General features: G+C 35.9%; 4 protein-coding genes across 5 annotated transcripts; 3 read left to right on the forward strand and 1 right to left on the reverse strand.

Annotated features, from left to right (window-relative positions):
- Positions 1–19,460: 19,460 nt before the first annotated feature.
- LOC114821472 (LOB domain-containing protein 22-like) lies at positions 19,461–25,622 on the reverse strand. Its single transcript, XM_070812731.1, has 3 exons — positions 25,351–25,622; positions 25,225–25,294; positions 19,461–19,604 (listed from the first exon to the last, which is right to left on the reverse strand). The coding sequence occupies exons 1-3, from the start codon at positions 25,620–25,622 to the stop codon at positions 19,461–19,463; spliced, it is 486 nt and encodes a 161-aa protein (XP_070668832.1).
- A 4,729-nt stretch (positions 25,623–30,351) lies between these two features.
- Positions 30,352–33,202, forward strand: LOC114821668 (translation machinery-associated protein 22-like). 2 transcript variants are annotated; one of them, XM_070814897.1, is made up of 8 exons: positions 30,391–30,667; positions 30,800–30,889; positions 31,200–31,249; positions 31,395–31,476; positions 31,574–31,641; positions 31,732–31,815; positions 32,769–32,855; positions 32,902–33,202. In XM_070814897.1, exons 1-7 carry the CDS (start codon positions 30,520–30,522, stop codon positions 32,823–32,825), a joined length of 579 nt encoding a protein of 192 aa, XP_070670998.1. In that variant the 5' UTR covers positions 30,391–30,519; the 3' UTR covers positions 32,826–32,855; positions 32,902–33,202. The 2 variants fall into 2 exon arrangements, with proteins under 2 accessions (XP_028950532.2, XP_070670998.1); XM_029094699.2 differs by having other exon boundaries at positions 30,352–30,667; positions 32,769–33,202.
- A 1,738-nt stretch (positions 33,203–34,940) lies between these two features.
- Positions 34,941–39,668, forward strand: LOC108172967 (cytokinin dehydrogenase 2-like). The gene is made up of 5 exons (XM_070814896.1): positions 34,941–35,603; positions 36,991–37,118; positions 37,237–37,487; positions 38,736–39,002; positions 39,214–39,668. Exons 1-5 carry the CDS (start codon positions 35,003–35,005, stop codon positions 39,506–39,508), a joined length of 1,542 nt encoding a protein of 513 aa, XP_070670997.1. The 5' UTR covers positions 34,941–35,002; the 3' UTR covers positions 39,509–39,668.
- A 12,946-nt stretch (positions 39,669–52,614) lies between these two features.
- On the forward strand, positions 52,615–55,693 carry LOC103431537 (cytokinin dehydrogenase 3-like). The gene is made up of 5 exons (XM_008369701.4): positions 52,615–53,283; positions 53,779–53,906; positions 54,304–54,579; positions 54,742–55,010; positions 55,254–55,693. The coding sequence occupies exons 1-5, from the start codon at positions 52,689–52,691 to the stop codon at positions 55,543–55,545; spliced, it is 1,560 nt and encodes a 519-aa protein (XP_008367923.3). The 5' UTR covers positions 52,615–52,688; the 3' UTR covers positions 55,546–55,693.
- The last annotated feature ends 16,396 nt before the right edge of the window (positions 55,694–72,089 follow it).

Consider the following 72,089-nt stretch of genomic DNA (forward strand, 5'->3'; position numbering starts at 1 on the left):
AACATCAAGTCCCATTAACAATACCAAAATGTGCGCTCATTATACAATACTGGAATGCGTGATCCCCGTAACTATAAGCCTCTTGCCAAAAAATCACTAATAAGCAAACGCAAAATTGAGTCCGGCAACGGCGACAAAGTCGCAGGAGGGGTTGGGTGGCTGTTAGTAGAGAGTGGGGTTTCTAGTGTAACACAATTCCAAACTTATTTTTTTGGTAATTAATTGTATTTTAATTAGGAGATTAAGAAAGGAAACTGTTATTAACACTTTAGAAATCTCATTATACACTTCTCACAAGTGTTATTTCTTACTAATTATAGAAAATTTAGAGTGCAAAATGAAAATTTTGAAGTGTCAATAAAAATACTGGACTGAAACTTATTAATGCGAATACTTTGATTAAGACCATCTCCAACCCTTGGGCTAAAAGCCAAATTTTTTAGCCTGGAAAATTTGGCTTTTAGCCCAGAAACATCTTTTCTGCTCCAACTCTTCTGCTCTAAAATTTTAACCCGGAATTATTAAAGAATGAACTTAGGCTAATTTTTTTCTTAAATCAATTTAAAAAAAATAATAATAAATATGTACATTATTGTAAATTAATTTTATGAACATTTTAATCTAAAAAAATTTAAATTCCGATAAACATTTGGGATTTAGCTCGGGGGGAAAACTGGGGGGTATTTGGCCCAGAAATAATATTTGGCATTTAGCCTAAAATTTTAACATGGGTTGGAGAGTGTTTGGGGGGGGTAATTTGGGGGGTAATTTAGCTTTTAGCCCAGGTTTGGAGATGGTCTAAAGGACAAAATGTAAAAGTTCAGTATTAATTAAGAAATTTAATTACGAAAATCAATAAATTCTCCCTAAAATCTTACAAAGGTTATTATAAAGGGGTGCATTTTTGCTCATCACCACAAACTATGATGTATGCCCACCACACATCTCATCATCTGACACGCGTTCTTTCACTTAACCATTGTTAATTTTTTGCAAAATTGGAAAAGGAACATTTAATATTAAAGTTAATTAGAGTTAGTTGAAATGACAAGTGTCAAGTGATGAGGTGTATGGTGAGCATACACCATAGTTATGGTGGTAAGAAAATTAAAATATTGGCTTTTGTTGTGGCCTATATTTTACAGAGATGTGCAGCAAAGAGAAGAAGAGAGATTGGAGAATAGACTTGAGGAATTGTGTGTTAATTCCCCAGTCCTTGTGCCTTTATTTATAGTAATTAGGAGGAGAGAAACTTGCTCTCCAAGTAATACAAAGTATATTAGGGAAGATCTTCTAGATCCCAAAGGATTCCTACTTTATCTCTACTTAGGATTTACACAATCACATATTGATAAGAACATATGTCACAACACTCCCCCTTGAGTGTGCAAATACTCAAGTAGATGGCGCATCAGATCTTCAGGCAAATGTAGAAGTAGTGGATGAAATCGTCTCGTTTAGTCGGCACAAGTAGCGAATGCGAGTCTCAAAACAAACGGAAGAATGCAGGAGTGGTAAAACTCACAAAACCTTGCTATGGCAAAACCCAAGGTGGGAGAAAAACCCATAGGCTAAGGAGAAAAGTGAAAAGTTGCATTAAGTCAAAACTGTACGTCTTCTGGACGCAAGTAGAAGAGCTCACAAGGGTATGATCAGCCCAGGATGGGTGCCTCGTTAAAACCTAGGTAGGTAGCAAAAACCTAGTGGGAAAATGCTCATAATCGTAGGGAAAAAGAGTACATTAAGATCAAGTGAGTATACTTCTAGATACTCCCCCTGAGTTTGACAAAACTTCCAAATGAAACTACAAGCATCGCAAATGAGAAAGTTACGCATACCAATTCCTTGGACAAGCTTCTGAAATGTAGACTTCGGTAGTGACTCCGTGTAGATGTCAGCAAGGTTATCTGGGATTGGACTGCTTGACTTCAATCTTCTGATGCTCATGCTGATGTAGACACAATATGCTTGGTGTTGACTTGTTGGATGTATCATGATTTGGTCGATACATACAGCGTTGTATTCATGGATCGTTGTTGGGACTCAACGATGGATGAAAAACGCAGGGATTTTGAATATGCTCAACAAGAATTCTCGACCATATCTCTCACGTGATGAGACATAGTGAGTCTTGGAACGATTCAAAAGTTTCGCAACAAAAGGTCTATCTAGTTAACCTCCAAGATATTGCGGTGTTCCTTAATGGTAAAGACATAACCATGCGGGAACGTACCTTGTGTGATTAGATAGACGGTCTGATTCAGCGAATCCCACAAGGTAGGCATCATTCTGAAGATCAAGGGGGTGTGATCTATTCCGAGATGTATAGGGAATAAGCCCAAATCCGTAGTAACGGAAAAAAAACGTCTTTAACACCAAATTTGGTGGCGGCGTGTTAGGCGCAGTGCTGCTTTATGCCAAAAGATTATCAGCACATAAGATGTCTGATCTAGTGCATTTGAGCTAAGTACAACAAACGCCAATGGTACTTAGATATGGCTGCCTCACGTTCCAATATGAAACCTTAGGCTCCATACCCTTCGTTAAAGGTCTCATTTGCATCTAGCATACAGATGATCGGGATATACTCATACATAACACCTTCTGGGTCTAGTTTGAGTGGTGGACCAGAATACCATCAAAACTAGCTCGAAACTTCAGGTCGAGGTAATGTCAAGTTCTCCCAAGATCATTCATCTTATAGTCCGACATGCGAGTTAATTTGCTCAACTCTAGCAATTTTGGATTTTATACACGCAGGGGCATATATCCCTAACTGATCAAATATTCACTTAGACGGGTATACCACATCCGCCCGGATAGTTCTGCATCCGTAAAGTGAAGGCTTCTTGGGAATTAAGAGGATGTTCGTGTGGTCTAGAACTATTTGAATCAGTACATGTAAGTCCTTTGGAAACTTCATGTAGGTTCATATCACGATCCTAGAGATACTACAACCACGTTTGTAATGCTGCAATCAATCACATGGCGTATGAGAGAAACCTTGCGCCACAAGGCGTCATATTGCACTATTTCATTCATCTCATTCGTCATAGGTTGATTCTTTTAGTTGACCAATCAGTTCTACGTTGATATTAATCAACGGAACGCGGTTCGTTATCGTCGCTTTTCATTTATGTCGGTACCATATAAATGAAACATCATTTATGATAATCTCATTCCAATTCCATATCTCATCCAAACTAGTATACTGGACCAAGAACTTCAGGTCTCGGGAGTAATCCGGATTTAATCTCATGAGATGAAAAGGTCTGAGACAGCGATCGAGGGGCGGATTCATTCGTGTCACGTTCCTCCTCTTTTGGGGAGGTGAATCCTCGAACCGAGTTATCTACCATGCTTCTGGCATAAGATAGATTGATTGGCTAGTCGCCAATGTACGAGGGTCGGCCACAATTGTGGTTTTCCTACTTTCAGGACAAAGGTCCGAAGTACATTTGGTACACATCTTTGCAGGCACATTTGCAGCTGGTATATGTGATCTCGTCACTTTTTCTAGATCAGAGGAAGTGTCTGGTTAAACTCTGACGATCTAGATTGGGATCGATATGAGACATAGTGGGGACGTCCACGATAATTCGCGTCGTTCTTTAGGAACGGTGACGTTCTTATCTCCCCCTAACGACGGGAAGACTGGCTCATAAAAGTGACAATCCGCAAAACGAGCGGTAAAGAGATCGCCTGTCAAATGTTATTTAGTAACTATTATTAGAAGAAGAATCATAATCGACCTAGATTTCCATCCTTCCCTGAGGACCCTTTTGTTCTTGTGTATGTAAGGGCGGCGCAAATGGCACATAGACCGCACAACCAAAGACGCGCAGATGCGATATGTCGAGTTCGTATGTGGTAACCAACTGACACGCGCTTTATAAGGTTGGGTCGTGACGGGCCTCAGGCGGACCAACATGGTTGCTTGCAATATTGCATGGCCCCAAGCAGAGGTCGGGAACTGTGGTACGTATAGTCGACCACGCAATCATTTGAAGGCGTTTAATGAAAACTTCTGCTGGGTCGTTCTGGGTATGAACATGGGACTGGATGTTCAACTTCAAAAAAAACCCAACCGACATGCAATATCCATCGAGATTTAAAGTGTTCGATGTAAATGTCGATGTAAATTCTCCAACTTATCCAATCAAATAAAGTTGATCAGATAATCAGGGTGGTGAGCCCTGAGCTTGTTAATCTGAGCTACCAGTGTGGAGAATGCAACTTGTGGACAACAACCACACGTGTGACAAACGTGTAGAAGCATCAACCAATACTATAGAATATTTAAATGGTCCATAGGGTGGTTGAATCTATCCACAAATGTCCCATTTGAATCCTTTGTAAAAAGATGGAGGGTGCTAAGGTATAATACGTGTCTAGGTATGATTTCTTTACTTCTGGTAAAAGGATGCCCAAAACGGCGCATCATGAATCATCCTAGATATCCCAAACGTACATCCATAGCGAAAATTCCTTAGGAATCGCAGGCTTCTGGCCGGCCATATAATGGGGCTGAATGGATGTAATCCATTCATTAAGCGTTCCATCTTCTCTAGAATATGCATTTAACTATATTCGTAGGAAGTGCAAAAATGGTGATATGCCAAGGAATTTTTACTCCATTTTCTACATTGGTTTCGATATGGTAATAATACTCTCGAATATCCTTAAAGCTCAAAAGGGCGTTCTTCCGGAACGAAATGAGTATAAGGTTTCCCTTTATGGTAAAGTTAATACCATTGGACAATATAGGGCAGTGTCATGCCCCACAATCAGGTTGGATAAGCCTGAAAGGTTGTCAGGGGATGATTAGGTATGAAGTTAGCATAGAACCAGACAGCTAACTTCCCCACAAAACATACCTAAGCATGAGTTAATTGTAGTCACATGTGGTAATCTTCGTTAATTAACTCTTTTATTCGAGAATAATGGTGACATCCAAACACTAACCTTAAATCCGAGAACAAAATAAATTATTCACAAAATAAACCAAAAAAAACAATGGGGTTCGGCCAATAGGCCGTCCATGTCAAATTTCGCTCTTCCAAATGTATTAGGTGGAGCAAAATGAGTCTTCACAAATGGACTACGAGAATTGTACCTATTCATGGACGTAACAGTTTCAATCATGTTTTGCTTCAGGCAAAAATTCATCTTTACATGATTTGAAACAGTCCATAATGGATTTGAAGAGTCATGGAGTCCTCAGCAGGGAGGTACTTCCATTGGATATGCTTCAGGCATAATTCTTCGAATAAGGATCATGGCGGATGCTTATTCACGTCTTGTATCCACATAAAGTAGTTTACTATTCGAAACTTCCAAGTCAATGAAATCGAACTTGTTACGGTTCGACAATACGCTGAATGGAGGAAACAAGAATGTGATTGGTGTTTTAGGAAATAAAATTTCCATAAACAACAAATTTAGAACATTCAGGTTCTAAGACATGGTTTGGTTTAAACGGATTTAAGCATGGAGAACTTCGGGTCTCAACATGAGTGTTGCGCATTAAGAAACTTCAGGTTCATATGGCACTTTTCTGAAACTTCGGGTTCGGAAGTATGAACTTTTAAGTTCATAATACCTGCAGACAAACACAAATATATATGCAAGCAAATATACAACAAGGATATAACTTCAGGTTTATAATTATAATTGAATTAATTTATTTGGACTTCGGGCCAAATTAAAATGTGGGTGAAAAAAAAATATAAAACCCATTGGGCCTAAAAATAATTAGGCAGATAAAATGTGGGGCCCAACAGAAAAATTAAGTCCACGGGGTGGCGTAAACAAATGGGTGTCGTGTGACCTAGGCCCAAAATGGGGCTAGGGTGTCTCGGGTGGGGCTGCAGGCCCACGGGGACAGCATGGGGTTGGGCTACTGCGGGCAGACCCCCCAAATTTTTATTTTTTTTTTTCACACAAAGGGCTGCATCAAGCATGCCCAAAAGAAAACTAAAAAAATCCCTTTTTTCAGGCTGGGCCGCTGCAAGCGAGCCCAGAAACAAACAAATTTTGTTTTTTTTTTTCCGCACGGGTTGGGCCGTGACATCTCAAAATAGCAGCAGGCCCAAAAGGCGCTGATGCAGGCCGAGGGACAGGAGCCCACTAGGGCTCAGGTTTTGGGATCCAAGACACCCCAGCGGCGCTGGGTGTCAGAATCGAACCGGGGGGATGCCGGCGTCGCTTCGAGCGACTGTCCTCGGGGGTTTAAGGCATGGCGAAGCATGTGGGTTCAACTGGGAACCGTAGTTGTAGACGGTGACCTTTGGTTTCGACGTCGGGGGATCCGAGAACCATCGGGGTTCAAAGAACCCGGCGGTGTTCATCAAGCTTTTTGAAAAAAACCCATCGTCTTCGACGATGGCTATGTCCCAATCACAACTGCAGGTGTGAGTACCCAGTAATAACGGTGGTGAAGTCGTGGTCGACGTCGGGCGGCACCGTGGGTTAGGGTTTGATGCCAAATGCATCTTTCAGATTGGAGCAAGGGTTTTGCTCCGGTGCTTCGCATCCTATTGTGGGCTCGCGTGAGCCAGTGATGTCGGGGTCACGGGGAACAAACCCTAGGTTTCTTGAAAAATTCTAATAGAATTTAATTCAATTATATGCATATGAAATTCAATATATATTTCAATGAATCACATATTTACGTTGATGCATATGCAAATAATAGTTTCAATGCATGTACATATGTACGATTCAATTCATGGCAAATATCAAATTCACATAATTGCAGCAATTTTGGTTATGAGGCATACACAATTTATGTAGAATCTAAAATACGTTAAATGTAAAGTTGGGTCATGCATCATGGTGAATGTTCATGCTATCAGGGCTTCAAAAATATCGAGTTAAAAGCCGTTGTTTTGGAAGAACCTGATTGCGTGATTATATGAATGAACTAGTTTGATGCAGAAAAATTATTTCTTCAATTTCGGCTTTCATCTTCAAGTTTGTATCACGTTCAACATAAGAAGAAAAATAAATTGAATCAATAACAATATATGAATTCAATAAAATCAAGATTTAATCAATTAAAAATAATTGAAACGTAATACTCTCCTGATTCTAGACGAATAAATTCTCTTTAAATTCTTCTAAGTACGGCGTGAAGAGCGTGCTGATAACGTGTTATGACCTATATTTTACAGAGATGTGCAGCAAAGAGAAGAAGAGAGATTGGAGAATAGACTTGAGGAATTGTGTGTTAATTCCCCAGTCCTTGTGCCTTTATTTATAGTAATTAGGAGGAGAGAAACTTGCTCTCCAAGTAATACAAAGTATATTAGGGAAGATCTTCTAGATCCCAAAGGATTCCTACTTTATCTCTATTTAGGATTTACACAATCACATATTGATAAGAACATATGTCACAACAGCTTTGGATTTTTTCCTCAAGTTTAATAATTAAACTCTATTAATTTGAATATTGTGTTCAGATTTTTTTATTTTTACAAATTAAATTTTTTTTCTTTACTTTTAGATATGGGTACGTTCTAAATTCAAAAATGTACATTTTAAACTATGAGTACATTATCGATAATAAAAGTGAATAGATTTAACATTAAAAAAGGGGGTATATTTTAGATAATAAAAAATTGGTATATTTTAGATAAAAAAAATTGGTAATTTTTTAATGAAAATGGGGATATAAATATATGAATAGATACAAATAAAAGATTTAAAAAATTATGGGTACAAATAAAAGTTAAAAAGAAAATTATTGGTATAGATTACAAAAAGGAAACAAATTAAAAATGGTTACAAATTAAAAAATGTGTACAAATTATATATACAAAATGTACCGTTTTCAACCGTAAATAAATATATTTGAAAAAGGTTATATAATATTTAATTGTAAAATAAAAAATGTAGATATGTAAATATTTTATTAGTGAAATATTATTAAGGGTAAAAATGTAATACAGTTAGTCATATAGTTAGGTAGTTAGTATTTGGTTAAAGTAGTTAGGATTTCTATATAAACAGTATGTGTAATCTTCATTTGTTAAGTGAATACAAAACCTATTTCTCTCTCTAAACTCTCTCTCCCTCATTTCTCTCTATTCATCTTTTTGTTCATCATTTCTCCTTGTTTTTCCCTTCAATCCACAACCATTGCAATGTAGTTAACATGGTATCAGAGCCACCAGGCTCACGCCTTTGATTCTGGTGGTTCCATTTCCCATTATTTTTCATCTGTTTCTAGTTTAGTTTCCCTTCAAAATTCTGTTAGATTTTCGGTGCTTCCGTGATTGTTATTAGGTTGATTTTTTTGCGATTGTTGGGATCGCGATTGTTGCAATTGTTGATTTTTCTGTTTGGCTGGGCTCCTGTAGCACTGGAGTTAGAACTGATCAGGCTTCCAAACAGTGCGCTCATCTCCACAAACTAGCAGAGACTCGCCATTTCACAGCAAGAAGTTGTCAAAGCTCCCAGCTTTTGCAATTGCTTTCTCACATTGGATACGACAAAGATGAAATCTTGAAGAATGGAAGTGGGTCACGATTGAAGTTCTTATCAGGTTTTTGATTACTGGTTTTCACAGTGCACATAACCTGTTTGATTAAATGTTTCAGTAACAAAATGTTCACTATTTTGCTCATTGCTTCAAGATCAGTATTTGTGATATTTGGGGTATTTGGATTGCTGGATTCAAGAATATTTGGACCAAAGGCTAGTAGAACGCTGGAATTTTAGCGTCATCATGAAACTATGAAGGATTGGTAATTGCAGCATTGCTTGGGGTTCGTGCGAGTAGGATTGTTGGTGGTATATTTGAGGTGTATATTGTTTGAAAATTGTTGAGACACAAAGCCATATATGTTTCTTGCCTATGAAAATTGTTGATATGTGGAGTCATTATGAAAATTGTTGATATATGGAGTCATTCAGTTGATTCAATGGTGATTCTTTCTATTCTTCGTTTGAGACTTTCCCTTTTTGTGGTTCTGCCGTGCTGATTGGAAAGTGGGAAGTTCTCTTCCGCGGTGGTGATTCTTTCTGTTGTCAGGTCTTGATTGTTTGCCAAGATAATTTGAGTCGGTGCATCTGGAATTTGAGTCGGCAAATCTGGTTTTGAGTCGGTGCATCTGGGTTTTCTCGACATTGCTGGATTTCTCAGGTTATATGTTTCAATTCCCTGCAAAAGTGTATGATTCTTTGATTTTGTGAAGTAGTCGATTGATTTCTTTGAGGCACGAAGCCATTATTCTTTGTTTGCGGCACGAAGCCATTTCAAGTTTGTTTCTTTGGACACGAAGCCATTATTGTTTGTTTGCGGCACGAAGCCATTTCAAGATTGATTTTTTTTTTTGGCACGAAGCCATATTTTCTGTATAGATTAGTTGATTAGAGTTTGTGGGCACGAAGCCATGATGAGAATTTAGATGTTGTGCCTGCTGAAAAGAAAAGACAATGCAAAACTAATTAGAGAAATGACAAACCAGTGCAATTTAAAAGAAGACGGTGATTCGGTTCTTGGATTTGGTAAAGAACAATCATAGCCAGATATTATACCACCTGAAAATTCATTAGGTAATCAGAGTAAAGATGTTCTTTGTGATGTGACTATTGGACATCAATTTCTTTCCTCGAGCCATCTTCCCTGCAATTTTGTGTTTTGGGAACTCTGTAGCCCTCGTTACGTAGGTTGTGGTCCTCTTGTATTTCAGGTTCTAGCCGATTGGCCATCTCATCAAATGAAGTTGCACAATGATCAATACCAGAACTCTTGAACCCTATCTCGAATTGTTTTGAAGTTTCTCTACAGTGCATCCATTTGTCCATATTTCAGTATTTGCTAGTTGAGACTTTGCTGTGGGATTGCAAGATTGCAACTGGTTCAACTCAGTTTTTTGTTTTCTGGTTTCATAACAGTGATTGCAGTTGTTCTTCCACTCTCAAATTGGGTTACCCCAATTGAGATTGAGGGGGAGTATTAAGGGTAAAAATGTAATACAGTTAGTAATATAGTTAGGTAGTTAGTATTTGGTTAAAGTAGTTAGGATTTATATATAAGCAGTATGTGTAATCTTCATTTGATAAGTAAATACAAAACCTATTTCTCTCTCTAAACTCTCTCTCCCTCATTTCTCTCTGTTCATCTTTATGTTCATCCTTTCTCCTTGTTTTTCCTTCAATCCACAACCATTGTAATGTAGTTAACAATAAGGACGTGGATAAAAAATAAATAAAATTTCAATCAATAAAATAAAATAAAAGAAATAAAAATTTAATTTCTCCTTAAAAAAACGAAAACCCGCTTAATTGCACTAAATGACTTGGCATTTCATATCAATAAGAAGTTTGTAAATGGAATCTCTTGTAAATTCGGTCTAAAACGATTGTCTCTTTACATTTTTTTTAAACTAGTACTATTATTTTTAGGGGTGTGATATTCACACACCCTTTTTTTAAACTAGTACTATTATTTTTAGTTTTCGACCGTCGGATTAGATGAATTGAAGAAGATCAACATACATAAATTAACAAGGGGTGTGAGAAGTAAAAGGGGATTTGTGGATAGCACATCCCTATTTTTAAGTAAAAGTGATTTGAAATCATATGAAGATTGTAATTTTAAAAGATAAAGTTATTCGCACGCCACGTATACATTTGTACACATCAAATTGGAAATCAAATAACGTGACGTTTACGTTATATGCATTCCCGCGCAAGCGTGGGAGTCAAAGAACATAACGTGGATGTTAACCATAATGCTTTTCAAAACCATCTCATGGCGCGCTCCTTACAAATCATCTTTGTCTCCCTCATCTCTCTCCTCTACGATCTACCTCATCTCCTTTTTCTCTTCCCCACACCTCCGTTTAAATCAAGAAAATAAATAAAAAGGGTAAAAAATTTCGGTACCTGGACTTTCCAGGTCCATTGAAACTTGCTGGTTGCATGAGCCCGATGTCGAAGGTTTTCTCTTGTGCGTCTTCCAAACTCGACATGTAGATGTACCTTTCTTCATACATTTTCATCTCAGCCGTGATCTGAGGGAACTACATTATACAGAATAATTAATAACAGTAAATCAGTTATTTTAGTCTACATGTGCTATTTTTAGTTCGAAAAAGATATATCAATTAACAATAATTCAGTAAGAAGATAAGTACACAACATCAATAAAAATTAAAATCATGGCTTACTTGATCAGGGACGACCGATGCTTCTTGTGCTGATTGTATTTTGAGTGAATCGAACTGCTTTTTTAATTCCCTGTAAAATGCTAGATATCGATTTGTCACCTCAAGTTCTTTCTCATGGAAATCTACTTGTTCAAGGAGGAATCTGGTAACACCAAGGCAACCAACTGAAGGATTATTCCTCCATATATTCCCTTCAAGGAGTATAGTCTCAGCCGCTGCTGGTCTTTGATCCGGCTCGACTGTGGCTATAATCTTTTCAACATTGCTCATACCGAACATATGGTGCGCGTTTACAAACTCTACGAACCTGCTGGCCGGGAAGTATGCAGCCAGCCCACAGGTTTGGTTACATTTTCTTCTTTGGTATTTGCAGGCAGAGTTCTTTGCTGAGGAAGAGATGAGGGCAGGGATTAAGAAATGCAATTAAACAAATGCTGTATGTATATATGTGTATATAGGGGTTATATATACAATTTTGGTTAAGGGTGTTAAATCCAATTGAGATTAGGAAATGTGCCTCGTCTGTAAATGCATGTAACGGGTTGTGTTGGAATTGAAAATCCTTGAGTGACTAGTTATGACAACTCAAATCCAAGTGGATTAATGTTGGTTCTGTTGAATTTTACCTTGATTACTAACAATATACGTTTTTATTCACTAGTGGTGGAGCAGAATTCAAATTATGTTCCGTTTTGAATTTTGAAAAGAAAGCACTAGATTGAAAGCTAGTTGGTATTGTATAATTTATTTCAGCTTATTTGTTATTTAATTTTATGTACACGGTTAAACAAAATTTTGGTAAAGAAATCTTAAAAGAAACCTCTAATTATGATAATAATATGTTACTATTGTTTACATGCCTATATGGTATGTAATTTGTCACTCCAAACAATTAAATATGCTACTAAAGTTGTTCTTTCTCTATTCTTGAGAATTCTAGCACTACCAAATATGGTTGGTTCTTTGAATTTGTTATGATTCTTCCAGTCAATGAAAATAGAATGCTCGTACGGTCCAAATTCGATGTTAACTTAACTGGCATGAACTTTCCTTAAATATCTATTTGTACTTATCTTCTAAACATTAAAAAGAACATTAAAAAGATGTATCAACTTCGAGTCCTTGTTCTCAATGCCCAAAAGAATAAAAACTCCCAAATTTCAAAATGAGGTTAAATATAGATAACTATCTAACTTTTTGGGTGGTTCTAAATTAGTCTTAATCTTTTAAAATATTATTAATAACTACCTAACATTTAAAAAACTAGACATCCGTTAGATCATCGACGGTAAGTGATGACTTTGCCAACATTTTTTTGAAGAAAGTACAATATTCATTAATACGAAAAACATGTACAAAGAGAGGATATGTAACACCCATGATTTTGTTTCAAGCACTTTTGAGCTTCTCTCTCCTCTCTCAACTTTTACTCTTTTTTTTGCTTGTTTAATTTCGTAATTATAAAATGGCATACAAACATGCTAATTCGCATTAGCAGCGGTTAATTGCTACAAAATACAAAATCAATTCTGTAATCAGGTTTGGTATTGCCATGATTTATGAAAATAAAAGGATTTGAAGTTGCTGGTCAATCAACACATTGAACCCAATCTGTACGAAATCCATTGGAAATAATTAAAGGTTTTGAAGCATGCCATAATTCACATTTGGAGTAACTAATTAGGCTATCCCATAATTTTGGAATTTAAGCTGTTGGGCAAGAATTGTCAGGTGACCTTGTGAAGGCCGGAAAATGGCTGGGAGGAAGCCTCTTGCTCGTCGAGTTTGGGACCCTTTTTGCCCATCATCTGTATGACGAAATGCCTAAATGAAACTTAGGCATACCCCCGACCCCGAAATATTTGTTTTCAGGAATAAATTTGTGGGTAGGCCCAAAATATTTAATGTAGTTTAGTTAACTATCCACAATTACAATCTCTACTTAAGTTTCACTAACGCTCCATAATTATAATTCCATACCAAATGTACGACATTATCTTCATATTTTAGCGTCATTTCCCTTTATAAACCAATTTCCATTTTAGCAACCTTTAATCTCGGATTTATTTAACCTCACATATTTTATGGTTGCATCTAACGTCTGGTTAGACTACCTATGTACCCATCGAAGGGATCAAGCCAATCGTAGTTCACATTTCAATTTCATTCAATTGCACATATCACAACCAAATAACCAAAATAACCAACATTGGGTCAAATAATCAAAACACATCAATTGGATATCAAATTCATATTTATGATATCAGAATTTGCATAAAATGGCAACGTCGGCCCACTGGCCACGCGCCGCCGTGGGTGGCGGTCGGCAACCCCGACTTGCAGAAAAATTTAACTATTTCTAAAAATTCTCAAAAATAACAAAAATAAAGATATCAAAGAGTAGAACAAACTTTATACCTGTGACCAAAACCAATTTGGCCAGGAAATGCTCCAATTTGCCTCGATTCAACTCCATAGCAGCTCCGACGCCCCCAAACTTGTTTGGGCTTTGTTCCTAGGTTCTAAAGGAGTAGGTTGGTGGTAGTAATTGACGAAACTTGTTTCAAAAATTGTAGATTCGACTAGAAGAACACCTGCACCCACCGGTGCGGTTTCCTCGTTTTCAATGTCAAATTCTCTTGATTTTGGGGTCCAATGGGATGAGGGAACGATGAGGAGTGTTTTCACCGTGGGTAGAGGTCATGATTAGCCGGAACAATCATCAGAAAACCACTGGAAATAGTTAAGGGAGCCGGGTCGGGTCAGGTCTTGGGTAAAAGGGAGTGTTCAATTCTCCCATCCTTCTCCCTTTTCTCCTTTCTTTCATTCCCTTTCCCCTTCATTCGTCCATTCCCCCCACCTTTTTCTCTCATTTCTCTCATTTCTAACCCTTTATTTTCATCACAGCCGTCCATCTCATTTTTTCCCTTTAATCCCAGCCACACACGTGGCATGTCACATGGCTCCAGATTTTCCGGAGCCTTCCAAAGAAGGTTAAAATTACCAATTCATCCCTGACTTTAAATATTAATAATATCTTTATTATAACTCCGTTTCACGAACGGTTTGTGCCTACGCATTCATGAGTTCAAGCCCTGTTCAAAAATATAAATGGTGACCTAAAAAGGACAACGAATTTTAAATAATTAATTTCCAAACTTTAAACCTCGTAAGCAGTTTAATTTAAAATTGAACTCAAATAAATTAATATAAATTTCCGAAAAATAATATAAACTCTCAATACCACGAATACATACATTATAATAATTCTCGGAACAAAACTTTACGATTTTCTCAATTCTATCTTTGGGACCGTACAAATATTTAATTTCTATTTTCTTCACATATTCACAATTATGAATATAAAATTCATATATTTAAATTTTCAGGGTATTACAGGATAGGGTGCTAAAATGGGCCTCAATAAAAACCTTGTCGGGATTTCAACTCGGTCTAAGGAAAAAATAGTGTCCTGCACAAGTAGCTATCCTCACCGTAACGTAAACGGTTAAACTTGATTGTCTTCTAACAAAGCATCTAAAATAAAATATGGGGGAGGTTCAACCCACCTATCTTCACTAGAAACACCCAAACCAGCACAAGCTAGCTTGTGTGCTATGTTGTTTGCTTCCCGATGCACAAAGTTCAACGATGTTCCCTCCATGCTGCGTAAAACTCCTTTGATGTCGTTAATTATAGGTCCCAATAATGAACAATCATCCTCTAAACAATCCACAGCTGCAAGCCAACACTTGAGCCTCCCTCCAAAACCAAATTTGAAATAGCACTTTGGAATTCCATTAGGAGCTCTGCTGCTCTCCTAGCCGCAAGCAACTCAGCAGCCGCAAGCAAGTCAGCATGTAGGGGTGAATATAACATGGCAAAAATGCCCAGAAACTGCAACAATAAAACTGCCCACCCAATCACGTATAACCATACCATATCCTCCCCGATGCGACCTTTCATGCCACGCTCCATCAAAATTACACTTCAACCCTCCTGAGCTTGGTTTAGTCCACCGTTGTCGTGTCTGAGCTTTACTTGATGTTTTAGCATTGAATGATGAGGTGGATAAATACTAAAATTAGTCTCTAAATTATCGTATTTGAAGCTCTAATTCCCCAATGTAAGTTTTCTTCACTAACTGGAAGCAAGATTTAAATTATGTTTCTTTTTGAATTTTGAAAAGAAAATACTAGACTGAAAGGAAATTGGCATTCAAAATTTACTTCAGCGGATTCATTGTTTAATTTCATATATCGTTAAACAAAAGTTGGTAAGTAAAAGACCAAATTTCTTTTGTGGTCCTGTAATGACAATGCAAAGAAATCCTTATGCCGAAAAAGTTGCTAACATAGGGTAAACAATATTTTGATTCGTCTGCGGTAGAGTCCATTGGAGAAAGGATTAAAATCTTATGGTAAGTTTCGTTAGCAATTGAGATCCAAACCTAAACTTCGTTAGTCTTCCGTTAAAACAAAGTATATAAGGGAGGTGCATTCAATTGAGAATTTGAGAGACTTGAATGTATTTCTAAATCCATGGATTTTTGTGGAGTTTAATTGATTTGAAGAGATTCCATATAAAATTTTGATTCAATTTCATCGAAATCTCATAGGGAGAGGTGAGGCTTGTGGATGCTTAAAATACACTACGAAATCTCTCCAATTCCCTATAATTCCTCAACTTTCTCAAATTCTTTAAAATCAATTTCTAATTGAATACACCTAGAAAGTTATAAACTTCTTTAAAATCCTAATTGAATACACCTGAATTTCTAAGGATTTTAATAAATTATCTTAAAATTCTAATTGAATACACCTTGAATTTCAGAGAATCACTTAAAATCCTGATTGAAGACCCCTAGTTTCATTAAAAAAATTAAAATACTCAAAATCTCAATTGAATACACCCCATAAATCTCACATGTGCGGTTAAAATCGACCTTTTAATTAAAGTAAGATGGCCAGAACATTTGTTAGTTCTAGCTAGATTTAAAGTGAATTTTCATTTTAATAATGAAGGACCACTAAGTCAATTGATTTTTTATATTAAGTACGCTCTTGGGCTCTAGGTCTGTTGTCCTCTTTTGTGTCTCCAGTCTCCTTACAAATATTTTGTGAATAACTTGATTGCTGAAAAAAGATTTATTGATCCATCATGTAATATTATCGTTTTTATCTCAAATGAGTTAGTTATGTCAATACAAGGAATAAAAAAAAGGATGCAAATGTGACCAAAAGTTCGTAGCATTTAGGTGGAATGATTTTTGGTAAATACTGACCAGTCGGTAGTGCATAGGTGCCGAAATTTGAGACTTGAGTGTCATGCATGTTTTGCTACATAGTATTAAAGAATAAAAAAAAAGAAAATAATAAAAGTTAAAATCAATTTTAGAGAGATTTCAAAATTTGACTAGATTTTGAAATCTGAAATTACAATTATTAACAAAATAAATTTCCAATTAAAAAAAAAACAAGAAGAGAAATTGAAATTAAATGTTAAAAATTGAAAACGAAACAATTATCCAGCGACATTGAGTTTGATAACTAGCATAAGTACTACTGAGTTTGCCAAATGGGGGGAAGTGTCCCCTTGAGCATTGACTGACTCCACCCTGAGTAAAACTCATTCTTGATCCGACGGTTGTTTTCCTTTGGCCTTCGACTTCGAGGTAGCTCCATCACTGCATTTCATGGAAAGAAGATCAATTCAAAATAAATTACCAAGGGGCAAAACATTATTTACTTTTATTCGAGGAAGTTTCTTTTATTTTTATTATGAAAATGAATAATTTTTTGTGAGAAGTGGGAGAAAGGTATATGATAGTTCAACTTAAAGAGTGAAATAATTAAAAGGAGAAAATTGTTCAGGAGGAGGGGGGAGCTTAGTCTCACAATGAGTTAGAAATAAGGTGAATTTAAATCACATTATTGCTAGCATATTGTGAAGCTAAATCCAACCTCTCCCTCTTAGAGCAACTCCAGCGGGAGCTCCTGCTCAAGGGACGGGGGAGAAGAAAGGGCCTGAGGGCCTGTCGACTAGCTTCAGCATGAGCAAGCCCGAGCAGCAACCAAGGCCCGAGCAAATGGCCTGTGAGGAATTGCCAGCTTGAGAGCCCGAGCAGGGGCTGACGTCAGGCTGGCATCAGTCTTTTTAAATTTTTTTTTTCTGTCAGGAATCAGGAAGAGGTTGTCGATCAAGGTGGTGGTGCAGGGCAGGAACCCGTAGGTCTGCTTGCAGCGCCGAGAGGGCGTTCTCGAGAGTGAGGTAGGGAGCGAAGGTGTGGGACCGGTGGTGGTGGTGGACTCCATCAGAGATCAGATCGGATGACGTTGATTGGTTGAAGTCGGAAAGAAGCAGGCGGCTTCCTTGGGCCCGGCCACAGAGGACCAGGAGGAGGAAGAAGGACACGTCAATGGATTTAGACATGGCGGGAGGCGGGTGGGTTCAGTGCTGCTCTCTCGTTTGAGGAAGAAAACAGGGAGAAATGGGGGAGAAAAAGAGAGTGGGGAGGGAGACTGTCGGCCGAAGAGAAAAAGGAAGACAATGAGGGAGAGGGGAGTGAGAGAGCGGGAAGGAAGAAGAAAACAAAAGTGGTAGAAGTTTCGAGAAGAGATTGGAAAAGATAAATTAATAATATAATATTAATTTGTACAAATTAAATAATATAATATTAATTATAAAAAATAATATTTTATTGCCTATTGCCAGGGGTATTCAAGTGCAAGGGTGGAGATGCAAAAGACATTTACTGTTCATTAAGGGCAGTTACTGTTTACAGGTGGATTGAATAATGGATTGTCTAGGGGGAGGGCTGCTCTTAGGGTATATAATATCGTTTGTAAAATAAAAAAATAAAAAAGAGAACAGCTTCTTACATCACATTTACAAACTATTTCATGCGACATAATGATAAGGTATGCAAAGTCATCAAGTGCGATTAGGTGAATTTAATTTTTTAACCACCGAATTAAAACACAGTTAATTACCAAAAAAATTAACAACCTACAACACCACTCCACCAATGACCCCAAGTTCCTCGTCAGCCAAAGAACCCTAAGCCTCCGAAGCTCCCCCGACCCACTCTAACCTACCCCATCAGCATCCCCACTCCACCATCGGGCTGGCAACTCCTCCGTCGGCAATTGCCCTCCTCTCTCTCTACCAGATGTTCAAAATCCATCTCACGAAACATCAAGTCCCATTAACAATACCATAATGCACACTCATTTTACAATACTGGAATGCGAGATCGTCGTAACTCTAAGCCTCGCGCTCATAAATCAATAAAAAGCAAATGCAAAATGAGTCCGACAACAACGAAAAGTCATAGGAGGGGTGATGTGGTTGTTAGTAGAGAGTAAGGTTTATAAAATTAAAATGCTGACATGTAAATATTTTATTATTGGGATAATTACGTGGATAAAACCAAACGGTCTTGATAAAAAAAAAAATTCAATCAATGAAATAAAAGAAAAAGGACGAGAAAAAACGAAACCCCACTTAATTGCACTAAATGACTTGGCATTTCATCTCATTGTCCACATAAGAGGTTTGTAAATGGAGATCTCTTGTAAGTTTGGTAAAAAAAAGATTTGTCCCTATACTTGTTTTAAAATAATTTATTATCATTATTTTACGGAAAAACTAATGAAAAGGGTTTGAAAACTTTGAGTTTTAACGATAAGGACAAAATAAAGAGTAAAGTGAATAGTACCATAATTGACATTTTAGTGTAAAAATATGGTTTTTCGTTAAAGTGAACAGTACCAGGAATTTTTCGTTAAAATTCCCTTATTTTTAAAATAAAAGTGATTTGAAGCATGAGATTTTAAAGGACAAAGTTATTCGCAAGCCATGTATACATTCATACACACCAAAGTAGAAATCAAATAATATGACGTTTACCTTATATGCATCCCCGCGCAAGCGTGGGAGTCAAGTAACATATTTTGGATGTTAACCCTAATGCTTTTCAAAAACCAACTCATTGTGCGCTTCTTACAAATTATCTTCGTCTCCCCCATCACTCTCCCCTAACGATCTACCTCATCTCCTTTTTCTCTTCCCCACACCTCCGTTTAAATTAAGAATATAAATAAAAAGAAAAGGTACATTATAAATAAAAAAGGGGTGTGATATCCACACACCCCATTTTACTTCTTACACACCTTTTTAATTTTCGGCCGTCGGATCGGATGAATTGAAGAAGATCAACAGGCAGAAATTATTAAGAGGTGTGTGGATAGCACACCCCATAAAAAAAGTTAAAAAATTTCAGTACCTGGACTCTCCAGGTCCACTGAAACTTGCTGGTTGCATGTGCCCGATGACAAAGGCTTTCTCTTGTGCGTCTTCCAAACTCGACATGTAGATGTACCCTTCTTCGTACTTTTTCATCTCAGCCGTGATCCGAGGGAACTACATTACACAAAATAATTAATAAGAATAAATCAGCTATTTTATTTTAGTCTACATATGTTGTTTTTGTCCGAAAAAGATAGATTAATTGTTGTGCTAGGATAGCACCAAACCACGCGGAACCAAATTAAGCTAACCCACAGAAAATATATCAAATGAAATGCAAGAACAAAATATTAAAGACACCAAGATTTTAACGAGGTTCCTCCACAGTCAGTGTAACTGGAGTACGTCCTCGGAGCAGTAGGAGCTCACCCAATAATCCACTATCAACCAAATGGGAGTTTACAAAGTATTGGCAATCTCACAACCGAAAAGCCCAATACACCCAATAGCTCTCACACACCAAAGATACAAATAGAGAAAGAAATATAATGAATAATTTCTTCTCTATACATATAGCTCAAAGCTATTACAACAACTACTTTGGTAGATGATTACTAACCAATTGAAGAGGAGCACTTTCTTCTTCCCTTCAAAGAGGAGATGCAGCACCCTTTATTTTCTGAGGCTCTCTATCTCCCTCTCTTCAAAACCGAAATGGGCTGCTTCTCTTTCTCACACTTACTCCCAAAGGCAACCAACCTCACAATTATGAAGAACCAAAGTCACGGGTGGTAAAAGAGAAAAGCAACCCTTTTTTTCTTCCCCAAAACAAGGAAGTGGTTGTCCACCTTTTTTCTTTATAATTTTTTATAGCCAAAAGTTGGCCACTTGGCCACATACTCCAACAATCTCCACCTTGGCCAAGTTTCGAAAAACGCCATGATAAGCCAACCAACACAATTAACACACAACATCACTCCCAAACACTAGCAAGAGAACAACTCATGCCGAGCCAAATGCTCCAAAACTCCTACTGCTCAACGCCTTCTTTATATAGGCAAAATATGAGCCAAGTTCAAGCAATGAACAAACTTGGCTACACCAACAACCTTAGTCAACATATCAGCGGGGTTGTCTTTAGTTGGAATCTTCTGGAGAATGATTTCCCCTTCACCAACAATTTCACGAACAAAGTGATAACGCACATCTATGTGCTTGGTCATCGCATGATGAACTTGATACTTAGCCAAATAAATAGCACTTTGACTATCACAATGTACCTCCACCTGCTTCTGATCAACCCCCAAATCTCTAATCAGCCCATGTATCCAAATGGCCTCTTTTATAGCTTCAGCAACTGCCATATATTCAGCCTCTGTAGTAGACAAGGCAACAGACGACTGCAAAATGGACCTCCAACAAACTGGTCCTTTAGCCATAGTAAACACATAGCCTGTAGTAGACTTTCTTCCATCTAGATCACATGCATAATCTGAATCAACATAACCAACTGCAAAATGACCAATACCAGAGTCATCTCTCTCAAAGCATAAACCAACATCTCGAGTACTATGGAGATACCTCAATATCCACTTAGCTGCTTGCCAATGCTCTTTACCTGGATTATGCATATATCGACTCACCATGCCAACTGCATAAGCAATATCTGGTCTAGAGCATACCATTGCATACATCAAACTACCAACCAAATTTGCATATGGTATATTTTTCATTTGCAGCTTCTCTTTATCAGTTTTAGGACACTGTAAAGAACTCAATTTAAAATGAGGAGTCAAAGGGGTACTAACCGGTTTGGTTGAATCATGAACTCCAAATTTCCGAATCAACTTTTCAAGATATTGTCTTTGATTCAAACTGACCAAACCTTTCTCTCTATCTCTAGTGATCTCCATGCCAAGGATCTTCTTCGCTTCACCAATATCCTTCATCTCAAACTCATTCTTCATTTGCTTCTTCAATTTTTCAATCTCTTCAACATTCTTTGAGGCAATCAACATATCATCAACATATATCAACAAATAAATGAAAGACCCATCTTGCAACTTCTTGAAGTACACACAATGATCATATTGACTTCTAGAATAATTTTGGCCTCTCATAAATTTATCAAACCTCAAATACCATTGCCTTGGAGATTGCTTCAAGCCATATAGTGATTTCTTCAATTTGCAAAACAAGTTCTCCTTCCCTTTCACTATATACCCATCCGGTTGATACATATAAATCTCTTCATTCAAATCACCATGTAGGAAAGCCGTCTTCACATTAAGTTGCACAAGCTCAAGATCATACTGTGCAACAAGAGCTAACATAATATGAATTGAGGAGTGCTTCACAACTGGAGAAAATATTTCATTGTAGTCAATGCCTTCCTTTTGTGCATACCCTTTAGCAACTAATCTTGCTTTGAATCTCACATTGCTTTTCTCATCAGCATCTTCCTTCTTGGCATACACCCATTTGCAACCGATAGCTTTCTTGCCCTTAGGCAATTTAGCTAACTCCCAAGTCTTGTTCTTCAAGAGAGAATTCATCTCATCACCCATGGCATTGCACCACCTCTTCTTCTCCTCACTCTCAATGGCTTCCTCGAAATTGGATGGAATATCATCAATGATAATAGGAAGAGCAAAAGCAACATAGTCACTAAACCGAGCTGGCTTGGTAATTTGTCTCTTTCCTCTGTTCTTGGCAATAGACTTTTGAGGTGAAACTTGCTCTTCAACTTGAATAGAATCTTCAAGTTCAACTTCTTCAACATCCTCATGGTCTCCAACTTCTTCACTTGTAGTGGCTTCGACATCAGCGGAAATAGGATTTGAAGTACCAGAGGCAACTTTCTCAAGCTCCACCTGTTGGACATCTTTCACATTCTTCTCAGAGTCTTTGAACATACTTTCTTCATCAAATGTCACATCTCTGCTGATTACAAGTTTTTTCATCTCTGGGCACCACAACCTGTAACATTTGACACCACTACTAAAACCAAGAAAGATAGCCTTTTTGGCTATAGGATCAAGTTTATTTTCAGTCACATGAAAATAAGCAGGTGAACCAAAAATACGGATATAGTCATAATCAGAAGAAGGTTTTTCAGTCCATACCTCCATTGGTGTCTTACCCTGAACAGCAGCTGAGGGTAACCGGTTGATGATGTGACATGCATAATTAACTGCCTCTGCCCAAAATGACTTGCTTAAACCCGACTGAGACAACATACATCTAACCTTTTCAAGCAAGGTTCGATTCAATCTTTCTGCAACTCCATTTTGTTGTGGAGTTCCTCGAACACTGAAATGTCTCACAATTCCTTCCTTTTTGCAAACTTTAAAGAAAGGGTCGGATGTGTATTCACCACCATTATCCGATCTCAAAATCTTAATCTTTCTCCCAGTCTGGTTCTCAACCATTTTCTTCCAACTCAAGAAAATGCTCAATACATCACTCTTGTGCTTCATAGTGTAAACCCAAGACCTTCTTGAATAATCATCAACAAAGGTCACAAACCAATGTCTACCACTCAAAGAGGGAGTCTTTGTAGGACCCCAAACATCTGAATGCACATAATCAAGAATGCCCTTCGTCTGATGTACAGCAGTACCAAACTTCACTCTAGTTTGCTTTCCCAAGACACAATGCTCGCAGAAATCAAGCTTACAGGTCGTGGCACCTTTTAGAAGACCTTGTTTCACAAGCCCTTGTAGAGCTTTCTCACCTGCATGGCCTAATCTCATATGCCACAGTCTAGTAGTATCAGAATCAGATATGCCCATATTTTCTGAGACTACAGATGCTTCACCTGTCACAGTGCTTCCTTGCAATAAATACAAATGGCCACATCGAGGAGCTTTCATCACAACAAGTGCACCATAAGTAACTTTCAATGTCTGTCCATCTGAATGAAACCTGAAGCCCTTGGATTCCAAAGTACCCAAAGAAATAAGATTTTTCTTCAAATTCGGTACATACCGAACACCTGTCAACTCTTTAACCATGCCATCATGCAACTTCAACCGAACTGTACCAATCCCTTTTGTTGTGCAAGGATTGTCATCTCCCATGAACACAACTCCACCATCAAACTCTTTCAAGCTTGAAAACCAATCCTTGTGAGGAGTCATATGATGAGTACAACCCGTATCCAACACCCACTTAGTAGCACAATCAAATGATGAGGAAGTGGTTAAAGCAAAATCAGAAAAATCTGTTTCAACCTCAGTAACATTAGCTTTAGAACTTTCTTTGCCTTTGGTCTTCAATTTAGGACAATCTTTCTTCCAATTGCCCTTATTACGACAAAATGCACATTCATCCATTTCCAAAGGTTTTCTACCTTTAGAGTTTCCTCTAGGTCGAGACTGTGATTTTTTCCTACTAGAAAATGATCTTCTCTCTATGATCTACCTCTAACAAATAAAGCTTCAGAGGTATTATCATGGTTTTTATCTCTATGCCTCATTTCATAATTCATCAAGGCATTTGACACATCTTCAAATTTCACAGTTTCTTTACCATGCATAATAATAGTAACAAAATGCTCATAAGAGTCCGGTAATGAATTCAACAATATTAAGGCCTTATCTTCATCCTTAATATCCTCATCTAAATTTAACAAGTCGGCAATCAACTTATTAAAAGCATCAATGTGTCTAATCATTTTTGTACCTTCTTTGTATTGGAAGCGGTAAAGCTTTTTCTTCAAGTGTAGCTGTCTTCCAATTTTTGGCACAATACACTTGCTACCGTCTCCCGCATCACAAAATACTTCTGAGTTTTTGCAAGGCACAACCGAATTGAAGAGCAAGCCCACAAATTTAATTTCTCCAATTCCGGCTTCTCTCCCAAAGCGGCAAGTAGATCTTGTTGAGCCAACACATCTTTGACCTCACATTGCCACATCCCGAAATTGTTTGTACCATCAAACTTTTCCACTTCGAACTTTGCATTTTGTACCGTAGTTCTTGCAAACCCGAAGCTGCTTCCAAAAGGATTCTCATCTTGCCCGTCTGACATCTTTGGCAACTAGACAGTACCCAAGAGCAACCAGTGCTCTGATACCAATTGTTGTGCTAGGATAGCACCAAACCACGCGGAACCAAATTAAGCTAACCCACAGAAAATATATCAAATGAAATGCAAGAACAAAATATTAAAGACACCAAGATTTTAACGAGGTTCCTCCACAGTCAGTGTAACTGGAGTACGTCCTCGGAGCAGTAGGAGCTCACCCAATAATTCACTATCAACCAAATGGGAGTTTACAAAGTATTGGCAATCTCACAACCGAAAAGCCCAATACACCCAATAGCTCTCACACACCAAAAATACAAATAGAGAAAGAAATATAATGAATAATTTCTTCTCTATACATATAGCTCAAAGCTATTACAACAACTACTTTGGTGGATGATTACTAACCAATTGAAGATGAGCACTTTCTTCTTCCCTTCAAAGAGGAGATGCAGCACCCTTTATTTTCTGATGCTCTCTATCTCCCTCTCTTCAAAACCGAAATGGGCTGCTTCTCTTTCTCACACTTACTCCCAAAGGCAACCAACCTCACAATTATGAAGAACCAAAGTCACGGGTGGTAAAAGAGAAAAGCAACCCTTTTTTTCTTCCCCAAAACAAGGAAGTGGTTGTCCACCTTTTTTCTTTATAATTTTTTATAGCCAAAAGTTGGCCACTTGGCCACATACTCCAACATTAATTAACAATAATTCAGTAAGAAGATAAGTAGACAACATCAATAAAAATTAAAATCATGGCTTACTTGATCGGGGACGACCGGTGCTTCTTGTGCTGATTGTATTTTGAGCGAATCAAGCTGCTGTTTTAATTCCCTGTAAAATGCTAGATATAGATTTGTCATCTCAAGTTCTTTCCGATAGAAATCTACTTGTTCGCGGAGGAATCTGGTAACACCAAGGCAACCACAGAAGGATTATTCCTCCATATATTCCCTTCAAAGAGTATAGTCTCAGCCGTTGCTGGTCTTTGATCCGGCTCCACCGTAGCCAGAATCTTTTCAATGTTGCTCATACCGAACATATGCTGCGCATTTACAAACTCTACAAACCTGCTGGCCGGGAAGTATGCGGCCAACTCACAGGTTTGGGTACATTTTCTCCTTTGGTATTTGCAGGCAGCACAAGCTTTAGAATTTGCCATGAGTTCTTTGCTGAGGAAGAGATGAGGGTAGGGATTAAGAAGGCTTTTTATATTAGCACCCCACAAAATGTTGAATGCACCCCACATTAAAAATTAATATTAATGACTTATTTACTCTACTATGCAATGACAATTTTGACCTTATTAGGTTTAAAAAATAATAAAAAATTTATAAATACACCCCAAATCATTTTTAACGTATTATTTATCTACTTCAACTATCAAAAATCCCTCCCACCCTCCATTGTTGAATAAAACCATAAGCAATGAAACTACAAACATGTTGATTGAGAAAAATTATTTTTGATGAATGAAACACGAAATCAGTGTTTCGAAAGCTTTGAAATCATTATTATTGTTATTAAAAAATGTTCAAATGAACCTAAACATTTTTTCAAATCATTCAATTTGAAATCATTTGGCAAACTAACGTTCAGATAGTTTGAAATCATTCGGCAAAATTAAAAATGAGTGTTATAAGATTTGAGAAATGTGGGGTATATAAAAAATGTGGGGTGTATGTAGAAAATGTAAGGTGTATATTAAGAATGTGGGGGTGTGAGGGTATTATGAGGAAGGAAGTGTGGTGTATTAAAATAATTTTTAATTGAAAAAGCAAATGTGGGGTGTATTAAGTATGTGAGGTTTATTCAACAATTTGTGGGGTGCTAATATAATAATCCATTAAGAAATGCAATTAAACAAATGATGTATGTATATACGTGTAAATAGGGTGTATATATACAATTTTGGTTAAGGGTGTGAAAGTCAATTGGCATTAGGAAATGTGCCTCGTCTATAAAAGCATTCAACGGTTGTGTTGGAATTGAAAATCTTGGAGTGACTAGTTATGACAACTCAAATCCAAGTGGATTAATATTGGCTATCTTGGATTTTACCCTGATTACTAACAATATACGTTTTTATTCATTAGTGGGGGAGCAGAATTCAAATTATGTTCCGTTTTAAATTTTGAAAAGAAAATATTAGACCGAAAGCTAGTTGGTATTGTAAGATTTATTTTAGCCGATTTGTTATTTAATTTTATGTACATGGTTAAACAAAATTTTGGTAAAAAAATCTTAAAAGAAACCTCTAATTATGATAATAATATGTTACTATTGTTTACATGCCTATATGGTATGTAATTTGTCACTCCAAACGATTAAATATGCTACTAAATTTGTTCTTTCTCTGTTCTTGACAATGCTAGCACTACCAAATATGGTTGGTTATTTGAATTTGTTATGATTCTCCCAGTCAATGAAAATAGAATTTGCTTGTACGGTCCAAATAGGAGTGGGCAAAATACCCATGGGTTTAACCGCGGTTACCTACCAATTTAAAGTTCACAATTACGGTTATGGGTAACCGTTTAGACGAACAAAAGGTTATGGATATAACCGTTTATCCGTGAAATTTAAATGGTCGGTTATGGGTATTACTTACGGTTATAATGGGTACTCATCAGTTATGGGTATTATCCGCGGTTATAACGGATATCCATTTACCCATTTAATTTAATATATGTAAAATTTAAAAACAAAAATTTAAAACCTTAAATTTTCAATCTCTCCGCCAGAGTCTGAAACGCTCGTCCCTGCTCATCTCTCCCTCCTCGGCGCCCTCTCTCTCATCTCCACCGCCCTCTCTCGCATATACACCGCTATCTCTCTCTCTATCTCTCTCAAGATTCTTACCTCGAAAAGTGTCTCCGTACGTTCCCCTCCTCTCTCTCTCTCGGTTTCTCTTTGGTTTTAGTTTCCATATATTTCTTGCATTTTCTTAGAAACCAAACAGGGCATCAAATTTTATTTTTTCTTTTTAACTCTTATTCGGTTATGGGTTTTAATTGCTCATTATTTCAAGTTTCATGAATTGGGTTTCTCCAAGAATTGCAATATTTTTATGAATTTTTGTGCTTTAGCAATTGCTGAAGCTTGAATTTCTATATAATTGATTACGTGTTAAAGAATAATCATACTCTTTTTTTTTTTGGTCAATGGAGAAAAAAGGTCGATATGATTTTTAGATGTTCAATTTATGCTGGGCAGCCTTCTAACTTTGTATTTTATAGGATTAAGTGTTTTCTATGGTTGATGAGCTAAATTGTCGAAAAAATGGGTCTTCGTTAATGTTGTGAAAGAAAATGCAGTGTGTGACTATGATGTTTAGTCGTTTATCAAGCCTTCGAAATTCCCGAATTTTGTAATTTTCAAGTTGTTAAAAAAAAAACCTTGTAAATAGGTGAAAAAGGGGTAAATGAGTAAAAAAATGATAAACGGGTTCAAAAACAGATTAATGGGTAAATGGTTATAGTTAAATGGGTAAATGGTTATAGTTAAATGGGTAAACAGTTATGGTTAAATGGGTACACAGTTATGAGTATGGTTAACCATTTATAAACGGTTATGGGTATGAGTATAACCGTTTATGCAATTACCCAACGGTTAAACGGTTATGTGGGTAATATGAACAGTTATGAGTAAATAACCGCGGTTACCCGTCCACCATAACCATTACCCTTCCCTAGGTTCAAATTCGATGTTAACTTATGTCGCATGCACTTTCCTTAAATATCTAATTGTACTTATCTTCTAAACATTAAAAGATGTAAGTTTCCAAAAAAAAAAAAAACATTAAAAGATGTATTAAGTTCGAGTCCTCGTTCTCAAAGCCTAAAAGAATAAAAATTCCAAAATTCAAAATGAGGTTAAATATAGATAATTATCTAACATTTTGGGGTGATTTCAAATGAGCCTTAACCTTTTAAAACATTTTAAATAACTACCTAACGTTTTGAAAATTAGACATCTGTTAGATCACCGACGAAACGATAAGTGATGGCAGTAAGAGATGATGATGTTTCAGCATTGAATGATGAGGTGGACAAATACTAAAATTAGTCTCTACTAATTGTCGTATTTGGAGCTCTAATTCCCCAATATAAGTTTTCTTCACTAACTGGAAGCGAGATTAAAATTATGATCCTATTTGAATTTTGAAAAGAAAACACTGGACTGAAAGGAAATTGGTATTCAAAATTTACTTCAGCGGATTCGTTGTTTAATTTCATATATAGTTAAACAAAAGTTGGTAAGTAAAAGACCAAATTTCTTTTGTGGTCCCTGTAATGACAATGCAATGAAACCCTCGTTCTGAAAAAAGTTGTTAACAGAGGGCAAACAATACTTTGATTTGTCCGCGGTAGGTTCCATTGAAGAAAGGATTAAAATCTTGGGGTAAACTTCGTTAGCAATTACGATCCAAACTTAAACTTTGTTAGTCTTCCATTAAAACAAATACATAAATCTCACATGTGAGGTTAAAATCGACCATTTAATTAAACTAAGATGGCGAGAACATTTGATGTGGTGATGTTTGCTTGTTCGTTGCCTACAGAATTACTTGGAGGCTAAGTCCTCTACACCAAGCCAGTTGAAGATTTGACTATAAAGACAATGAGGACGCAAAAAGTGTGGGAACGATGGTGATTTGCTCTTGGAAGAGTACAATGAAATTATGATCTATGATGTTACTAAATTAATTATGATAAAATGTGGAATAATTATTTATTTGTGGACTATCAAGTTTGTAACCTGATGAGCTATAGTTGTGATCTATCGAATTTGACTTAATTTTCTACCGTCGAAAAGCTATTGGTGACCATTGTTGCCTAAAAAATTGCTAAAAATCAAGTTAACTTATCCACGTGAGACACATTCTATGTGTGTGTTTTTTTTTAACGGAAACCTAAAGAAGGTTTAGATTTGAACTTCAATTGTGACAGACTCGTCACAGGAGCTTAATTAACAATTTTATTTTTACCACGAGGCTCATATTAAAAATATAGTATCACCATAGGGACCACAAAAAAATTTAGAAAAACAAAACAAAAAAGAAGCTTCAAATTATGACAATAATATGTTACATGGTTTGCATGCCCTACATGGTATATAATTTGTCACTTCAAACAATTACATATGCTAGTAAAATTGTTCTTTTCATTCTTGTTTGGGAATTTCTACCCTTTCTAGTATTACCAACAATGTTTGGGTACTTTCCATTAAAAAAAAAAAAGGTAAAAGACTGTTTACTACCCTCATGTTTCGTGGTTTTTAACATTTAGTACATCAAATTTTTTTCGTCTCAGATTCATACCTAAAGTGTAAATTTTGGGACAGTCTCATACATCCGTTAGTCAAACTGTTAAGTCTCCTATTAACTGTGAAGTGGCGCACTGACTGGGCGCCACGTGTCATCCACGTTTTTTTTTGTTTTTTTTTGTTTTGTTTTCTTCTTTTACCCAAAAAAAAATATTTGGGTACTTTGAAATTATTATGATTCTACCAGTAAATAAAAGCATAACTGGTTTTAGAGTCAAAATTTGATGTTCTCTTATCTGGTGCGCGTTTTTCTTGAATGCCTAGTTATGCTTATGTGCATTGAAAATTATGTCAACTTCAAATCTTCATTTCCGCCCTTGAAAAAAAAAAGTAAAAACTTCAAAATTTAAAAGGAAAACCACTATTGGCATTACAAATTTTTTATATTTAAAAAGAAAAATACACTTGTTACAACTGAATAGTGAGATTTTTTTGGAGTGGCAATATCAATACTCATTAAAATATTTCTAACTTATTTCAAATACGTGGGTTTACTGGGCCCAAGAAACTTAGAAACTCATAACAGAATGGGCCCCAATCAGTAAGACCAACCGTTTTTAGACCAACATCTGACACCTGTAATCCAACAATCCCTATAATCTCATCGTCATCATGCAGCTGCAATACAACGTCATCAGTTCACCAATTTGTGTAACCTAAACGCAGCGTTTTGACTTTCCCAATTACAGAGCGAGGGTTAGAGAGAGAGGGGAGCTTGAGGCTGAGCTCTGATGGCGGGGAAGCCCCAACCGGTTCGCGTACTGTACTGCGCGGTGTGCAGTTTGCCTGCAGAGTACTGTGAATTCGGACCCGATTTCGAGAAATGCAAGCCATGGTTGATCCAAAACGCCCCGGACCTTTACCCGGATCTCGTTAAAGGTTCAATCTTTCTCCCGAACCCTAATTTATTTTTAATCAAGTTTAATTTTGTATGATTACTCTGTTTTGTTATATTTATTTGTTATCTTAACGAAAAAGTTTAAATTGTTTGTATTAATTTTATTTGTGCAGAGGCTAATACTAAGGAAATTGATAAAGTAGCCAACCAGTTGCAGTCCACTGGTATTTCTTCTGGAGGTGGTGATGGAGCTGCTTCTTCAGGTAATACTATAAATATGTATATGTTGTGTGTGTGTGTGTGTGTGTGAATGTATTTATTTGAACATTGTTACTTTTTCTGGTCTGGATTGGAGGAATTATGAGTGTGGATACAGAGCATATGGAATGCATAAACATGTGTTGTTGTTGTGTGTTTGTTTGTGCTGCTATGAGATGAAATGGGATGTTAATTGTGTTATTTTTTTCGGCTTTAATTTTATTTGGAAAGATTGTTTTCCGCTTTGCGAATTCAAATTGTAACGACTTTCTTCACTCCCCGCCCCCTGTATTTGGCTTGACGGTGGCACTCCAGCACCTAAAGAAGAAGTCAAGCGTCTTCCAGGCGGGAAGATTAAGAAGAAGGTGAGACTTTTGAAAGTGTTCTTGTCTATCCAATAGGTGTAACCCTTTGCAAACAAGCTCTCTAGGTGAACTAGTTGCATAACAATATTTGTTTTGAGAACCTTTAGAGTAAAATTACTAAACTTGGTATTGGGTTTTGCTTTAGGATAAGCAAGAAGTTACGATTGAAAAGGTTACACGTAATAAGCGAAAATGTATCACCACTGTGAAAGGACTGGAGCTTTTTGGTGAGCGATCTGCTGCTTTACATCCTTTGTCTTTCTATTTGGATATCCTTATTTTGTTCCTACCATAATTAACTTGGTTTCTTTGATTACAATTCAGGTGTCAAACTTAGTGACGCTTCAAAGAAATTGGGTAAAAAGTTTGCTACAGGAGCCTCTGTTGTTAAGGTATGATAAATATTAAGAAATGGTTTTTGAAATCTGGTCTGTCATCTGCTATTATGGTTTGTTATAATTAATTTGAATGGTTGGTTGCAGGGGCCAACTGAGAAGGACCAAATTGATGTTCAAGGAGATATAGCCTATGACATTGTGGAGTTCATTACGGATACTTGGCCTGATGTAAGCTACTTCACTTACTGTTTCTCTTTGTTTTCACCTTTTGTTCAAAACAGAAGTTCTTAGTTCCAGTAAAAGCATTAACCTCTTTAACGCTTTGAATATGAATGAATTAGGCCAAAGAGGAGTTACTATATTGTATGAATGAGGATCGCAATATATGGTATAAATTGAAATGTTATCTGAGGAAGAAGAATTGAAATGTGGTGAGGAAGTTGTGAAATTAAAAACTAAATATTAGTACATATAAACAGTTAGCCAAATTTTGGCTTTGGGACGTATGTACCATGTAGTGTCAAATTTTTTTGTCGTCATTTTGATTTTAACACTTCATGTCCTTGGGTGATTGCATGGGGTAGCACCATGCTTAGGAATTTTTTTTAGTGAATCCTTCTAAAAGTCAGGGCATCAAGGATTATCCTTTTATGCTTGTTTTTCTTCTTCTTTCTATTTTTGTACAAGGGGAGGTATTTAATATGCCATAGAAGGCCGAAGGCCGAAGGCCTTTGCTTTAACCTTCAAATCTTCAAATATGTTCATGTAGAGATCCATGTTCAACCTGAATAGAAAATCTTAATATCAACTTTGGTCTGATTTTTCGTTTCATTTTTCTTTCTATTTAATGGTAATTTTTCAGTTTCAATTGTTTTGCAGAATAGTCAAATGGTAAGGCTGGGTTGTATTTAGCATCACCAAAAACGTAAATGAATGTTGAAACTGGAGTGTTAACGCCTGTGAAGACGTATTCTTAATTTTGATTGGCATGAATTGAACGTGTACTTTAATTTATACCGAAAAGCCAAAAGCATACATGTATCTGAAGAAACCATATGAGTTGATTTTGCATTATTGTCCCCTTGTCCCCCTTTTTAGCCATGTTTTGGTAATCTTGTGTTTTCGACTTTATACGTGCTTAGTTTAAAGTATCCAAAACTTTTGTTTTCCTCCTTTCTCAGGTCCCAGAAGCTGCAATTTTCTTTATTGAAGATGGCAGGAAGGTCCCTGCTGCTTGAACAGTATCTGCGGCACACAAATAAGACGGAGCATGGTATCTTTCTCCTGTTGGTGCGAGCTTTAACTCGATTCGGTGTGCTATCAAAGTAAAGGACCAGTGAACATACTCCTTAAAGTTCCAAGAGTCCGATTGCCAGTGAGATGTTTGCCCCTCGAGTCACTAGTTATCTTGGTTGCAAGAATATTACATTTTTTGCAGTTAAATTGTATTTCGAGATCTGTATTTTGCTTTGTAGGGGTAATTGGTATATGCTACTTGCTCTGTTCTTGTGTGTCTCACATATTACCTAAGGTTGATCCTCATGTTGCAGACCTAGCTGCTGCTTCCTGTAATCTTTAGCTTCCGTGAGTTAACAAATAAAAAACATATTCAAAATTTTGGTTTACGAATTATCGTTTACATTTTATCTTCTAGCAGTGAATTTGCAATTTTTCTTCAATGCTACTATGTAGGCCGGAGTGAAACAGAAAATTAATGGTTGATATTGAAAATAAAAGATCTAACAATTGTGGAAATCAAAGTTATCGGCTAAAACACATGTGGCGCTAAGTGCTACTTATGATTGAAACCAAGCCCGTGAATTTTCCAAGACCTTGAAGGCCCTTCTAGATGTACACCAGCAATATTGCGCAAAGGGGAAATCAACTGAGGACCCCTAGAATGCAAATGATAAATGTTATTAACCAACTGAGTTGTAGCCCATAACCTCTTGCCCTCTTGCCTCGAGACCTTTTCAGCCTACACGGTGTGCAAACTTTTTAGATCGAAAACCTTAATGATGCAGTCAACTGTGTTCCCCAAGCAGGAAATCCTTGTCTTTGCCAGCCTAAATCTGGTTGTCAGGCCGTTTTATACTCCATGTCTTTTTGGGTTAAATGTTTCATCAAACATTATTATAAACAAACAATATTATAACCATGTCAAAGATTGCAATTGTCACCGGCCAAAGAGAAGCGTACTAAAATTGGATTTGTTGGCGGTTTAAGCATAGTGAAGAAGGGTTTAAACGGAGTAAAATTTTTCGTTTCCCAAATGTGGATTAATATAATATAAACCCACTTGCATCTTTCATTCCAAAAAAACAAAATTAAAAAAGGTTGAAGTGAATGTTGTATAACCATTTCATCTTTAATTTTTCGTTTTCAGTTTTTGCTCTATAGATTGAGGAAAAGTATAAGGGATAAAAAAAGAAGAAGACGAAGAAGAGAGAGAGGGTGGCGGGAGAGAGAAGAATAAGGAAAAAAGTAAAAAACAAAAACACGAAAACAAAAAAAACTTAGTAGCCATTTCAGTTTTTTTACTGAAAATATCTTGTTTGGTAACATATGGAAACAAAACAAAACATGAAAACAAAATGATTATCAAACGGCCCCTTAATATCTCATATTTAAGATTTCATATACATTTATTTCAAATCCCTCTTACCATCTTTCTTTCCACCTCTTCTTCACAACTCACTTCTCTCATGTATTTTCGCCTCTATCCTTAACAAAAAATAAAAAAATTAAAACTAAAAACTAAAAACGAAATAATTATCAAATGAGCCAAAAATTGATTTAAAAACTTCCAATAAGAACTAAATAATTATAAACACCCAGATCAAACAAAAGATGTAATAAAGTGGGAAAAGGATATACACAAAGAACATATTATTTTGAGTCCCTTTTTATTATCAGATGAAAAAAGCAAAGAAATATGAGGAAATAAAAAATGTTGCAACCATGCTTATAATCATGAGAATCCATGATCCGTCGATGTATCTGCATACTTGTAAAAGAATGTTTGTACAGACCATCCTTAGCAATTTGAAAATTAATTTATCATATAACACAAGTAATTAACTCAATTTTCGTATCTATTCAACCGACAATTTGTAGAAAATAGATAAGTTAAATTTAAGATATTCAAGGTCTTATATAATCTTTGCTTAAGTTTGCAAAGAGTGTTTACTGATTTGATGAAGTCGTCTTCTTCTTGCGTACATTTGGAAAAGCCTATACATATACAACTTGGCCGGCCACTAAACGACGTTAATTAACGCCAGTCCATGTTCTACTATCCCACATTAATAAATTTGTTTAAGTAATTTCTCCTCTATATATAATGCAACTTAATTTACTCCTACATATCAACACACTTCTCTTCTCCTCTAAGTTCACCACTAAAAAAAAAAAAATGGCTGAGAATTTTGCAGTTCCAAAATACTTGACAACCATGAGTTTAATCCTAGGGTTTATGGTGTTATTCACAACCGGGACAAGTGTACTCCTACCCGCACTCGGGGATATCTCCGGCTTCCTTCGAAATGATACCGAATCCATCAATTCAACCTCAACCGATTATGGCCATATAGTTTATCAATACGCATCTGCAGTTCTTAATCCAGCGTCGCCAAATGACATCGCAAGTTTAATCCTATCCGCAAACAACAATTCTGCGCCTTTCAGTGTAGCTGCTAGAGGCCAGGGCCATTCTGTTCGTGGACAGGCCCTGACCTCTGATGGCGTTGTCATAAACATGACAGCTTTGATCAGTAATGGGTCTAGAATTGTAGTCTTTGAGAGCCCTTCTTTGGGTTCTTATGCTGATGTTGGAGGTGAGCAGCGTTGGATCGATGTGTTGCGTGCTACACTCGACCGTGGTCTTACTCCAGTTTCATGGACTGACTACCTCTACCTCAGCGTTGGTGGCACGCTCAGTAACGCCGGAATCAGTGGGCAAACGTTTCGTTATGGACCTCAAATCAACAATGTCTATGAACTTGATGTTGTTACAGGTACGAGGACTCTCTTACAGCTCAGTACTACTCTATCATATTGTGTTATCTCATTGACCATCTTTCCATTTTCTTTCTGTCCTTATCTTTATTACACATTCTAGTTCTATATGTATTCAATGCATTTGAAATATTTATCTGGCTCTTTCACTTAAAAGTCCTAACAACTACGTTTGCATTGTATTGCATGCATATTCACTGGAAATGAATGCACCTCAGCAAGCGTTGCAAAATATTGGACCACACTCATTAACTTCCAAATTTATTAATAGGGTTTGTTCTCAGTAGTTGGCACTCCCAAAATGTTATTTTTCATTCTTTGTATATAAATTTTTTTTCTTGTATTTTTATAAATTTAGAGTACAGAATGACATTTTCAGAGTGCCAACAATTATTATATATGTGTGTGAAAACTACCGAACTTTCTCAAATCTTTCAAATCAAGCTCATGGTCTGGTAATGAAAGTGAGAACTTGAACTTATTCTTGATTATTTAGATTGGCTTTAAAGTATGAATATATATATGGTTTTTTAGCCAAAATAGTTCTTGCGATTTGCCTAACTCCTCACTTTGGTTCCTGAGATTTTAAATCAATAGAATTGGTCTCTGAGTTTGTCCATATCAATCATTTTGGTCATTCCGTGAAAAATCTTCATTAAATAAGAATACAATGACCAAAATACCCTTAATTTTTGTCAAAATATTTTGGCCCATTCTTTATTAAATTGAGGGTATATTTGTCATTTTGATCCTTATGTAACATAAATTACATAATTTTGCACATAATGACTAAAATTATTAATGGTGGACAATCTTATGGACCACTTCTATTGATTTCAAATATCAAGGACCAAAGTGATGTGTTATGCACTCTCAGAGACCATTTTGGTTAAAAAACCTATATATTTTTAGTAGAGCAATATATCATTAGTGGGTTTGATAGTTAATTGGGAAAGAGAAAAGTGGGCGCGTAAACATGATGCCATTGTGTTAAAGCGCCATTTTCTTAAAGTGTGGATATGGAACAAGAATGAAGTTTACATATTCATTTAAAGTATTCCACCAAGTCAATTGGTGCTTTAAAATATTTATATGTATCGATATATGATTGCATTGTTACCAAAGTGATATTCTATAAGTAGGTGCTTTATCGCAGTGGGAAAAAGTTATAATTTTATGCATTCTGTTGCAAGTTTGATCCCCATCAATCTCTTCCCTTAAACATTTAACGCTTCATACCGCTATTGTTTGTAAAAAAAATTACCTTATATAAAACAAAACTAAATTTCATTAAGGGTAACGCTTGCATGTAAACATTAGCCCCTCACACATAAATTTAATTGGTTGTTTATCAGGCACTTATGTATTTTATTTTATTTTATTCACGGAAAGGGGAATTAGTTACATGCTCCTCAAACAAGGTGCCAGGGCTATTTTATGCTGTTCTCGGAGGCTTGGGCCAATTTGGTATAATAACCAGAGCAAGGATTCCCCTAGAGCCAGTTCCGAACAGGGTATGAACAAAAATATACCTCTGCTCCTCAGAGTACAATATCGTTGTAACAAAATATATACTCTTTTTTCCTTGAACTATGATTTGAATTAAATAAGTTCTACACTAATTCTCTGCAGGCTAAATGGGTTCGAATGATGTACAGAAACTTCTCTGCATTTTCAAAAGATCAAGAACGTTTAATGGCAAACAACGGATTCGATTATTTAGAAGGTTTCCTTCTAATGAAGCAGGGTCCTCTAGACCTTTCCTTTTACCCATTACTCGATCAACCAAGAATAACAGCTTTAATAAATCAATACGGCATCATCTACTACATAGAAGCAGCTAAATATTATGGTGATAGCACTCGACCAACAGTGGACAAGGTACACCATTTTTCTACTATTTTTTTATATTTATTATATGACTAATATTTAAGGTAATTAAGAGAGTTAGTACCATTTAAATTACTTTTCCTTGTATATATAGGTAGTTGAAAAATGGGTGCTTTAGATTTAGCCCCTTACAATTGTTGAACTCTAGATATAAACCCACCTATATTAAAACATCTAAATAAAACCCAAATTTTGAATTTAATGTCAGGTAAGATAAAAGATGTCCATACATTTAAATTTATTTACAACACCATGCCACCAACATTAATATGGCTATTACGGTTTTTTTTGTAGACTTTTAATTATTATCTTTTGTTTGTCAACAAAATTCAATTAGTTTAAGTTTTTTTTGCTTTTAATTAAAAAAAAAAAAGAAGAGAAGAAGTTCTTTTCTTCTTTTATGTGAAATCGCCTAATCCAAATCTAATTAGGTCAATATACATTCTATTGAAAAAGTAGATACATTAACTTGTGAAAATTAAAACAAAAATAGGTAAAAATAAACTAGTAAACGCATTGTTTCTTGTATAAATTAAATAATAGGTACTTTATTTTTGGAAGAAAAACAAAACTAGTAGAAACATTGTTTCTTTTAAAACTTAAACAATGAATTTATAAGGTAAATTAGTTTGCATGTATTTGCATATATGGGTTTGTTATTATGTAGGTACATTATTTTTCATGTATTTTACATATACTAGGTATATTATTTTTCTTTTTTTTAAGCAATCTAACATTTTAAAATTTTAATAGTAGGTGCACTATTTGAATCAAATTTTTTTTTTGTAGGTAAATTATTTTGCATGAATTTTACATATATCAGACATTTATATATATGTGTGCGTGTGTGTGTGTGAAATAATTTACCTACATTAATATGTAAAGTATAATTTTATTGACTTAATTAAGCATGTATAATAACATATATTAGACAAGTTTTATGTTATTATATAGTAGGCAATGAATTTATAACATTAATGTTTTTTTTTTCGTAAAATCATTAATTCTCCATTACTATCCATCCGCATGACATTAATTATGTACATCAAACATTTAAATAGGGTTAAAAAAATTCAAATAGGGGTATTTTAGTCATCCGAATTTTTTTTAATATGTGAAGTCAAACATAATTAATGAATTTGCTAATGTGGAATCTAATCAATGGGTTTTATTCAAGAAAAAAACTTATGTCGGGTTTTATGTAGAGAAAATTAAATTTTAAGGGCTCAAGTTATATTTTCAGTTGAAAAATTGATCAACGGGTTAAGCTTCGTTCCGGGATTTTTATTCGATCAAGATGTATCGTACATAGATTTTCTGGATAGAGTGCACACTGAAGAGGAAAAACTTCGATCACTTGGACTATGGGATATTGCGCATCCATGGCTGAATATCTTTGTACCAAAATCACGAATTTTGGACATTGATTCGGGTGTTTTCAGGAACATTCTTCTCAAACAAAATGTTCCTACGGCAGTAACCCTCATTTACCCCATGAACCGAAAAAAGTGAGTTTTCTGTGAGCATAATTAATAGTAATTGTGTTAAATATGTGCGCTTTCTATACAGCTGTAGCCTCTGGTGATAGAATACTTACTATTCTTGGAAGGAGTTTGACTCTTACTGCATCCCGCCCCCTTCCTTGAACCAAAAGAATTAGGGTTTCAGTTTTATTTTTGGTAATCTAATGAACGAATTTTGTATTAAATAATGTTGCAGGTGGGACGGTAGGATGTCTGCAGTTATTCCAGATGAAGATGTTTGCTATGTTGTAGGGCTCTTGCATGCAAGCGGATTCAATGACTGGCAGGCATTTGATGAAGTAAACAGACAAATACTGCAATTTTGTAATGATGCTGGCATTCTGGTTAAGCAGTACCTTCCCCACTATGAAACACAGGAGGATTGGAAAAACCATTTCGGAACAAAGTGGCAAAGTTTCCGAGACAGGAAAGTTAGGTTTGATCCAAACAAGATATTAGCACCAGGACAAAGGATTTTCAGTGTTTATTAATTAAGCATTGTATGTTTAACGTGTATGTTTAAAGTAGTGGCAGTTGGAAGTAGCTGGGAACTTAAAAATAATATACAATGTTTAGTAACTTTTTACATGTCATAAATTGTCCCCAAAAGTTTGAAATCTAAGAATGTGAAATCAGAATTATCCTGAGAAATGTGAAATCTAAATGTTAACCCATTCATTCATAACTTTATTAATAAAGAAACTTAATTGAAATTATTAACTAGTTCTGAATAGCCATTTAGTACTACGGTTTAGTAGTATTCATCTTTACTGGCAAGTGAGAGATATTAAGTTCGATTCTCGCTAAAGGAAAATTTGAACCACATTAATATTGCTAGCCCAATGTATTTTTTATTCAAAAAAAAAAAAAAAAAAAAACTAGTTGTAAACATTATATATATATTTGCTAGATTAGGTTTTCAACCCATCATGGAAAAAAACCTAATTATCTCAACACTAGTTAATTTAGTTCGAGGACTGGCCCTGAGAATTTGGGAGTCCTAGGCAAGACTTTGAAGTGAGGCGCTCAAGTTTTCTGAGTCCCAACTCTTTGTATATTGATATGTAGAAAAAAAAATTCACTAAATATAAAAAAAAGTTTATTTCTATATCAAATATCATTAAGAATTAATATTAAAATAAAAAAAGATATACAAACATTACTTAAATATTACACGTCTCACGTTTTTTAATGCAGATGTACTAATTAAGTTTACATAATCTAATTCTTCAACCAATTATTTTCAATTGCCTATGATTTTATTTTTGATATTTTCATTGAATTTGAATTGTAAAAATTTATATAATATATATATTTTTAAATTTGGGAGTCCTCTGAAGTGAGGATCCTAGGCGGGCGCCTACTTTGACTATCCTCAGGCACAGGGCCGGCCTTGTTTAGTTCATGCCCAAAATAATTTAGGAACAATTCAGTTTGACTAGGAGAACCTGGAGATCGATTCAGAATTTCGAAAACGAACGGAAAGAGTAGAGTCCAGAATTAATAAAAAATTTAAAAAAAAAAGTTTGGATGTGATTTAATTGAATATTCAAAAGCAGAAGCAACAATAAATCCTATCTGGGACTGAAGGAGTGATCACTTGCATGATTTGGACAAGACATTGAGAGAGAGAGTAGTTTGGATTTTGTAGGAGATTGCATTTACATGTGAAATATATGGACAAAGTCACAAGACTAGTGTATATTGCTTGCTAATTCTGATAATATCATTTAATATTTGCGTGTTTTCTTGTCACTTCTTAATTTGATTCTATGATTCTACGATTCTACCCACATTCCACCATAATACATATATTGTGTATCATGAATTCTTCCAAATTTTTTGTTTCTTTAGTGTGAATGAATGGAATTTGAATTCTGAAAAGAATTTAATTATGATGTTTGCACCAAAGTCTCTGTCCACTTCCTTTATTTGGACGAACAAAAGTTTTATTCGGCATCCAAAAAAGTGAACCTCGAAGAGGTGCGTGCATGTCATCCCAATTGGGATTGTGGCGATTTGTGTTATACAAGAGTTCTAGACGTCTTGAATTCTTTTTTTTTTATTCCAACAAACGATATTATCTATACTAAGGGGAATGAGCTACAATGGGTTATCAATAATGTGGTTTAAATTTGTCTTTGGTGAGAATCGAACCTAAAACTTCTCACTTACAAATGAAGGGAAATACTACTAGACTTTAATACTAAGTGCCTTGACCGTTGGTTATGATACAACCCAGGCTTAAGGTGCTTTCCGATGGACTTGCAACCATTGGACATAAAGTCGACAATGATGATCATGTCATGACAATCCTTCATGGACATGGTCCAGATTACTTGTTGAAATCAAATTTGCACGCATCCACACACGGAAGTGAAATCCAGTCGAAATTGCATATGATCTCCGACGAGGGGAAAATGAGGTTGACTTTTTGGGGGGGGGGTTGAATATGAAAAGGAATGCCTACATATCTTCGGGAAGGAGAATCAAACCACATGTGTAGTTCTAAGAAAGAATGATGTGATGTGCAATATGTCGTGAACAATCATTCCGTTGATTGATCCCCTTGGTAAATGCCCAACCTGGGGTATTTATAGAGATTTTCGGAGTCCTTGTACGGAAAGTAACCTCAATTCATTTTGGGAGACTATCTAGGACAGAATATAGGATAAGATATCCAATTCTTCTAGGATTATGATTACATTGCCTTATCCCCACCAAGAGAGCAACAAAACCACTTCTTAGGTGAAGACCAGTGAGCATACCGACAGATGCCAACATATGTCAAGTGAGCCTATCGATAGATGCCCATAGCAATGCATACAAAGCAATTAAGCTAGCAGCTACCTCGTCCAGTGCCCATTGAGGCAATTTGTCAAGCAGGTGAATGACAGTTTTTAAGGGCATCTCAGATTTTTAAAGGGAGACCCAGCTCTTTTACAAAGGATTTCAAAGCTTATAAAGGGTCAGTTGATCCAACTTACCCAAGGTAGGTCTGCCCCTGTATATATACGATCAAATCAATGTATGAAGCAAGTCTTTCACAAATATTTCGACTCTCTGTTACATTTCCTTATCTGTTGCCGCATACATTTCCACATCTTGCTAGTCTATAAACACAGATCATCATATGCTTTGTTGTTGCAATAATCTTTAGAGAATATATAATTCTTACAGATTGCACGAAATGATCATGCTCCATCTTTATATATCAAGATCAAATTCACACTACTTTATCGCTAAAAGAGAATATGTTTCCTAATTATCATATACTGCCAAAAACCCATTAGACCACACCAATATCCAAGCTGTTAGAATCCAAAATTTAGAATTTGAGTTGGAAACAAGAAGAAGATGAAAAGCTTTATGCAAGGTGTGAGTTTCCATTATTCAAGGTTTTACCGGCAACGATTAATTGATGAAAAAGATTTGGAGTTGTGTCTACAAAAAGTTTCTACTCAACCACGTATACTAAATGGCGGAGAGCAGAGCCGTCCTACTGCAAATTGAATTTAAAGTTCTTTGTGATTTTTCATATTTCGTCGGAAATGTGAACTTCTTTTTAGTTAAATGTTCTTAAAAATAAATTAAGGCAACCTAAAATAATTATTTGAAAAAAAATTGAGGCTAAAACTCTTACAAAAAAAAAAAAAAAAAAAAAACCAAAACGGTAGCTTTATTGATGAAAAAAACTTAACTCGAATACAAATTTTGGTAGAGTACATCCCTTATAACATTCAGGGGCTCCTCAAACCATAATTTAGAATCAACTCCATATAAGTCCAACTTCGCAAAGCGATGAGCTACTCCATTACAATTTTGTGGAATATACGAAAACTAATTTAATATAGTTGAGGTGCTAAATTTTAGCACAACGGGGTTGGAAAAAAATAATACTTTCGAAGCTAAAATTTGTTTTTAGTGTCCCAAAAGTGGTTTTAGCAACTCCACGTTGGAGATATCTTAGAACCTAGTTAAAAAATGTAGTAAGAAGGGAAATCTTATGGATTCGGAAATACTTTTTTAGAAGACTAGAAATCTGAATAATTGATTAGGTTTGTCTTCTCATGAGGGTTAACACTTGACATGTGTTTAAGTTAGGGATGACAAAAGCCTCACAGGTTCGGTTCCTTGTGGATACCCGACCCTAATGGCGCGGGAGGAGAATCTCCAGTTAAAAACACTTGGTTATGAATCTGGTTATAAGGAGAAAAATCACTATCGGAGATGGGGAATGGAGGGGGCACCCCAACACTGCCTGTCCTGTTGCCATCCCTAATTTCACTTCAATATTTATTTATTTATTTATTTTAACATGTACATAAGTGATAGCAATGGAGAGATTTTTTAATATGACCAGCACACGAGATGGTACATCACGTGTCACTATATAAATAGTGGGATATGTGTGTTAAAAAGTTAATAACTTAAAAAATAAAATTTTTCACCACTTACATAAAAACACGGGATGTACCACTTGTGTTTCCGTCACAATAAAAAATTTCTCGTAGCATGACTTTACCCGATTACATCCGAATTCATGAGCGAACAAAATAATATAAGAATAATCTATATATTTAAAAAAAGTTAATAACTTAAAAAATAAAAATTTTCACCACTTACATAAAAACACGTGATGTATCACTTGTGTTTCTATCACAATAAAAAATTTCTCGTAGCATGACTTTACCCAATTACATCCTTCATGAGCGAACAAAATAATATAAGAATAATCTATATATTTAGAAGAAGAAGGTAAAAATGTTGAAACTTTTATAATCCCAAAACTGACAATCTTCCATTAGTATTAAAAAAAATACAAAAAGAAAACCACCAAGAAGCGGGACGGGTGGTAATTAGTAAGTTTATTATTTTTTAAAAGGAAACTAATGAAAATGATTAGAAAACTTTGAGTTTTAACGATAAAAAAAAGAAGGATCAAGTAAATAGTACCATGATTGACTTTTTAATGTAAAAATGTGGTTTTTCGTTAAAGTGAACCGTATCGGGAGATTTTCATTAAAATTCACTTTTTAAAAATATATTATTTACTGTTTTACTTTTTTCGTTTTTTGTTTTTTCTTCAAATTGAATAATAAATAATGAAATAAAAATGTTAATTGTCATCTTACGCGCGTGTAGCATGAGGCTAGTAACATAATAATATTAACCCAAATTATTCATAAAATATGAGCAAAATTATAATTTCACTAATAAAATAATATTAATCATATTAAATGTTTACACATTGGGTCTTATATTCGCACATAAAATATCCAAAAATTGCTTTTCTTTATACGTTAGGTGGAAATCACTTGACATAGCTAGTGATTTTTGTTTAAAACTGGATTATCCGCACCAATGACCAGGGAAAAGAGAAGCTTCTATGGCTTGGGGACCATATACAGTTCGCACCAAGTAAATCGAGACAGAGTCTACTCGTATATCTTTCAAATCTTTGAATAATGATAGCTTTCAATTTTGCAATATCTTGTTGTCAGCTGGAAATTTCTCAGTAAGGACTGTGACAGGCCAGTCAATCTAACATAAATTTCCAGTAGGCAACCAAAGACTCCATGCAAATGGGAACATAAGCGATAAGATGCATGTCCTACCAGTTTAATTTGTATTCATACAACTCTCACTTGAAGGTGATAATTTTTATCAAATAACTTGTATGCGTGACGAAAGAAATAAACTCAGTTGTTACAATAAGCTATTGTAAAGATTCTCTCCTCGCAATACCTCGTAGACCCTTAACTTGTTGGTGCAACAACCTTTTCTTTTCTTGCTTTACTAGCATGAAAGACCACTTAAGTGATTTGCACATATTTTGTACACAAGATAGACCCAAAAAACGTAGCTTGTCCACAAAAGAACAGAAACTGAGGTACATTATAAATGTAGCTAGGTTTGAAGCAAATCACTTGAAATCAGGTCAAGTACTGGAGTAGAAAAATCACAAGACAACAAACACAAAGGTACTGAGAGACGTAGGCCATAGAGATAAATGCATGACATGAACACATGAGGGCACACTAAAAGATCACACAGTATCTAAGTAGATGGATTTGATAGAAACAAATCTCTCTCGATCGGACTGCTTGAAGGGGACCGTTGGATTATATCCTACATTGGATTGATACTCTCCTATACAAACTGACTACTCTGATTTCGAATAGATTGACTGACATGCTTTGTAAGAAACAAATTCTACAACAAACATCTGAACACCTTACAGTCCAGCCTCCACCATGCAAAGTTCACCTTACCTTGCAAAATAAAATAAAAATCTATGAATACACAGATTAATTACATACCAGAATCTTTAGCGTTGGATCATCAATTGCATATTTCCAATCCTTCATTTATCTGATGTGTGCCCTACCTACACCAAATCATAGTTGAATTTCCGTTGTTTATTGGGCATTGAATAACTTAAAGGTTGTATGATAATACTTGCATCTCGCATATGGAAAATGCACAAATCTCTCCTCTTATGGTTAATGTATCTTTATTATATAATTTTTTAATCGTTTAGTAATTCAAAAGTATCAAAGAAATAGATAGTTCATTATGAATATGTTACTTGGTAGTTGGTATTCACACTATCGATCTGTTCCATACATTTAGATGTATACTCCGATTTAAATGATTTTTTTTGTAAGATTGTTCTTTAAATGAAAATTAACAAAATGAATTATTCTAGTCATAAAATTTATATAATGAAGATACTTTATTCGCAAGAATAAATTATATAGATTCTCCCATGAGAAGATGCAAGTATTATTCTCAATTGTGTAAGTCATCTCACGTCCCATCTAGAGGAGGATATGGGGGGTCCATATTTACAAAGAATATACTCTCGATGTTGGCCGCTCAATTATCACTGTTTCGTACAGCAGCACCACCATAATAGTATAATACAGACAGTATTCGTAGTACGGGAGCTATGATGTAGTTATATGAGCAAGTTGCTCATGTGGCTGTATTTTGTCAAACTTGTTTATGATTATTTTCCTCCTCCATCACGTAAGCGTAAAACACCATGTCTATGCATGTGCACCCAGCGTATAATCAATAAGCTAGCTATACAAGCTTCTCTATACGCACATATTTAAAAAAAATGTATGTACTAGAGAAGTTTTTATAGCTCCTGTTTGGCGTTGTTGGTTCTGATTTTGTATGTTCTCTGCATCGGCACTTTCGTCTTGTTTTTGCTGGAGCCCTATTGGGTGCCATTCTTTGTTCAGTTTGATTTTGCTTGGCCGAATTTTTTTGAATAACCACAACCAATCATTATTCTCTATACGCAAATATGTATATACATACATAATGTACCCTAAGTCCTAAATTATAAACCCTAAACCAAATGTGTATCTATATGGTCGAAATGTTCTTTCATCTTGTTGGACTACTATGGATACAAACCACTGATTAGATTCATGAAATGTGAACAAAATAAGGATTTTCTATTGTCGGACTATTGGCAAGAAAACACTACATTATCATGACAAAAATTCGCTTTATATAAAGATAATTTGAGTAAAAGTACAAGCCTAGCTAACAATAAAACGATTCCCCTTTTGCTTTTTCTGCCCAAATATGATGGTTTAATATAACTAAGTCTACAATTCATTTGATCTCACATCCCAAACCTTTCATCACCTTGTTACTTTAAGAAATAATTTTCTAAACTATGAAGGTTCGTTTAATAATCATTTTGTTTTTATTTATTTATTTATAAATGAAAGGAAAAAAGTGGATGAAGGGTGGTGAAAGAGATGGAGAAGAAATGTAAGGTCACAAAAAAAAAACTATAAAAACCAAAGATAATTGTTATTGGCACTCCAAAAATCTCATTCTACACTCCAAACTTACTATATTTGGAAAGAAAAATACACTTGTGAGGAGTGTAGAATGAGATTTTTGGAGTGCCAATAACGCTTCCCAAACCAAAAAACAAAACAAATGTTGAGTTGTTTAAGCCTCCTATATATTTGTTTTCATTGATTCCTCTTTATCTCTCCCCTTCTCTTTCATTATCCTTCATCTATGTTTCTCTCTATATGTATACTCTTTTCATACTTCAATCACAAAAAAATGAAATAAAAAACAAAAAATTATTTGGTTATCAAACGGGTCATAAAATTACCGTTTTCTTTCTTTTAACTTTAGAGTACCGTACATATGAACATACACTGCGTTAGTGGGAGCCCCTGTTCAACATACATCATATACTACGTATACTGTCCTGCTCGAACTTCATGGTTCATGCACGTATGGACGGATATGAATGTATAGTATGTGAGAGGAAATAAAAAAAATACGACAATAGATTTTGGCGGTAGGTGTGCATGCCATAGGTTTTTTGTTTCTTTGGACCACGAGATCTTGTATGCTAATTGACTTAGATCCCCATAAAGATTTTCAGAATCTTAGACAGTCCCCTCCACGAGGCCTATATTCATCTCTCTCTCTCTCTCTCTCTCTCTGTGACTCAGTCTCTGAGTTTAAATGCTGAAGAAGCGTAAAGATATCCACAAACTCAATGTCTGCGTTGCCATTTCGTTGTTAGAGCTGATAGGAAATTTCTTGAGATCCCCTCAAAGTCCACAATTTGACAAAGTTAGTCCAGATTCATATCTGCTCGACAACCAAATAAATTAGTGAATATATTGGGTGAAATATAATTGTCACCCATTTACTAATCAACGTAACTACTCCGTCAAAGTCGCCATAGATTGTTCAAGAATGAGAATTGACATGGGTCAATGGAGTGCGTTCCATGATAAATCTGCTTGATATTGATTGAGATCAAAATGAACTCAAAGTTCACCCGAATGCTTTGAAATCACGCAGGTGAATTAGTACTATACTTAACCAAGTTATATTAAATATTCTGTACATAAACAAAACTAAACTAATGATTTCTAATTTAAAGCACTTAATTAGATTATATGTTATAAAAGGGAAGAAAGTTGAGATTGTATCATAAAATTAAGGGAACTTTAACGAAAACTCTTGGTACTGTTTACTTTAATGAAAAACCACAATTTTACACAAAAAAATCAATCATGATACTATTTACTTTACTCTTTATTTTGTCCTTATCGTTAAAACTCAAAGTTTTCAAGTCATTTTCATTAGTTTTCCTTAAAATTAATATACAATAAAATGAAAGAAGTTACTGGCACTTTCAAAAAGTCATTCTACTGTCATCCATAGTATTTTTTTTCTAGGGTGACTTTGGATGCGGTCCCTATTTATCAACGTTCTTTTATTGAAACCTTGTTGGTTTTCTATTTTTTATTGAAGTTCCTAAAATTAACGCAATAATGCATTTCTATGTAGGTTATTATAATTTTTGAAAATTAAAATTTGATATTTGTAGTTATTTATATTAATGAGATTTTAAGTAAAATCCATAATTTGTTGAAAATATTAAAAGAAATTATACTTAAATAAAACCCATGATTTTTCATTACTTATATTAATGACATTTTACATACAAAAAGTTGGTACATTTTATACAAAAAAAGGTGACACGTTTTATATAATGGATACATTTCATAAACAAAAAAAAAAAAAAAAGGGGTACATTTTACACAAAAGAGATGGTACTTACAAAAAAAAAAAGAAGGTACATTTTACATATAACAAAGTGGTACTTTTTTAAAGACAAAATGAGTACATTATTAATAAATTATGGGTACAAATAAAAGGTCAAAAAAATATGAGTACAAATAAAAGTTTGAAAAATATGGACACAAAGAGAAATTAATATATGGGTCCAAACTAAAACTGAATAGAAAATTGGCACAATTTAAAAAAAGGGTTGCAAATTAAAATGGGTACAAACTAAAAATAAAAATATATGATACAAAATTTAGCCATAAATATAAATATATCAAATGTAACGTTTCTAACACTAAATGAATAATTTAGAAATAAAATTTAATTATCTTGATATGTAAAATATTTTATTATTGAAATAATTAATGATGTTTATTAAAACCAAGGGACCTTTATTAAAATTTGAAAATGAATAAGGTTTCAATCAATGAAATTGAAAAAAGAGGGATGTGAACCTAATTTCTCTTTTTTTGTATCCAAAATTTTTGCATATATAGGAGAAGTACATATTGACTATTTTAGAGTGACAGTAATCCAAATCCTTATAAGCACATGAAAGCCAATCACGGAGCCACAAAAGGAAACCCCGACCCTTTTGAATTTTTTTTCTCAAAGTCTTTGCATGTGTACATATATGAAAACTAAATCCCTTAAAATATTTAGGCTATGTTTAGGTAAGGAACTTCCAAAGTCACAAGATAGAGATCAAGTTCGTAACAAATAGATCATAAAATGTCGATAGGAAGGAATAGAAATACAGCACATGAGTATTACAAAGACATAAGGTGTTGTAGTAGTGTATATCTTCCTCACTTGGCCTAAAGCTCTTGTGTTGTTCCCGCATTGGAATTTTGGTAAGCCTTGCATGTGCTTATGAGGAGTTGGGTGACTCATCATATTACCAATTAGTTTTATTATGAAACCGCAACTTCTTCAAAGTAGGTTTGGCAAATGTAAAGCCCAACAGCCACACATGCTTCACATCATCCAATTTGTTTTGTTTACATGTTAGGTTTGAACTTTGTCATATGTAAAAAGGCATATGAAGATGTGAAGAAATGTCCCAAATAAAAAATTTAACATAAAATCTTCCCCATTCAAACATAACCTTAAACCTCCTCCTCCGCTTTTGCTTATTATTATTATTTTTGTTTCTCGAGATGTCATTACAATATTTCCTCACTGACATATAGTTCTTTAATTAATATGAGTATATTAGTCAGAATTCATCAAAAGATGTTGAGATTTCATCGTAATATTTCATTAATAATATGAGGAGTAGTTTAATTATTTTTTATTAGTACATGATGTCTCTTATTTCTCCGATTTAAGATTCATATTCTCAACATACCTAAGATTCAAATTTTCAACACTCCTCTTCATGTATAGCGAATTTTCAAGCCTAACACGTGATTAATACAAATTGGATGACGGAAAACTTCTAGCTCTAATAAAAAAGAGAAATATAATACAACTAACCTTCTCCTATATATATGCTAGCTCCAATAAAAAGGAGAAATATAATACAACCAACCTTTTCTGCCATATTTTCCATCCCTTTTTGTTAGGCAGAAGACCTAACTATCACTGTTTATGCATGTGATAAGTTGTACTTGGTTTTTTTCATTAAGTTTTGCGATTTTATAAATTGTTCCTCACTATAATAACCTAATTAACCTGACAACCTATCAACTTATATCTACACATTCTATAGATTCTCTAATTATTAGTTATTGTTTTAATTTATAAATTAATTTAGTTAGCTTCAATAATTAGGAATATGCATATGTGTTCAAGATTTATACGAATAGTACTAATATATGATTAGACATCAAGCATGGTGAGCATGCATATGTTTTCAAGATTACATTCTTAATTATATGATTAATACTAATAGAATATGGTTGTTTAAAAAAAAAAGTACTAATGGAATATGGATGCATGGTACCATGCATGGACCAGAGAATGGTGGAAGGTCTTGCCACCCGATAGGTCATCCTACCTGTGAGATCTATAGGTCAAAGATTATCTGTTGAATGGGGATATTTATTTGCTAGAGTACAGTCCAACACACATTTTTAATGAAAATCTTTGCGATCTGGAAATATGTTTGGCTATATGTAGGGTGGTGCCATATACATTTCATTTTTTACTTCTCACACTTTCTTTTAATTTTTAGTTATAAGATTGAATAAATTAAAGAAGATTAAATAACAAAAATCAACAAAAAATATGTAGGAAGTAAAAATAAACGTGTAGATAGCATACCCGACATGTAAACATGACAGTGCGAGAGTACAAAACCTGACCCAAAAAATAAATTGCCCAGAACACAAATAAATTACTATATGATTTATTCTTTTATATATAATAATAATGATAATAATATGTATGTTTCTGTTGCCTAGCATCACTGTATGAACTTGTACTCTATGATATAACTAAACAGGCTGGGACAAGTTCTGGTGAATTTTATACATCAGATTCTCTCGTGTGCATGCATGCAATTGTTTTCTTGCTATTTTTTTTTTATGAATGCATGCAAGATGCTGAAAAGTTATTAATTTATTAATAAAGTTATAATATGTTGCATGTCGAACACATTATCTTATCGTTTTAATTAATTATTACTGGCATCTGTTAAATAGAGGTGGAACGCATAGTATTTATGCCATTATATTTATGGTATATTTAGCATTGCTCGTTCATGATGGAAAACAATTGGATTAATTTAATATGCCAAGAAATAAGCATGCATGGTTATGTCATGTGTTTTTGCTGAGAAATTGAGATTATATAATTATATGCATTGAAACACAATGGAAGTTCGAATGACATATTAGACAAACACGGGGTGCATGTAATTATGCCCAAATTGACTTTACCCCTAACTTGTAGCTGTAGATACACACAACAAATCTTTCATTGAAGAAAAACTTTGATTTTGTCTCCCACTTTTGTTTTTGTTAAAAATTAAATCTATGAATCACAAAATCCATCGATGCCTTGATTCGTAAAGTTCCTCTGTATCCCCGAATGGAAAATCTTATAGATTCTTTTGATGATTACCAAAATTTGACCGCCATCCATTCTTAATAAAAAAAACGAGAGGGGGGAGAGAGAAAACAAATACACTAATAACGATTGAGTAACCATATATATTGACCAACCTTGACATTTCTTGACCTAGAGATCACAATCCAACGGCCAAAACGCAGCTAACTTGGTCTCCAATTGGCCCACAGATGAAGAAATCTGAACCCTCCAAATGGCCCACAGGGTTAATGGAGTTGGAATTCTGTGGGTGGCCATCATGCTCTCTAATGCATTCAAAAGACGCTTACAAAACGTGAAAGAGTGAAAACTTTTATTCCTATTTCAAAACTGACATGCGTTGCTGAAATAGATAGATTTTGCATAACGAGTTCACGTTTATTATGGAGTGTGTAAACAAACGTGTCAGCTATGTGAGCATTGGTTCTCAACTAAAAATTCAAAAGTATTTGTTTTTAAATATTACAATGTGGAGTAATGATAATTTTGGGTAACACTATCACAAATTTCTCCAAAATAAAAAGTTTGAAAGGCAAGTATTCCAATTTTCTCTAGTATTGCAATTCAATAAAACTATTTAGATACATTTGACTGATACTCTTTAATAGAAATGGACACTATAATTATAATTATAAGCATGCGAGTTTCACCTATATTAGAGTACTGTGTATCAATAAATATATTAATTTTATATATTTAAATAACATTATCCGTTTTATTTTCATGATTCCATTGCACGAGTAATTCGTGATATTGGAAGGAAAAACAACAGTGAGATCCAAGGCCTCGTCCTTGCGTATCTTTGAAAGAAAAAAAGTATACAGTAGTTAGGCCATGACGACGTCGTTGCGAAATTTCTACCTGGTTCTCATGCAGCTGTATTTGTCTATATATATGCACACCTCTGCCTTTATCTCCAAAACCAAACCAAACCCTCTCTCTCTCTCTCTCTTTCTCTTTCTCTCAACAGAACCTAAAATGGCTGAGAGTTTTCCCTTCCCAACATTTCTTATACTCATATTCTTGATCATTCTGAGCGGTCTGACTTTCACCATGTGTTATAAACTTCGTGACGATCCAGAAGCCATTAAATTAGCTTCTAGTGATTTTGGTCACATTCATAGATACAACCCAGCAGCCGTTTTGTACCCAGCTTCCATAAACGACATTTCAAGCTTGATCAAATTCTCAAACAATGTTTCGACTCCTTTCAGCATAGCTGCTCGAGGCCACGGTCATTCCACCAGAGGACAGGCCATGGCCCCGAACGGTGTTGTGGTGGACATGACCTCACTGACAAATTACCGTCCACATGTATCTGGAATTAGTGTTAATTCTTCTAATAATTCGGGTATTAATATTAATAATAATGATAATTACGCTGATGTGGGAGGTGGACAGCTTTGGATTGATGTGCTGCATGCCACATTAGAACATGGACTTACACCGGTCTCGTGGACCGACTACCTGTACTTAACCGTTGGCGGGACTCTCTCCAACGCTGGCATCAGCGGCTCGGCCTTCCGGTTTGGTCCTCAGATTACCAATGTTTATGAAATGGATGTTGTCACTGGTATGAATTATGTGAATTTATTTGTTCATTGTTTTTTTTGGTAATTAACTTATATATTGTTTTCTTAATCCATTTTTTGGTAATTGCTAATTTTCTAATTTCTGTTTTTGGTCATTGTCGTTTCCTTAATTGGTATCTCCACTTTTGTTATAATATTAATGTGTTTCAGCATAAAAACAACATTGTGGAATAATACAAAATATATGGTTGTTGTGAAACATGAATGTACAGTTGTTTCTGAACGCATTTTACTAACGTTTGAAGCTTGTCCATGGTCCCACAAGTTTGCAAAACGTTAAGGATAAGTTCACACCACCAGCTTGATCCTGATTATCAATTAGTGATTAACAATTTGTGTGACAGTTGCATCGAAGAATCATTCAAAATTAAGTCTAACTTACGGCATAATTTTTTGATTAAAAGTAAATGCAAATTTGTAACTTTGCATGCAAGCACTAATTAGGTTTGTGTGTATATTTTTCTTTTGTCTTGCAGGACAAGGGGGTTTTGTGACTTGCTCCCCACAAAAAAACTCTGAGCTCTTCTTTGGAGTCCTGGGAGGATTAGGTCAATTTGGGATTATAACTAGGGCAAGAATTGCCCTAGAGCCAGCACCTAAGAGGGTAAGTATATACTAGTTTAGCAGCCGGCTGCAGCCATATTCATATTTTGACTTGGACTTTCTCTAGCCTAGTCATATATTTTGTTCCCACTTTCACATAATTAAATGAATTCCAATTTGTGATGCTGATGAACTCAATAAATTAATATTGCACTTTTCAACTTTTCAATATAAAACGACTTGTCTATGTTGCTTAGAGACATGATCATCAAAGCCATTACATAATTAAGTTAAATTAACCTCTTAATTTAATCCCCTTTTCTTTCCCTTTTTATGTTTAGTGGTGGAACCCTATTAACACCATTTCTCCTAACATAAAAGTGTTGTTTACATGATTGATTATAATTTATATATTATATGTCTCAATCAATTAAATTTGGTGATCAATTTGTTTGTAGGTCAAGTGGGTACGAATGCTTTACAGTGACTTCTCTACCTTTGCCAGAGACCAAGAACGTTTAATTTCTCTCAATGGAAGAAAACAAAGCAACGCCCTCGATTATTTGGAAGGTTCACTTATGTTGAACCGGGGTCCTCCGGATAATTGGAGATCCTCCTTTTTTCCACAATCTTCTCACTCAAGAATTATTTCTCTTGTAACCAAACGTGGCATCATTTATTGTCTGGAAGTATCCAAATACTATGACGAGCACACTGAAACGACCGTGAAGAAGGTAAATGTTTTAATAAATAAAATAAAAGATTATGCGATATTAAGTTCATGGTTCCTTGTGATAATTTCATATATGCCTTGTATAGTAAATATGTGTGTCAAATTAAGTGCGCGCGACCCAAATTTTACTTTTAGTGACTATAATTTTTTTTTTTTGATGTAGGAACTTGAACTTCTATTCAAAGGGTTGAGCTTTCTTCCTGGATTTTTGTTTGAGAAGGATGTGTCTTATGTCGATTTTCTGAATAGAGTTAGAAGTGGAGAGGAAAAGCTTCACTCACAAGGACAATGGGATGTCCCTCATCCATGGCTGAATCTTTTTATTCCAAAAAGTAGCATCTCGGACTTTGATGCAGGAGTGTTCAAGGACATTGTTCTCAGGAGAAACATTACCACAGGACCAGTCCTCGTTTATCCAATGAACCGGACCAAGTAAGATTAATTTCTATGATGCACGTAAAATGAGAATTATTTAGGACCACATTTACAGACGGTCGGGTTTCCTCGTGATCCCACAAAGTGAGCACTTTCGTCTTTTTTAAAGAGGCCAAGTAAAATGACCGGTAAATAAATGTGGTCCAAATAGAAGCGTTACTCAATTAAATCGTAAGTTCCGCTGCCTTGATATTTGCACACAAATTAATAATTAACCTTTTTATGTTATTTAAATTGCAGATGGGATGATAGGATGTCAGCGGTTATACCTCAAGAAGATGTTTTCTACACCGTAGGATTTTTGCATTCAAGTGGGTTTGACGATTGGGAAGCATTTGAGGAGCAAAACGAAGAGATATTAGGGTTTTGTGACAGGGCTGGTTTAGAGGTTAAGCAGTACCTTCCTCACATAAAAACACAGCAAGGTTGGATAAACCACTTTGGCTCTAAATGGAAAGCCTTCCTGAAGAAGAAAGCTTTGTTCGACCCCAAGAGGATACTCTCTCCAGGACAAAGAATTTTCAATAATTAATCTTATATAATATGTTCGTTTAGTAAGCTAAGGTAGCTATAGTATTAGTTAAAATTAATTAAAGTTATCTTATTTTCATTGTTTTACTAGTAGTTCTTGTAAACTTGGTTATGATATGGTAAAATATGAATTTAGCATTTCTAATTAATTTGTTAGATCTTTTTCTTTTATTATGTTGGAGAATGTAGATGAAGTTGGTCAGTACAATATGCTATTTGTACACCCCAGTAGTTGTTAGATTCCTGCCACGTATGCCCTACAAAAGTAAAAAACAGGCTGGGTTCGGAAACCCTATTTAACGTCTAGCAGTCAATAATATAGAAGTTCACATACAAAAAAGGATAATCGGTTTTTTCTGCACTTAATGGACGATATATGGAAAAAGACAGTGCTGAGTTTCAACATGCCAACCCCTCATGGGACCCCTCTAAACAGCTCCATCGAAATGGTTCTCCAAAACTACAAGAAAACTATATTAATTCATGGTCATCAACAACAAATTTAATACATCCTTAAAACTCATAATATGGCTTAATTTACAAACCTAAGAATAAGTTATTCGAGTGAATGATCAATATCCCCTTTCTAACCTTTAATCAAAATCATTTCGCCAAACTAAATGCTTAATTTAGTGAGATTTTCATGTACATACTATACACTCTCACATAAATTGATCACATTTCAAGCGCCTTAAAATCGAATCATTTGAATCCATTATAAGGAGTTAACTATTTTCAGGAATTTCCCCATCGAAAATTGGACAAAACTGTTGGCTGAGAACTCTAGATATTCTGCTTTTTTAATAAAGTTATAGTACTGCAGTGCCAAAAGACAACTAATTAGGAACTAAGCTGGACTGACTTTAGTAAAGTGTTTAATGCAGTGTCGGACTAAGTAGCAGGATAATGAAAAATTATATCACATTCATCACCCAAAAAACCAAATTCGATGACTTGAGTCACTTGCCCAGAAAAGTAAAAATCACCCAACACAGCAATTTAGAACGAAGGAGTGACTATTTTCAGGAATTTCCCCATCCAAAATTGGACAAAACTGTTGGCTGAGAACTCTATATATTCTTCCTTTTTGCTAAAGTTATAGTACTGCAATGCCGAAAGACAGCTAGGGTTTTATTAATGAAGAGCAAATTAGATTGTTTTCCAACGCTCTCATTGCAGCCTGCTGGCAAGCAGGAGACATTAAAGTAGAAGCCACCATAAAATCTGGACTTTGCATCCTCTGCTAATGCTCAACTAATGAGTAGTAATAATATAATTAAGATGTTTTCTGAACTACTTAATTACAACTAAATTTCCCAGACAAGAAGAAAAAGCACATAATTGCTAGCAGAAAAAACATGCATCAATCCATTTGTTTTTTAAAGCTCCGTTTTTGGAAAAAGGACACCGTCTTTCCCTTTGCACTCGATCATGCTCTGCGATCCGCACGTTCACATAAAACAAACTTCTAAAAAGAAAGGCACTAATTAATTTCCTCTTTAGTTAAGCAATTAAGCAAATCATATCTCACAAAAGTTTTTATAATGTGCATGGTCGGTTTTGTAATAATTTGTTTCCACATTCATATGTGGAGTTCACTATCATTAAGTAATTTTAAGTTCATACGTAGAGGGATTTCTTATACTCACCGCACATTGTATTTGCACCTTGCGTCATTCTTACCAAAAAAAAAAAAAAAAAAAAAAATTTGTGAAAACATTGAGCCATCTAATTAAACTAATGCCTTCAGAAAGCACTTAACTAAATGGTCGAATAATTTCCAATTTGGAGTGATTTTTGTGGAGATGATTTTGAGTGAACTTAAAAATAAACTACTTAGATTATCATAATGAGCTTCTAAAGAGTGTCCCTTTATTCAAGCTCAATCTAGAAATTTTAGTTGTAATCGGCACATACAATAATTTTTCTGATGTTGTCGTTTTAATCAATAAACAACGCCATATTGGACATACGGGACAATTTTTGCTAGAGAAGTTACAGGCTAGTTAGAGAGAAAACCATGAGTATATATATTGTTTCTAAAATAATAGGGCTTATTTAGAAGTGCTTTTAAAATGACTGAAAGTGTTTTTAGAAGAAAAAAATGTTTTATGGGTTATAAAAGCACTTACAATGCATCTTGCAAGAAACATCAGTTATGCGCTTCTAGCACTTCAAATACTTTTTTATGATTCCCTTACATTTTTACTAAATATTGGTTCAAAAAACATTTTCATAAAAAAAACATGTCAATCATTTTAAAAACACTTTTAAACCAAACCCATGCTTGTTGCAAGTAGTGACTTATTCAGGTGGTTAGAACCTTTCTTTTCAACTCATTGCTTCATGGATTCAAAGTCTCCCTTCACTTTAGTGTAGATAACTATAAAATATCGTTTGTTAATAAAAAAAATTAATTGTTAATTACTATTTTGTTGGTATTATTTTAACATTTTTTATTGAATGGAAAATAAATAGAAGGACGATTGACATTTTGTCAAAATCATGGAAGAAAATGCCGATAATATCGGCGAAATATCGCCGATATTATCGGTTTTTCACGTAATGGATATTTAAATAGGTATCCGGATGGTTTTCGTCCAAATATCGCGATATTACCGATAATATCGCGAGATGAACCGATAATATCGCCTCTTGAACAGCTGAGTCGACCCGGATGAGGGCGAGTCGAACCGGTTGAACATGCTCAACTTGTGGTTGTACATGGCCTTCTTGGTGGGGTTAGAGAGGACGTTCCAGGCCTCGGAGACCAGCCAGAAGGCATAATCAGGGAACCGATTCCGGTGGGGGTTCAGCAGAAGAGCGAGTCGACGGTACTGAGTCGCGACGATTTCGAGGTTCTGAGTGTACTGGGTGAGTTAGAGAATAGCGTACCAGTTGGGCTGCTGGTTTTGGTTGTTGATCTGGGATTTAGCGGCGAGAAGAGTGTCGGCGACGACGATTATCTGCTCGGTGGCCTCGAGCCTGGGGTCAGTCTCTCGGGCTCGGATCACGAAGGTCTTGGTCTCCTGCAAGTCATGCGCAGACAGTAGCTTCACGGCTCTCCGCTTCCGCCCTCGCCCTCTCTTCTCTCTCTCTTTCTCTCACTCCCCTTTCTGCCTTTCTTGGTTTTCGATGAAGTTCACTTCAGACAGAGTAGAAGGGTGGGGGAATTTTGGGTGGACGAAAGAGGACCTAGGGCTCTCCGCTTCCGCCCTCGCCCTCTCTTCTCTCTCTCTCTCTCACTCCCCTTTCTGCCTTTCTTGGTTTTCGGTGAAGTTCACTTCAGACAGAGTAGACGAAAGAGGACCTGGGTTGTGACTGAAATGACGGAGATTGTTTGATGGTGGGGTGGGAGAATGGGAGGTGCAGTAGGGGTATTTTGGGAGAATGGGAGATTGTTGTTGTTGAGGGTTTTGAGCACACTTGGACTCGGTTAATGGATTGAGATTTTAAACCAACGGAACTGCTACCCTTCAACACCTTGACCACCATATCACTTATGTTTTCGTGAAAATATGCTAAAATATTTATATATATGGTTTTGTTTTGAATTCTTTTTGCAAGAAACAAATTTGCATATGACAGCTCGCTATATAATCAATTTAAATCAGTTAAATCCATCATGCAATGCATTTCCTTCCAATTTTTTGTGATAAACTAATAGATAATTGACTAAATAAACATCCTGCAAAGTTTCAATAAAAATTTCCAAGTTTTTCTTACAATTTCCGTGGTTTCCATGTAATTTTTATCGATATCGATATTATCTCGATATTTCCATCGATATTTTTGTATTTTCAGACTACCGATATTTCCGATATTACCGATATTTAATACCTTGGTCAAAATTGATGACAACCTTCTCTTTAAAATGGCATAGAAGCGATGAAACATGTAATGATATTGCTTTCCCTTACGTCATTGAAGCAAAGTGACAAAAACCGACAATAATTTCTTTCAAAAAAAAAAAAAGGGACAATAATTAACACAATTACTAGACTATGGGATGCTTAAGAATGAGCTAAGTACACAATTATCTCATTAATTCATATTCTAAAACCCCACAGTGTAAAAGCTCCTGTACGACTCAATTGCAGCTTGCAGGCAACTAGGAGACATCAAAAGGGCCGTCATCAAGTTAGCTTTTTCCATTGTGTTCTATGGCTGTCTTCGTTGATTTTTGTTAGACAGGATCCAGACATTCACACACTGTGCGAACTAAAAGTGAATTTTCTTTTAATTAATTAAAACAAGAAAGATGATGACTTTGTCCTCTCCATAGCTTCGCGGCAGCTGCATTATAAAATAATATAAAATGCTATTCCATGAAAATGAAGCAACACAAACGCTCCATAAATAATTTGTAAGTGGGGATGGCAACATGACGAATTGGGTTTGGATATGCCATCTTCATATCTAAACCAGTTTATTTTCTCCGAATTCGAACCTAAATAATCCCCGAACGGGTTTTCTTCATAACCGAATCCGTCGGATGATGGATTTTTGGTTGGGAAATGGTTTTTCCCATTTGATATATATATTTATTTATATTATTAACTAAATGAAGAATATTAAAAAAAAACGATATTAAATAAATTGCTATTATTAATACAATTGAGACAATGCATTTAATAAGTAATATTAAAAATTTATTACTAAGAAAACATTTACACTCTTGAAAATTATAAGCATATAATTTTTATTATTAATGATATAAAAGTAAATAATTAATTTCATATTTAATAATGCATGATTATTAACAACCCATTTTCATATAATAAATATTTATATTTTTTTATTCATAGATGAAATGGTTCGGGTTTGGGTATGGATTTGGGGCGGACACCCCAATAACCATAACCAAACCCGAAACTAAAAATTTTATCCAACGGTTACTCATAACCATAAAATACCCAAAATTTTATGCCCGAAACCGAACCATTCAAATCAGTTACTTGCGAGGATCGAATTTGACGGGTTAAATTGCCATCCCTATTTGTAAGGTAATGTTAACAGGATAAATTTGTATATTAAATTTGTAAACTAAATTACTTGAAAGTTAATGATTGGATTAATACTTATGCGTTGATAAATATGCTTATTTTTTTATCAATGACACATCATTTAATTTGTCATTTTATCTATAAATTTAATCTTCGTAGCATGACTTAATGGTAAGCACCAATGAAAGCAACTAACTCTCACTCCCTTTTTGTTTATGTAGCTGTTTGGACCCGATTTTACACCATCGGCCCAAGTGATCGAGGCCGTTGAGTAAGCATGGTTCTTAATCATCGGATAAGAAAGTTAAGATAATTTGCTATTGTTAAGAGATAATATTATGGTGGTTAATCATAATAATTATCTTTTAATAAATTATCTTAAGGATAAATTAGGTTCACATCCTTCTTTTTACTACTCCATTGATTAAAATCTTATTCATTTTCAATTTTTGATCAAGGTCTTTGTGTATTAATAACATCATTAATTATTTGAATAATAAAATAATTTTATTTTAAATATATTCCTTTAGTGTTAAAAATGTTAAAATTAGTATATTTATATTTATGGTTAAAATTTTTTTTATTATATATTTTTGTTTTTAGTTTGTACCTATTTTTAATTTGTACCGATTTTCTTTTCATTTTTAATTTGTACCCATATATTAGTTTCTTTTTATGCCTATATTTTTTAAAGTTTATTTTGTGTTTGTACCTATGTGTATATCGTCACGTGACATTGTATATTTAATCAATGATAGAATAATTACATACGGTATATTTATGTTTTATGCCTAAACTTTGTATCATATATTTATATTTTTAGTTTGTACCCACTTTTAATTTGCAACATTTTTTTACAATTTGAAGTATTTTCTTTTTAGTTTTATTTTGTACCCATGTATTAATTTCTTTTAGCGCCTATATTTAAAAAAAAAAATCATTTGTACTCATAATTTTTTAATCTTTTATCTGTACCCAAATTTATTTATAATGTACCCATTCTTCTTTATTAATGGACCACTTTGTTATATGTGAAATGTACCAATTTTTTTTGTAAAATGCACCAATTTTTTTAACACTATTGATACATTCTTTTGCCATTTATTTTTTCTTATTTTTACATAGTTTTTATCCATTTATTCAATCAAAATGTTTGATTTTTTTATTGTAACCGTTTATAATAGTATTATAATGAGGGATTTTAAATTTATAGAATTATAAATCTCATAAAATATCAAACAATTAATGTCAAAACTATAAAAATATAAATTTTGATTGTAATATACTGAGGTGTACAAAGTCAAGAGACTTTGATCAAACTTTGAATACCATTAAGGTTTTAGTAAAAGAATGTTAAGGATTAGGGACCGCATCCAAAGTATCCCTTATCTTAATTTTCTTATACAAAATAAATTATATAGATTCTTGGACTCTCCACGTGCATACTAGATTGCTCGAGGTCCTGGTTATCAATACCCAAAATATTGGCTACGCCGACCAATCCAGACAGCTTATTCCAAAGAACAGTTCAATAATAGCGTCACCAGCCGAGACAGGATATGCTCGACTCAAAATGATTGATATGAAAAAAAAGGGTGGATCAAGCAGTAAGATGGACGACTTTGTCCAAGGCGCAGAAACGGCATCCGTTGATGTAATTGAGGTCCAAAGAATGATTGATTCGGCCTTGACAAAAGGGTCGAAATTCCCAAAGTTCATCCATCTATACCCAGCTTATATAAAAAGGTTCGAATATCCAAAAGCCTTTAAGATTCTAGATTTCAGCCTTTTTGCTGGAGAATCATCCCTGTCATCATTAGAACATGTAGCCCAGTTCACTACGCAATGTGGAGATGTTAAAAGTGACTTCCCTAAACTGCGACTATTTAACTTCTCGTTAATAGGCTGGCATTCGCATGGTACATCAACCTCCCGCCTAACTCCATCCAAAGTTGGGAGGAACTAGTCGAGAAATTCCATGAGCAATTTTATCGGCCGGGAATGGAAATGTCAGTGTCTTCATTGGCCAGGATGGCTCAAGCATCTGATAAGTCACCAATGGATTATCTTACAAGGTTTAAATCGGCCAGAAATTGGTGCCGAGTACCTCTGCTCGAAGTCGAGTTTGTTAGGCTTGCTTTGAGTGGGTTAGACGTAGAATACCAAAAGAAATTCTTAGGGGAAAATTTTCGGGATATGTATGAAATGGTTTAACATGTTGAGCAATATGATTATCTACTATGGGAAGAAAAGATATCGAAATTTCCGACCCGAGGAACAATCTACAAGAATCCTTTGGTCAGTTATGCATCTGCCGAAAGAGAAGACTCCCAATATGACAGTGTAGACGCGGTCGAAATTGTAATCGATAAGCCGTACATATGTAAGGTATTGGCCCATCCTAACTCCAAGGATGCCAAAAATCGCTCAGCCTCTGAAGAAGCCACAATCAAAGCAACAAAATTTTATACTTTTGATATCACTAAGGCTGATGGAATTTTTGACCAGTTGTTGCTTGCAAAGATTATCAATTCGGCCAGGGCATAACATTCCTAAGGCCGAAGAGTTGAAGGGCAAAACATATTGCAAATACCACAACTCAAGCAAGCATACGACAAACAATTGTGTCGTGTTTCGTGATGCCATTCAGAGCTGGATCGATAAAGGAAAGCTAAAATTTCTTGAGAAACAGATGGCTGTTGACGTCGACCCTTTCCTTTCGATGACAGTTAGCATGATGGATGCTTATTTACCTAAAAATAAAAGGAAAGGAAAAACCAAGTTCGTTCCGATACAACATGTCCCAAAGCAGAACTCTCAGCCGCGATTCAAGATCTATTTATCTTTAAACGAATAACCTACAGAGTTGTCGGGACTGGCTATAGTGGAATCAATGTCAGACTCCAGCACAGAGGAAACCGATGAGCCAATGGTTTTATGCAGTCATTGTCAAACACACGTTGTCCTAACCGATCCAAAAGAAAAGCCTCCTCATGCTCTAACACCGCGATAGCCATCTATGGTCGCAACGACACCCCCGATGGTATTCGGCGCAAGACAGCGCCATAAGGTGTTCGAAAGGCTCGGCGACCTGACGACCCATCCTCAGCCAGACGACGTCTTGACTTCGATGGGCCATTCTACAATGAGGATTATTATTTGTGCAACTCTAGCAGCTCGAGTTCATCGAACCAAAAAACCTTTAAACCGCCTAAGCCACGCGACCAACGATGGTATAACTACAATTCTCCTACCAGCATATATACCGCATTATCTAAGTTTCAGAAATGGCGACACCAACGGATTTACTGCATAGCTCAACGACAGGTGACGTAGGTGACTTCGGCTACCATGTGGCAGCCGAAAGAAGCAGTAGGTCGTAAAGACGACCGACAGCCCCCATCAATTATAGATGAATTACTTCAGGAAAAAAAGGCGATCAATCATGACTTTGAAACTACAATCGAGGAATCTGAGAAGCGCATCAAACTCCTTCTTTGACCAAGGGAAATGAAAGCTCATTTTGAGCAATTCAGAAAAGAAGCGGAAAAAAAACTCCCTCCGTTGCCTTTGCTAGAGCCACTAATTAAAATACGACGAAATTTGCACCCCTTGTTTCTCGGTGAGGCTTTAGAGTACATGCATGAATTTCACAAGAAGCATTCCACCAATGACTTGTACGGTTTGCCCAAAGAGTGTCAATAAGCCATCGACATGGCGTTAACTTGCCTTGATGCTGAACAGATTATCCACAAAACCACTGATCCAGCGATAAAGGCCAAGTTCCAACATATACGCGAAGCTCGAGTCCTCGGTTTCGAGGTCGACCCATACACTGATATAATTACCACCGAGCTCCCATTTTCTCTTGAAGACCTTTAATATTTACGACATCATTTCAAAGTTTTCTCAGCCGTATCTCTCTTTGGCCTTACGAACGATGAAAAAGAACGAGTGGTGCGTTTGAATGCTTACCTAGACACGAGAAACGGGCCCGTAAAATGATAAATGGACAAAATCAAACCCCAACAACAAGCAATCTCGATGACGACAACCAAAATGAAGCAGGTCTAGTTGACGTTCCACAAGAGCAAGTACTAGCTAAGGCGCGAGATGATCAAGTCGAAGATGCTCTAGAGCACGTTACTGCACTCGATGACCTAAAAAACAACGATCAAGATCCAATAGGCCTTTTAGTCATTGAAAATATGGAAATCAGCATGGTCCATGTTTGACCTGTCGAGTTTCAACCCACCACACACCAACCAAACTTCTTTGATGGGGATGTGGTTACCGAGGAGGCAACACAGGTCGATTTCATCGCCACGAAGAAGATGGGCAAGCAAGCAAAGAAGACAAGCTTAAAGCAGCCTTGGCTGAACTATTTCCTTGCTCTTCTTTAGTTAATCTTCAACATCTTAAGCCGTTGTATGTCACGGCTCACATTGAAGGTTATCCAATTTGTAAAATTTAGTCGATTGTGGGGTGACAGTTAACAATATGTTTGTCTCATTCTTGAAGGCACTACGATGATCTCACGATGAACTTATTCCATTAGGGATAACCATGAGCAGCTTTGTCGATGATAAGTCCTAAACCAAATGAATGCTTCCTTTAGAGGTGAGCGTTGCAGGTCGCAATCATATAACCGCATTCTTCATAGTCGACTCCAAGACCAAGTATAATGCATTGCTCGGTCGGGATTAGATCCATCAAACAAACTGTATTCCTTCTTCATTATATTAGGTTCTCATTTTTTGGAACGGCAAATTGGTCGTGGTCCATCCAGCCGACAATCAGCTATTCGAAGCCAACATGATACAAACACGTTACTATGATGACCACGTCGGCTATATCACCTTGCATGGTCTTAACGATGAAGGACGGCCGACTCAAATTTTAGTTCAAAAAGCCATCGAGGTAGGTGCCGAGACTATTCACCAGGATTCGACGAGACTCGGGTTGGCTGATCTCATCACCAATCCCGATGTCTGACACCAAGCATGCCGAACGCCTGGCCGTGGTTTCATATACCATGGAACAACTGCTAGCCCACAGGTTTGTTATTTTTAAACAACCGAATTCAAGTGTCAATCTTATGGAGTTTCTCGCCGAAGGAGATATTGCTTTGCCTGAAGCTACCATGAGATTCCTGGTTTAGATCAAGCACTCGTCGAACATGAGTTACGTATTAAACCTGGGTGTAAACCATTTCGTCAACCACCTCGATGATTTTCAACCAAGGTACAACTCGACATAAAGGATGAGCTTGTTCAACTTTTGAAAGCCGGGTTCATTCGGACAACTCGATATGTCGAATGGTTGGCGAATATCGTCCCAGTCTTAAAGAAAAGTGGTGCTTTACATATTTGTATCGACTTCCGAAATCTGAATTTGGCAACTTCAAAAGACGAATATGCAATGCCGATCTCAGATTTGTTAATCGATGCAGCAACAAAACACGCGATCTTATCTTTAATGGATGGAGATGCTGGCTACAACTAGATTTTCATTGTCGAAGCCGATGTTCACAAGACTGCTTTTCTTTGCCTAGGGGCACTCGGCACATACAAATGGGTTGTCATACCATTCGGCCTCAAGAATGCCAGCATCACGTACCAACGAGCGATGAATACCATATTCCATAATTTAATTAGAACCATCGTTGAAGTCTACATCGACGATGTTGTAATCAAATTGAAACGTCGACAAACATATTTGGATGATCTTCAACAAACTTTCCTATGCATGTGCCAGCATAACTTGAAAATGAATCCTGTCAAATGTGCTTTCTGAGTATCTGCTGGTAAGTTTTTTAGCTTTCTTCGTACATCACCGTGGCATTGAGGTTGACGTAAATAAGGTTCAAGCAATCATCAATGCTCCACCTCCTTCAACCAAAAAGCAACTACAGTCGTTGCTCGGCTAGGTTAACTTCTTCCGTCGATTCATTGCTAATTTGGCGGGGAAAATGCGAGCCTTTTTTACGCTTCTAAAGCTTAAGGATTTTGATATTTTCGAGTGGCAGACTGAACATCATGAGGCTTTTACACAAATCAAGGTTTCTCTCACGACCCCATCTGTACTTGCGCCACCTCAACGCGGTAAACCTCTCAAGTGGTACATCTCCGCGGCTGAAGAATCCATTAGTTGCCTCCTTGCAGAAGACAATGATGTTGGGCGCGAACATGCCATTTTCTACTTTAGTCGTAATCACAACCCACCAGAGATCAATTATCTTGCCGTTGAGAAGCTTTGCCTAGCCTTATTCTTCACCGTGTCAAAGTTCTGACATTATATGCTTCCGTCGGTTACTCAGGTCATCACCCAGATCGACATCATTCCTTACATGCTTACTCAGCCAATAGTAAAAGGCCGAATAAGGAAGTGGACATTGGCATTGTCTTAATTTAGTTTGCAATATGTGCCCCAGAAAGCCGTCAAAGGCCAAGCTTTGGCCGATTTTTTGGCCCAACATCCTTAATCATACGATTTTTAGGGCAATGACGTTGAAATCGGCATGGTGGAAACGTGTGATAATTACTGGACGATGTTCTTTGATGGCTCTAATACTTTAGCCTCGGCTGGTGTCGGGATAGTTTTTCAATCCTTAGAACACAATTGTTGGTATTTGTCTCTTAAGCTCAATTTTGATTGCATGAATAATTAGGCCGAATACGAAGGCATTGTCATCGGCCTTGGAGTCCTTCACAACTTATGGGTAACCCGTGCCCTAATCTTCGGCAATTTTGAATTTGTGATCAACTAACTTAATGGTTCTTTTTATTGTATGAGTTACACTCTAGCGCCCTATCACATGATTACCAGCTATTTGGCTGAGTCTTTCGACGACATCACATTTGAACACATATCTCGAGTTCGAAACACCGACGTGGACTACCTGGCTCAAATAGCCTCCGGAGCACAACTTTTGGGGGCAAGCTAGGCTGGGAAATACCAGTGTTGCGATATGCGATAACCATACTCGACCTTGGTTGATCAACAAGTTCTTTGACGCGATAGTATGATCCGCACATGAGTCATGTCTTTACCTTCGTTGTTGGAGTGAAAGGACTCTATAGATGTTTGTGTTGTCGAGGCAATACCAGATGGTTGGAGAAAGTCCATTATGCGGTATCTTGACAACCCCAAAGGCAAACACAACCGTAATACAAGGGTTCACACCACGAACTATGTTACGTACCAAAATGAATTATACCAAAAAGGTTAAGATGGTTTATTACTGTTATGCCTCGGACTGCAAGAGGCTACCCAAGCAATCGCAGAAGTTTATGAAGGGATTTACGGGGCTCATCAGTCCGGCCAAAAGATGTGATGGTTACTTCGTCAACACGGCTATTTCTAGCTGAGTATAATGAAAGATTGTATTGAGTTTGCACGATGATGTGTACAGTGCCAGATTCATGGTCCTATACAGAGGGTCCCAGTTGAATCACTACATTCGGTCACTAAACCATGGTCGTTCAGAGGATGGGCCATGGATGTAATCGGCAGAATTATGCCATCTTCAGGGTTAGTAAAGTATGCATGGATACTTGTCCCGATGGACTACTTCACCAAATGGATCGAAGCAAAGTCATATGCTGAGTTAACATCTAAAGAAGTTTCTAATTTCGTAGAAGAAAACATCGTGACTAGCTTCGACGTACCAGAAACAATCATAACAGATAATGGTACGATCTTCACATTAGACAGATTTAAGGGGTATACGGCGAATTTGAAAATTCGACTTGAACAGTCTACACCATATTACCCGCAGGCAAACGGGCAGGCCGAAGCAAGTAATAAGGTTTTGATTGGTATTCTTGAAAAAATGGTGAGAAAAAGGCATGGTATGTGGCATCTAAAGTTAAATGAATAAGAGTTGGTTTGGCAAATCGTACTACCAGTAGGAATTAAAAACCCTAGGTTCGGTAAGTGGTCGCCGATTTGGGAAGGGCCATTCGTTGTTCATAAAGTTCTCGGCAATGGGGCATACCATCTTAGGGATCAAACTGATGTAATTCACAAGTTGCCAATCAACTGGAAGTTTTTAAAGAAATATTATCCAGTCACATGGGAGATGAGAGAATAAAAGTTCATTTCATTAAGTTCACAAAAGGGTGTACAAATAAAGTTGGTCGATCAGTTTACAACTAATTCTAGGGTGATGAAGGAATGAGAGATTAAAGAACAGCCTTCAACTTCAACCACCTCACCTCGCCTATTGTGACCTTAGCTTGCCGATTTCTCTTATCCATCTTCAGCCACTCGACCCTCTTCACGCTTGCCGCGTATTTGGTTAAGCAAGATTTGCTGCTTAACTCAAAATCCTTTGCAAGCTTAGCCAGTGTTTTGATGATCAAGGTCGGCTAGTGTTTTTTTTCGCCTTTAAAACTTTGACCTTTGGATGAAGAGCTTCTCGAACGACCATTGCATCTTTCAAGTCGTCTTCGGCCTGAAGAAATTTCTCGAAAATACCAAAATATTCTCGGGTTCGTTCCAAGGTAGAAGACGCTCAAGGTATAACTTCAGTGTTCAATTGACCATCAGTTGCGAGATCGTTGAGACATGCACCTATTAAGTCAAGGCCTTGACTCGAGAACTTGTGAAGCTGAGAGAGACAAAAGCTCCTGTAGCCTAACAAGAGCATTTGATTCGGTCGTTGATATGAAGTGCCCGGTTGTAGCTGCCGAAGGGCCAGTCGTTCCCTAAGTATTCGAAAGGAGCATCGAACTCGACTTTCCATGAAGGCTACACATGAAAAGAATTTAGGCAAAAGGAAAATAGTAAAAGAATATAGCAGAGAGAATTTGTTTTAGACCTGCCGAGAGGAAACTTCAGCCATGTCTCATAGAGAGTGATAAGCTCATATTTATATATATTTTACATCAAATTCACTTGTCTTTTCTTAGTTAGTTCCTTATATTTTTGAGCTATTTACATTGTTTTTGTGTTTTGTGGGATTTGTCAAGCCAAGAAAAGAAAAATAGCACAAGTTGGATATTAAGTAACAAATCCGTCAAAACTGCCTGTGCAGGTCAGCTGAATTTGGAAGCAAGTTGTGAACAGCTTAAAATGAATTAGAGAATGATCCTTATATGCTTGAAAATCTACGGATGTCTATTTTCTGGAGCATTTCGCGGATTGTTAATATCATTTTTGTAGAAGAAGTTATGGCCGTTTTAACACTAAAAGGTTCACAAGAGACTGGGCAGTTTGTAACTGCAAAGAAAGCAATAAACCCAATAAATCTAGCAGCCAAAACTGATGCAGCCAAGAACAAGCCAGCTGATACCTACTCAAATATCAGAGGAAATTGAAATAAAGATGAGGATTAAGTGGGAGTAATTGGCATAAAGGCTACCTAAAGAGTTACAATTGTTTTACCATTTCATCCCACTTATTGCCGTCACTAAATGGCTGTTAGTGGGTGAGTTAAGGAGAAGAAAATGGGGTAGCAAGTTAAAAAGGGGAAAGGGTGCAGGTTGAAGGGTTGGAAAAAGAAGAGAAAGAAAGAAAAAAAAAAGAAAAGAAAGAGGACAATGTAGCTTTGCGGAAAGGAAGGAAAGAAAGGAGGAAATCTTGGCATTCTCTTCTCTCAGTTTTATATTCTCAAACTCATGTCTTTCTTTTGGTTTTATTTGATAATAATGTGTAACTAAATTTTTAGTAGTTAGGGGCTGTTTTGAAGCCCCGAATATGATTGCAAGTTTGTTATGACATTTTGTTTGAATTACTTTTATGAATGGATGAAAATTGATTCATTACTTGTCTCATTGATGAATTCTTTATTTGTTTTCTATGAATGCATACGTAGTAAGCATATCTAGGATTCTAACGCTATGAATATGTGTGTGCCTGCCCTTGTCGAATGAGGACCTACATATGTTCTAGAGTAGTACTTGTTAAATGCGATTAACATGTGAACCAATTTCTAAGATAAGTAAGACAACGCCAGTACTTACGATGCCGTGTGATGACTCAAACTCTTTCCGTTCTTAATGATTTCTACTTGTTAAATTTATGAACATGTCATTCTAGATTGCATGTTAGGGACTAAGTTAAGTTGAAAACGCCATTCTCTTAACATACTACGTAAGAAAGAGTAATATGTTGAGTTCTAACATTGAGCCAACTTGAGCATCTTCATCCGGAAATAAAAGGAATTTGAATGAAACATAACATGTTTGCATGATTATTTGTTGGTGGATGGCAATTCCCCTAACTCATTTTTCTTAATTTGTGAACTTCTTAAAATTTGTTTCTGTCCTATTTTTGTTCAATTTAATTTAAATAGCAAATCAACTCCAAAAATCCCAAACATTTGTAGAAGTGTAGCTCTGTGTGTTTAGTGTCTTCATATAAAATTGCGTAGAATTTAGACAAGTGTAAGTCAGTCTAATAATTATTTTTCGGTGGCTGGTCAGTAGGGACAGCAGCCAGTTTTTGTGACATTTTAAGTAGTTAGATAAAACAATCTTCTGCGGGAAAGACCCTTATTTTCATATGCTACAATTGACAAATCTTAGTGTTGATAAGGAAAATCAATAAGACATTTGTGTGCTACTTTGTGGTGTGCTTTTAATCTTATCAGAGAGCTTAATGGCTGAGCCTAGTGTTTTAGACTACTTCTCAATTCCCGTGGCCGATGAAGGTTATCTACGTTCGACGGCCACTGAGGTAGCCATTAAATATAGATAACACCTTTCGGCGCATAGAATTTTTGGTGAAATGAATAATTAGGCACCTAACATTTAATATTTTTCTCGGTTCAGACTCGTTATAGCAAAGTTAACAAGAGAAAGTAATCGAGCCTTACAAAAGCCGAAGTCGTTTCTTGAGGGGGAATGTCGAGGTCTTGATCCTACGGGTGAATTGGTGATTCTACCGTCACTTTAGGCTCAACATGAGGCTTTTTTCCACGATCGGCTGCAGGAGAATCAACCTGGTCAGTTGCCTCAACCATAGGGGGAGGATCGATGGAAAGAGGTTTGGTTGGTCGAGGGCGACTCGCCAGCGGAATCTCGTCGTTCTCGTCATCCTGAAATAAAAAGCTGTTAATACTTTTGAATTTAATGAGAAAAGGGAGTTACGAACAACATAATCATACCTCTTCCAAGATGATCGCTGATTGTTTTGGATTGTTGGGGAGATTTTTCCTGACTGAAGGGGTTACCTCATCTAAGATGGGTGCAACGGTCGGTCCCAAAATTGCAGACTTTTTGACCAGCGGTGCAGCAACAGGTTTGACCAGGACCTCAGAGATCCCAGGGATGGGTTGAATTTGGAATGCTGGGCTAGTTGGAGTTGGCCGCTTCTCCGTCGAGGCCTGGACAACTGGAGCAGGAGGAGAGGCACTAAGAGTGGTCTAGTTGGAGATAACGCGAATCTCCCGTTCTTCTTTCTTCGCCAATTTCTTGACGCGTTTTGTGGGACGATGAGCTTCACCTGCCACCTCAGTTTCCTGGCAAGGCCATTTGCTGCGCAGGGTTTGCGCGATAGTTTTAGTTTTTTTAGAGGAAGAGCCAACTTTTTC

This window comes from Malus domestica, chromosome 15 (assembly GCF_042453785.1).
Source record: "Malus domestica chromosome 15, GDT2T_hap1".
Classification (NCBI taxonomy): domain Eukaryota; kingdom Viridiplantae; phylum Streptophyta; class Magnoliopsida; order Rosales; family Rosaceae; genus Malus; species Malus domestica.

Coding starts and splice junctions, on each gene's coding strand:
- LOC103431537 (XM_008369701.4), top strand. CDS start 52,689: ATGGCTGAGAGTTTTCCCTTCCCAACATTTCTTATACTCATATTCTTG. Junction 53,284..53,778: donor TGAAATGGATGTTGTCACTG/GTATGAATTATG, acceptor TTTGTCTTGCAG/GACAAGGGGGTTTTGTGACT. Junction 53,907..54,303: donor TAGAGCCAGCACCTAAGAGG/GTAAGTATATAC, acceptor ATTTGTTTGTAG/GTCAAGTGGGTACGAATGCT.
- LOC114821668 (XM_029094699.2), top strand. CDS start 30,520: ATGGCGGGGAAGCCCCAACCGGTTCGCGTACTGTACTGCGCGGTGTGC. Junction 30,890..31,199: donor TGATGGAGCTGCTTCTTCAG/GTAATACTATAA, acceptor GTGGCACTCCAG/CACCTAAAGAAGAAGTCAAG. Junction 31,816..32,768: donor TTACGGATACTTGGCCTGAT/GTAAGCTACTTC, acceptor CTCCTTTCTCAG/GTCCCAGAAGCTGCAATTTT.
- LOC108172967 (XM_070814896.1), top strand. CDS start 35,003: ATGGCTGAGAATTTTGCAGTTCCAAAATACTTGACAACCATGAGTTTA. Junction 35,604..36,990: donor TGAACTTGATGTTGTTACAG/GTACGAGGACTC, acceptor TATTTTATTCAC/GGAAAGGGGAATTAGTTACA. Junction 39,003..39,213: donor TACCCCATGAACCGAAAAAA/GTGAGTTTTCTG, acceptor ATAATGTTGCAG/GTGGGACGGTAGGATGTCTG.
- LOC114821472 (XM_070812731.1), bottom strand. CDS start 25,622: ATGGCAAATTCTAAAGCTTGTGCTGCCTGCAAATACCAAAGGAGAAAA. Junction 25,295..25,350: donor CCAGATTCCTCCGCGAACAA/GTAGATTTCTAT, acceptor AGCATTTTACAG/GGAATTAAAACAGCAGCTTG. Junction 19,605..25,224: donor CACCGGTCGTCCCCGATCAA/GTAAGCCATGAT, acceptor TGTGTAATGTAG/TTCCCTCGGATCACGGCTGA.